Here is a 72,089-nt window from a genome sequence, read left to right as displayed (position 1 = left end):
ACATGTAGAAGTATTTTTAAGCATCATAAATTCTTTGGAATAATGAAGGGTTTGCACTTTGTATGACTATATGGATTGTCAAACATGGTACAAGTCACACTTATGTTGCCATGAGTTATATCACTAAAGTTATACATCATGATTTGATGTAGGGTGGAATCTTGTAGTTGTCTTACTTTTAATTTAAAGATTAATTTGTCAGGATGGACTACATTTTTCAATCCTTAGCTAATATGCTACAACTTGTTTGCTTTTTACTAGCTGACTAGTATTTAGAATCCCACCATGATTAATCTTACCTCATGTAAAGTTCTATATATCTCATTTTTTGTTTTCTTCACTAAATTCCCCTGTGTTATAGTTACATATTAAGTATAAGTTTTGATACATAAAGTTTTGAGCATAAGGATAATCGAAATTGGCTGAGGTATACATATGGTTGGAATCTATGGTCGATTTATACCTATTCATGTATGACTATTAGACTTTTTGGATTCTAGAATAAAGGTGCATAAACTCTATAATAGAGAAGTTTCAGTAAAGGTACTTGCAATGTAGATGCACATAGTTTTCTTTTATGTATATTGCCTAAGGTTTGGCAAAAGTCTAAAGATAACCAAATTAATAACCTAAAATTAAGTTCATCATCTTATTGACTGCATGTGTTAATTAACTAAGAAATTTATATGTTCGCAGTTTTAGCTGCCTCAATTAGGGTGTATTTTGGTTATAAATGGACATAGTGGTTCTATAGTTTGTATATAAAGACAAGTCTGTAGTTTGTTAAATGCCTGTTTGAGATTAATTGAACTTGAAAGAGTAAACAAAAAGTACTTTGAATAAAACTTTGTTTGATAGTTTTGTATTAGTTCCTTTGAAGTAAAAAAAAATAGTGACTAGTTTGTGTTCACCAAAGTGGGAGAATTAAAAAAGAATGTGGGCTTCACATTCACTAATTGCCCAATCTGGTAAAACCAAGCTTATAAAGTTTTGAGGATTGGACTTATATCATGTTTTTGTTACATTGAAGTCTTTCCTAAAGTTTTATAGTGAGTTTTCATCTTAAAAGTTATGATCAAAGTAAATAGTTTACAAACTTTGAGTTAACTTTGTTTTACTTGTCTAAAGAACAGACATGTGGAACTTACTTGATTAATAATAAGGTGACTTATTAAGTGCAAAGAAAGTTTGATATTCTAAAGTACTTTGTTTTCTTGTATAAACATTATGAATGAGCTTAAGGTAACCGACAAGGCTTATCTTCATCTGGTGATTCAATTGTAAAAATAGATATTGAAGAAGCTCTCTTACCAATGCATTTCGGTTTCTTTTCTTAAATGTTAAGTTTTGGATGAAGTAATGTTTGTGTATTGCCTAATCTCTTGTGATAAGATTCGGTCTCATACTTGGGTGGTACGAAAAAAATTATGCCATGACAATAAGGATAACAGTAGTTAATGTCTATCGGTGCATATTATTTTAGTTTAAATGACTACAATGATTTTATCAAACCTCAGTGTTTCATTCAGATTAAGTTCATCATATAAAGTTTACAGATGAATGTGCATTAGTACGTCTTGGAATGGATAAAAATGCATGAATTGAGATTAAGTTGATACATATTCATGTTGCTCTTAAAAATGAATCCTTCAGGAAACATGTTGCAAGTTCTCCTATTCATTATTGATCTAGTAAATTAGTGGGAGCATTAATTTGAATTCAGTTTACCAAAATCGGACATTATGTCTTACTGTCTTTTCAAAATCTGTAGGAATAAATTTAGTTTGCTTAAAGAATATGCACAAAAAGAAGAAAAAAAAAAAGGATGGTGGTTATAGTTAACCAGCCAAAGTATTTCTAATTAAGCTCATGTGAAGTCCTTGTTTGTTTGCATAAATTTAGGGCTATATGAGTTTTCAGGAAGCATGTGTTATAATTGAGTTTTAAATTGATTTTGAATCCACGATACCAGTGGGAGCCATTGGGCTTTTGATTCGTTTTTTCAGTTTTTAATGTAATAAGGATTTTACAGTTTATCTTAACTATTAAAGATTGATGCTGTGTTAAGTTACTACGGAAATTTTCCTGGTTTCTCAGCTTTTAGTTATGTCAGTTTATAATTGCAACAACTCTTTTGAGTATTGTAGCAGATATGCAACTATAAAGGCTTCTTTAGAAGTATTACAGTTTGATAGTGGTTTCAGTCATTAAGGGAACAAATGCTTAGTGTTATACATATTGCACATATAAGACTAACACTGTGCATTGATTCATTCATATCTTGTTGGAGCTTCATGTGTTTGTTAATTTCATGACAGTAATCCTACGGATAATGTTTAATTTGTAAAATGTGATTCCCTGTGGTTCTTCATGGATATTAGCTCATGATAGAAGTTTGTTTATCATGGATTTTATTGTTTTGATCTCATGGCTATTAAGAGCAATTTTTAATTTTTGGTTTTAAGTATGTTGTATGCAAGTGTTGACTTTAGTGGGAGAATATAAGACTGTATTAGAGTCGCACACTTGTATGCAACATCTCATATAGATCAAGGATTGTAGAGATTGATTTCAATAATACTTGTACGCTAATAATGAGAGTGTATTATTAGGATTTTATAGCTAAAGCAATCCTAATACGAATAGTATACCTAATCAGATATGAATACTAAAGTTTAGGTGATAAAATCTTGTTCGAGTAAAATTACATGATGGGAAGTTCCCTCCTCGGATTCCACCTCTTTTACCATTGTGGAGCCAAAAATAATCAAGAAAATTATTAAGGTGACACGTGGACTTTTGGGTGAAAAGGACAAAATTACCCTCGAGGCACACCGGGATTCCCACACACGTGCAACCGACAATAACAACTCAATCAAGGAAGAGTCAAAGGTGATCAAAATGGTATTTATTCAAATCCCTCTCATCACTCCTCATCAAATCCTTATTCAAAAGGTAACTCCCAAATTTCCTATATAAATTAGGATTAATTGCCAGTTAATTGCAAGATATTATTTCACATAATATCTTGCAATTATTCACCCAATTACACCATATATGGCCGGCCACTTCCCTATAAATAGCCTTATTATCCCACTAAATAGCTAAGCCATTTGCTACCCACAAACTCCTAAACACAATCTTTTCAGAATTCTAACTTTGGCATTGAAGATTTTTCGGCCAAAGCCCCCTATTCATCGTGAGCGCATGGCTTTTGGTCTTAATCTTAGTTGTTATTATTTTGCAGGTCCATTTTCGTCAAAGGAGAAAACACCGGAAATTTGCATCCACAAATTGGTTCATTAAGAGTTTGATTCACACGCTTGAAGAAGGCTCTCGCATTCAAAGTTTCTCATTTCTCGTTCGGTCGTAAATTTTTCATACTTTCTTGTTCCTAGAATTTTTTAATTCTTTGAATAGAGGTAAGAGAAAAATATAATGGTGGGAAATTTGGAAACCACGACGAACGAAACTTCCTACGTCAAAGATCTGGATTAAATGATGGAGGACGAGACGTAGCCCACCACAACGATCCACGAGGCTTAACGCGATGGCAAGAGGAGCAACTTCGTAACCATGGAGCACGATCACCATAGGGACCACCGTGGCAGTGGGGAGTGGACCAGCTTCATGGTAGCAAGCTCACGGTGAGCAGGGAGCAGCTACGCTAGCAAACCAAGAGGCAGCCTAAGCAGCTGAGCTAGGTCCGTCACAATCAGCCCAAGTCGCTGCCCTAGCAGCACAGACCCAAGGCGCATTGTAGGCTTGAGTCGCGTCGACAATCCTCTTATTCCAGATCTAGCCCGCTCTTAGTAATACACCACTCCCATGCACCACACATGTGACTCTGCCCATTTCCGTAGTCCAACTCACTCCCGTGGTCCAACAAGCAATCCCAACCTGTCTAAGACCGATTCAACCGTCTTGACTTCAAATTTCTAGACCAACGATTAAATTGGTTTCACCCTATTTCTCCACAGATTTGACATTTCCCAACTCAAATCTCACGCCCAGAGTCCATTACACATTCACTATGCAAGGAAATGCATACCGTCCAAGCTCTTCTAACCCAAATGGCGAATAACACTTGTCTCGCCATCGTGCAGTAGACGACCTTGGTGAATTAGTTCTTGCAGCTCACCGAGATACAGCGTGCTCCACTCGACCAGTCACAAATCGAGCATTCTGGCAATGTACACTCCCAACTGGGGCCTTTGAGATAACGTGTGCTCTCATCTTAGCACGATAAGGAGCGTGCACTCTTGGTTAGGCCTGCGAACGAGCATACATTCATGGTTGGGGCCATACTTTGATAATCAACATAAGCAACATTTCAGGCGAAATGTTCATTCACGGCTAAGCCCACAAGGAGCATTATCCACCTCATATTGGAGTAGGCAGCATGACAAACGAATAGAAGCAATCACTCAATCTGGCTCTAGTTCAACTAACAGCCTGCAAGTAATTCGCTTGCCTGTTAGGAACATACTACATGCACTATAATCGCGATATAGACGAGCCGAATACATGGAAGAGCAACCTAGAATAGCAAGTCATAACCAGGGGCAGCTGAGAGCTCTACTACCCCAGCATAGGCAAATTCAGGAAGAAGTAGAAAGGCTCCTAACCGAACGAGTACACCACTTTTAGAGCAACGAAGTCACTGACGAGGCATTATGTTGGGGACATGACCAACAAAAGCAGATCACATTTCATGGACGAGATCGAGCAAGCGGAGCTTCAACACAAGCTCAGCATGCCACATTTCATATCATTCAAAATACTACCGAAGCGCAATGATCCTCTATCGAAACAATGATGAACTCATGTGCAAGATATTTGACACCACTCAACAAGGCGAAGCGCAACATTAGTTCTACACCTTGCCGCCACAATTCGTTTGGAGTTTCGACAAACTTTCTTTGATTTGCACCAAAGAGTATTCATCTTATCGCTAGATCAAGAAGAAGTCCAACCACTTGTTTAACGTTAAGAAGAACCTAAAAGAATCGCTTTGCTACTATGTGAAGAAGTTCAAAGTAGAGAAGGTGAAGATAGTCGGTTGCAACGACTGGATAACTAGTACAACCTTCCAAAAAGGATTCCCAATAGACCATAGATTATTCAGTGAATTGATCATGAAAGAAGATCTAACTTTAGCAAATTCATTTGCTTTGGCAAAGAAGCATGCACTTTGGGATAAGGCTTGGTGAGTGGACAAGGCGCCTAAGTAGTTTCGAAAATAATTGGCAGTAATTCGAAAGAATGAGGACGGGAAGCAGTACTACAGCAAAAGCAGGCAGAAGGCTAAGGGTAGGAACCGATCCCTACTAAATGAGGCTTGACACCCAAGAACTATTATGAGTTCCTGATCTCTATCAACCAAATCCTATGCAACATACCTCTAAGTTGAACCACACCAAAGACTGTGTATTTCGTCGAGGTCCCGGTCATACAACCGACGACTACTACACTTGGAGGAATTACCTAGAGAAGCTGGTGAAAGAAGGCAAGGTCAATAGATACTTGGACAAGTCAGCTGCGCAGCTTAGAAGGAACGCAGACAAAATCGAAGAGTTGCCAACCACGGATCAATGACATCTTCACTTAATCCGTACACTTGAGGGTAACCAACAACTCCAAAAAGAGGAAGATTCAACAAATTCTATTAGTCTCTCAGGTCTAGGCAGTCGATACCCAACTTGGACCCATCGTTGGCTTCATTGAGCAAGATGCCAAAGGTGTCGACTTTTCACACCACGACGCACTAATGATATATGTCTAACTAGCCCATGTCATAGTCGACAAAATGATGATAGACAATGGCAGCACAATCAACCTATTCTAACTCTCAATCATTCAGCAGATAAGCCTGGAAAACACGATCATACGCCGAGCGAAGGTACACCGGATAAAATAATCACACCTCGACTGCCATCAACAAAATAACACTTAATGTGAAAACACCCTTAGTGGTCTCAAAGCAGACGTTCAAAATAGCTAGTGACCCATCTCCCTATAATGGGATTCTAGGTCAGCACTGGCTAATGAGACTGAGCACAGTAACCTCTATCGAGTATCAAAAAATTCGATTCTGCATCCCTAGAGGAGGAGTGGAGAGATTAAGTTAAACCAGGCCACATCTCGACGATACACTGTGCAAGTACTCAATGAGTCAAGGAAGAAGTTCTTTACCCCCGTAGGGCTATTGAAGCGTAGAAAGACAACTCTACCTTAACAGAAGACAGGTTAAGAGACGTGGAGCACATATTTCTTGACTCAAAGCAACGATCAAACCACATCAATAACTTAGCGAACGCAACGAAGCCCAACCCCGCCGAAGCACATTCAAGGTAAATCCTAGCGATCTTGAATATGAGGTCCCCACTACTCTGAAGAAGATTCAAGGTTTGAACAGACAAGCAGTCGCACTCAATTGTTTACCTTTGCGGTCCATCAATCAATGTAAGCCATTTTTTGGATTCAATCGATAATGAGCAACAAGACGAATAGAACGACGGGTGCGAGAAAGCATTTAAGAACTTGAAGAAGTACTTGATATCATCTCCTACCTATCCAAACCGGAAGTAGCGGAGAACTTATTTACATGTTTGACGGTATCTGAAGCAGCAATAAGCTTTACCATCATACAAGAAGAGTTAGGGGCTCGACTACCTGTATTCCACAGTTCAAAAGCTTTCCTTGATGCGAAAACAACTACCAAAAATTCAAAAGCTAACTTTGGTAACTATTGTTGCAACCCGAAAACTTAAGTTATACCTTCAAACGCACGCATTCATTCTCATGACGCATTATTCCATCCAATCTAGACGTGAGACCATAAAGGTTCAGAAACTGGCGAACGCAAAGTTTTCCGACAAACGCAACAACTCAGCCCAAAAGGCATACCAAAGGTAGACAAACACTAAAAGGAGACACTTGGAAGCAAGTTTTGTCCTCGTTTCCCTAAAAGATTCTACATAGGAGTAACATATACCGACAATTGAGCACCACCTCCTATTGCGTGTCACACGGCCCCAACTGACCCTTGCTCCGTAATTCAACTTTAGAGTGGCCCAATACTGGAAGTTGAGCATTACTTCCTACTGCGTGTAATATAGCATACTTCGTGACTCCCGACCATGAAAAGTCATACTTCGTGGCTCCTCGCCACGCCAACTCAAGCTTCGCAACTTATCGCCACGCTAATTATGTCCAAGCTTTTTAGACTTTAAAGCATTCAATGATGGAGTAGCATATGAGGCTTTACCAACGGGCATTTGAATGGCAAAAGAATTGGCGGTGAAAAAGCTTGCAATTCATTCCGAATCCCAGCTAATCACCAGCCAGACTACCTAGGAGTATATGGCAAAGCATCCGAAGATGATGCAATACCTAGATAAGGTACAAAAGTAGCTTAAGGAATTTCAGACTTACACTCTCACTCAAGTTCCGGGAGTAGACAACGCCCACGCAGATGCGTTAGCCGACCTAGGTTTCGTCCTCGACCATCAACTCAAGCACTCTATTCCGATGGAGTATTTGAACAAACCAAGCATAGAGGCGGAGCCAGCAGCAGAGGTTTCACAGGTTAGTACAACTCCAAACTGACAAGATTTCATTATAGACTACTTGGTCAATGGTACACTCCCCATATAAAGATTGAAGTCTAGAAAGCTCCAAACAAAGGTAGCATGCTACTATAAATGGAACAACATTCTTATCTAAAGATCTTACACTGGACCATATCTCCGCTACCTAGCGCATCCCGACGACCTAAAGGTTCTAAGTTCAATCCATGAAGGGTTTGTGGAAATCACTTCAGAGGTTGATCTTTAGCACAAAAGGTTTTTAACGTAGGCTACTACTGGCATACTATGCATCAAGATGCTGAGGAGTTAGTACAAAAATGCGACCGCTGCAAACACTACAAGCCAGTACCAGCATTGCCTGCCAGCAAACTATACCTGTAAACAAGTCTTTGGCCGTTTATGCAGTGGGCAATTGACTTGGTAGAGTCAATGCCGCCCGGATGTTTATAGGCGTATCGCACAACCAAACGACGAACAACTGATCAGATTTATTTCTCCTTGGCATTTGGTTCATGAGCAATCATTCATCTCAATGTCATCGCGTCAAGTATTAGCACTCTACTACCAAGCTCGAGCATAATAAAAAGGACATGGCACAAATTTAGATCTGGCAGAGCAGGAGCACGAGAAGGTCGTCACCTGCATCATAGCCTACAAGCAGCAGCTCCTCTTCAGTTATAAGAAAATGGCTAAGATCTGGCTGTTCTAGCATAGAGATCTAGTATTAAGAAAAGTCTTAATCACTGCCTACAGAGAAGGCTCCAAAAGATGGATCCTATCTGGAAGGTCCGTATAGTAAAATAGGCAGCAAGGGTAGCTGCAACCTCACCACCATAAACAAAAAAGAGATTGAAAAACAGTGGAACACCTACAATCTGAGGAAGTACCATGTGTGACCTATCGTTACATCAAAGCTCGAAAACTCAAGCAGATCGACGGGCACCACCTTGCAAGCCTAAAATTATCTAATTGTTATGCAATTCCTACCTTACAGTTAAGTTTTTGTTCATTCACTTGTTTTTTAATGAGGAATTCAGAAGTAATTTACAACTTAGCTCGGTTGCATGCTTACAACAACTGATCACTTATGCACTTCAAAAGAAGATCGCATCATTCTTAGGGATATGGTATGAATTGCACCTTCCCTGGGGACCAACCATGCTCTCCAGTGCGATAGTGTAAACTAATTCCCTGACACCCACATGAGTTTGCTCTCCGATACAAGAGAATAAACTACACTCTTCGAATATCCAAACATGGATGAGTCGAGTTATCCTAGTGTAACTAGGTGCATGATGGCTTGCACCGGGATTCCTAGAAGTAGCCACAATGGTCTTTTTCAAGGCTTAGCTAACTGAAGGATTTTTGGTCTCTTGGCCTAATCATTGAGAAACTGGGCTTTAGAGATGGAGGAGGCACATTACGCAGTACGCCCTATGAACGGCTACCCTGGAACCTTAAAGTTGTTCCCGAGTGTACTAAGGTAGCCTACGGTGTCTAGAAGATTATCTACGGCTTGCCCTTCGAGTAGTAAGCCATGCTAAACTTATACAATCGCACAATTTTGTGAAAGGTTAAACAGTTAGCATGCATATACGAAGCTTTATCCACTACTGACATGCTACGCAGTTGATAAGCTTCATCTTTGCTAAGCGCGGAATAGTCATTCAGATCTACACTAATTCCTAAAGTGTTGTGATACTTGCTACGTAACCCACGAAATTGGTTACATAAAGAGTAAAGAGTTCTCTTGGACCTTTGCCTACAATCGTGTAGTTTTGATACGAAAGGTTAACGAATTTCATGTCCTCAAAATCTTTAGTATGTTGTGACGCATAGCACACAACTCAAAGCAATGAAGAAAGCCAAAGTTAACAGCCAAGTGGTCACGCGGGCTCGTCTGCTTTTGTAAGTAAGACATCCAGTTGCCGAACCTATGGCTAACAACTTTGCAAAATTTCTACACCAAAACCTACGGCTGCATAGGCTACATGGGTCTATCTACTTATAGAAAAGTAGCACACCTACTACTGGCCTAAAGGTCAACGGTTAGGCATAACCAAAATAAGCTAAAATAAAGAAAAACGAAGGAAACAAGTTTATTAAATTTTCTAGCAAAATTAATAAACAAATAGCAAAGGTGATGAAGTTCAAGTAAAGCAAAAAAGAAACAAGGAAAATAAAGAAAATCCTAAGGCCTACCTAGAAGACTACTCTTTAGTAGCTTGGGCATCACACGACTACTCGGTCACCCATTTTTAGCAGCCACTACACTCTCAGCAACAACATCATCCAACATTTCACCCCCAGCTACCTCAGCTTGGGCACCAACTTCTTCGACTACTTCACCAATGGAAACCTCAAAAGTAAAGGTAAGCAAGTCTTCTAAAGAAATAGAGAGGGTCTCGAAATCTTTCCTAGCAAACTCAAAGTCAGACGGCCTACCAAAGAGATGATCTACATAACCCAGCTTGTAAAAATTAGCCTGACTCTAAACAAGCGAAGCCTCGAGTCCAACCTTCTCACATTTCAGTTGCCCGTTCTCCTCAAGCAAACCAACACAGACACGCTGCAGCTCATCCACTTCCTTCTTCAGACTTTCGTTGATCTTTAGCACACCTTAGAGTTCCAACATTTGGGGTTTAAGCCTATCGATAATTTTCTTGAAGTGGATCATTTGATTATAAATAGCAATCAACTCTTTATCCTTTAAGTAAGCAACAAAACGAAGCTCAGAAATGGTTCATTAAAGATCTTGAATCTGAGATATGTAACAGCCTATCTCATTCTCTGCACTTTCATACTTAACTTGGATCGCGTCAAGCTTAGTCGTCAACGATCTCCTGGCGAGCGATCTCAAGCTACAGAGAAGTGGGGGCAGAGATATTGGACCCCTTCAAAGTGACGAGTTTAGACTCCACGTCATTGGCAGCCTTGGTATCCCCTTGGTCAATGAGCATAGATTCGATAACCAAAATTGTTGTTTTCTGCATCAGGACAAGCAGAGCAGTCCTCCTATACTAGGTTGTATGCTTCGCAAAGGAACTAGGGCAAACAACCTCTCTAACGCCATCAACAAGCTTGGCATACACGTCCATGCCTTCAAGCAGATCTCGCTTCAAAAGTGCACGGATCTCAATAGACTCTCTAGAAACAGGCAAGGTGGATTTCTCACAACTACCCACGTAAGTAGTCTCATCTTTCTCAGCAAGCGAGCCAGTCTCATCAGCAAGAGGAATAGGCTTTACCTTATTGCTCTTTATAGTAGTAAGCCTCTCTAAAGATAAACTAGACTTAGCTCTCAACAGACTTCTTGGTACAGACTTCAGCACTAAGGACACGACGGAACCTCTACGCTGAGCAATCCTGTTAGCAATCGTACTAGTTATATTCGACATGACAGACGTTACAGGTTCATATCTAGTAGCCTCATCTTTCTTCTTCTTAAAAGAAGTCAAGTTAATCACAAACCTCTCGACAGCTGGCAAACTCTCATAAGTAGCGGAGGAAGCCTTCAATTTTTTCTCAACTGGCATCTTTTGAGCAGGCGGGGAAGATCTTTTCTTTCCACCTTATTCATAGCAGGATCCATGACAGCGATCAAATGAGCCAATGCATCTGCCTTGATCCACTTTATCTCCTTTCTCAAGGGTAGCCCACCTTTCTCCCGACGAATATGACTAAGTAGTCATCGCCATTAACAGTACTTAGCAGGGATACCTAAAGCAACATGCACCTTCTTCATATCTGGAGAAGTCTTGAGAGTTGAGCCAAATTTTGAATCTACATGGACAGAGGAAGTTAGTCAACAAATCAGAAACCAGCTTAGCAAAATCATAAAACCGCCTAAAGACTATACAATCTACTTGTCTGTGATGAAACTCGTCGGAACACGCAGCTCAAAGGAAGAATTAGACTCCCACTCTCCACTTATCTCTAAAGTTTCTGTGGCCCAGTCATGATCTCCTTTGCTCGAATGATCGAAGAGCCTATGGCAGGATTGCAGTTGTCCAACTCCATCAGTATGGCCTATGTCAAAGAAGTACCAGAATTCATTAATGATCAAGCCAGGGAATGAGGCCCGAGACAAAGAATTGGCTCAAATTGAGGAATCCCACCATCACATAGACTAAGCCAAGGAAGAAGGCCTGAGCCTCCCTTCCTCTCTACAACACGGGCCCAAGTACAGCGGCCCAGACTAAAGCACCCTAGTGTCTTAGCCCATGCCAACCACGCGTTGAGCTCTAGGCTCATGCCACTAGCCCTCAGCCCAAGCTGAGCCGATGAAGCAGCCCTACGGTAGTAGCCATGCCGTGGCTCCTCAACTATCTTTTGACACACCCTTGGTGCTGCTTAAAGATGAAGAAAGCAACGAAAAACAGTCATTTGCATGGGCTAGTGAAGAAGATTGCTAGGAGATGAGGAACAAATATCATCTAGCTTTCCCTCTCTTGTAGGTTAGAATAAATTGCTCTTTGAAGTTGATTTAATCATCTACTTAAGGTAGGCTTAAACAGATTTTGGAAGTGATTTATTTCCCTTTCCTAGAAGGATCTAATTTCCAATTAAAGTGGGAATCTACATCAAAATAAGAAACAATCCCTTCTTTCCTAAAACAAGGGAAGATCTCTACACTACTGCCCTTTCCTGCGAGTTGCCTAACATGTGTAGGGGCATTTGTGGAGTAAAAAATAATCAAGAAAATTATGGAGGTGACACGTGGACTTTTGGGTCAAAATGACAAAATTACCCTCAAGGTACACCGAGATTCCCACGTGCATACAACGAATAATAATGACTCAATCAAGGAAGAGTCAAAGGTGATCAAAATGGTATTTATTCAAATCATTCTCATCACTCCTCATCAAATTCTTATTCAAAAGGTAATTCTCAAATTTCCTGTTTATATTATGATTAATTGCCATGTTAAATGCAAGATTATCACATAATATCTTGCAATTATTCACCCAACCACACCATTTATGGCCGGCCACTATTCTTCAAATAGGGTCGACCACTCCCCTATAAATAGCCCTATTATCCCACTAAAAAGCTAAACCATTTGCTACCCACAAACTCCTAAACACATTCTTTTTAGAATTCTAACTTTGGCATTGGAGATTTTTCGGCCAAAGCCCCCCCCCCCCCCCAATTAATCGTGGGTGCGTGAGGCTTTTGGCCTTAATCTTAGGTGTTATTATTTTGTAGGTGCATTTTCGTCAAAGGAGAAGACGGCGAAAATTTGCATCCACAACCCCTGCTCTCACACTTGATACACAGAAATAACCCTTCTAGCCCCATTGAATAGAGCTGTGATAAGGTGAGTGAAAGAGAGTAGAAGATCATTTGTTTTGCTATGGAGTTGTCACAATACAAGGAGAGACACACTTAGAAGATTACTCAACAGGGGTTCTAATTCAGATAAATGTCTTTAGTTTATTATGAATTTCCTTCTTACATTTTCGTGTTTGCAATCTTAATTTTAGTTGATCATTTCGGAATAGGAATGGGAAATGGTTATGGCTGGCGGGTAACCGCGGTTATTTACCCATAACCGTTTAAGCTCTCACCTGCATAACCGTTTACCCAGTGGTAATTGCATCAACGGTTATATCCATACCCATAACTGTTTACAAATAGTTTACATACCCATAACCATGTACCCGTTTAACCATAACCGCATATACCCGGTTTATCCATTTTTTAACCCGTTTGCCCTTTTTTTACCCATTTACCCTGGTTTTATTCGTTTGCACGTTTTTTTAACAACTTAAAATTTAAAAAGAAATTTGCATCTCTAAGAAAGTCTGGCAGTAGAATTCCCATCTGTATTGGCTGTAGATTTCTTTAATTTCAACATCCTTATATATAGTTGCACTGTACGTGCAAATCTTTGATGTCTTTTAGAACTACCCTATGTGAATATATTTATATTTATATTTTGTTGTCATAGTTGCACTGTTGAAATCAATCAAACTTCGACTGTTTTGCCGAAGATGAGAGAGAGAGTTGGAGATGAGAAAGAGCGCACCGAGGAGAGAAAGATGAGTGGCGGAGTCTGGAGAGATTAAATAATTTTAGGATTTTTAGTTATGTATTTTATTTTTTAATTTTATATATATTAGATAAATTGTTAAATGGGTACTTATTTATAGTTATGGGTAATACTCATAAACATCCATTTAAATTTCACGTGTAAACAGTTATACTCATAACCGTTTATTTTTTAAACGGTTACTCATAACTGTAACCGTAAATTTTAAATGGACGGGTAACCGCAGTTACCCATACCTGTAGGTATTTTGCCCATTCCTTCGGAGACTCCTATCATGTTCTCAGTAGCATGTGAGCTTTCATCATGGAGCTCACACTTCGTTCATGGTTGCATATCGAAGAAAGCAAGAGACGTACACTTCAGCATTGTGACATATATCCAGGCTATTCCGAATGATCAACTTCTTGATCGTGTCTGTCGCAAACTTGTTTTGAATTTCGGATATTTGGGATTTCAATTTCAGATTTGAGGAAATTGTTGGTCTTTATATTCCTTAATTGTAGTAATGATCTTTCGTTCTTTTCTTTTTATTCCATTGCTGGCTAGTTTTCTCTTCAGTGTTCTTACTTCATCTTCAATGCAATGCACATCTGCATATTTGGTGACCTGTGAGAGCCGTGTGTATAAAGTTGGATGAGTGAATAGTGAATACCGCTTTACTTGAATTGAACGTTGCGTACAACCATGGATATTACCTGAATTAATGAGCCACACATTTCAAATATTTATTAATTAAACACAAATAAAGTACTGGATCCCGATTCTCTACATTTAAGCTGGATCCTAAAGTAATATATCAAAATTCACATTTCCCTCCCAGCAATGCATGGGGCCATGCATGCACTAAAGTAATTTACTTAATTCCTCCATTATTACTGCCTCAAATTTTATGATGGCTGGGTTTTTTTTTTTTTTTCCTCCGTACAAATAATGTATTTACATTAAAGCAAAATGTATTTGGTCGATCTCATTCTTTTTTATGTTTCAAAACGATTCTGAGATGGCCAGCTGCAGCTTCTCCTGCTCAGTAAGCGAGTGACGGAAGTGGCACCGGTGACCGTAAGGACACGCGCCGCCAGCTAACACCATCCGGCAGAGCTGAGTCTTGTAGCGCGGGTGCCTCAGCACGGGACGGAGCTCTCTAACGCCGTGAGCGAACTGGCAATTCTCCCCGTACGGACACGTCCCGGTCTCCTCCCACTTGTTGCACAACTCCGTCTTCAGCATGCCCTGATTGAACACCTTCATCTCGCTTTGCTGCACTTGCGCAAACGCTAACATCATCCACTTTATATATAATCATAATTATAATTATTTATTTATGTGAATTTAATTCTTTTTAATTGGTTAAGTTTGAAGTTTTAGTTTAAACTCACAGTCACCGGTCTAGAAACGAGTTGATTAGGGACTCGTGGCCGAGTCGAGGAGCGAACCGAAATGCTCTTGGGGAGGGAGATCCGATCTGTGTCGACGAGTCGGTTACGCTCGATGACGCTTGTCGGACTGATATCAGAGGACTCTTCCGAAATGACACCGTCGTGAGGACTGAGATATCCAAATCCGAGTCGCCGAAAGTCGTCGAGAAACGATGCCGCCATCGGACTCTGAAATGCGGACGATGACGATGACGAGAGGAGGCAGCTCTGGAAGGCGGCCTGCGAAGAGAGGAGCTTGACGAGGTCGGTATTCGCCGATCGGAGTTGAGCGTTCTCGCAGCGGAGTGAGTCGAGCTCCTTAGTGAGGTTGCGGAGGTGAGAGTTGCAGAGGTCGTAGTGGTCGCGGAGCTCCTGGTACTCGAAGACCAGCTGAGCCTGGTTGAGGTTGTGGGACGTCGTACTGTGGTGGTGATGGTCGTCGGAGTCTGAATCCGAGAAGGAGGTGGAGCGAGTGGAGGGAGTGAGAGAGAGGGAGCTTGGAAGTGTGTATTTTGGCGGGAAAAGTGAGCGGTACATGGGATCGAAATCGTCCCCGAATTCTCGCGAGGAATCGGGCGAGTTTGGGAAGGCAGTGTTGGTGTTGGTCTCCATGTAATATATTATATTGAATATGAATTAAGGGAAAGAAATTGAGGAGAGCTGAGAGTGGAAGGGGAGCATCAAAACAGTTAGAGTCCACAACCGAATTTATATGTTATTGATTAGTTGTGTAGTTAGAGAGAGAGGGAGGGAGGGAGGGGTTGCTGTTGCTGTTGGTGTTGTTTGTTGTTGTTGGTGGAGATGGTGCAATGCAAGGGAATGTTTGGCTTGGTGTTGAAGTTTAGTGTGTGTGAGGTGAAGATGGAAGCTAATAGCTTAACTAGAGAGAGAGAGAGAGAGAGAGAGAGAGAGAGAGGTTGGTTGGATGAAGACTGGCGTTGTTAGAAGAAAGTAGTTCTATATTGTAAGTAAGGTTTAATAATAATTGTATTTGTATGTTGATGGTTTGCTTGTATATCACAACTTTAACAAACTCTCTTATATGGCCCCTCCTTTTGGTAACTGGCGCCTTCTCAATCAAATATACAATGTGACCATTTAGCTTCCCGTGTAACCAACAACCAACCTCGTCTCCCTCTCACAAAAGGTATTCTTATTTCATTTTATTATTTTGGCTATTTTTGGAGCCATCTTACTTTTTTTGTTTTAAGTTTTAATTTTTATGTTTGAAATACGAGGAAACTATATGAGAGAATTGAGAGATGAAGAAGGGAGACGAGAGAGAGGGGAAAATAATAAAGAGCAAAAAGCATTATGAATGTTTATATTGACAGCATTTTTATAGGAAACGTTGCATAAGTGCCGCATTTTTGTCTAATTAGAACACTATACCGGGTTTTTCATGTTGGATGTATGCCCTAAAAGCAATCAAGATTAGTGGATTGCTTAAGTAATACAAGGATTAGCTATAATTTAATGGATAAATTACATTTTACCACTTCAATATTGGGTCACATAACAAACTCAAATCTTATCTTTTAAATATTGCAATATCATACATCAATTTACAAATTAATTGTAATATTACACTCTATTAAAATGTTTGTCAATTTGATCGCTAATTGATGACATGGCAAGTGTAAGTCCTACATGTTTGTTGACATGATCATCAAATTTGTGCAACTTGACAAAAAAAAAAAGTTTAATTATTTAAGAAAGCCAAAAAAGAAAAGAAAAAAAATGTTATTCTCAACATCTATTGGTATTATCTCTCTAATAGAATTAGAACTCACATATATTGGTAGGCTCTACCTCTATGAAAGAGATTATACAAATAAATTGTAAGTGTAGCACTACTCAATAAAAAGAAAGTTTAATTTTTTTTTCCTTCTTCCTTCAAGGGTGCTAGCTTTTGTTGTAGCCTATTTTATCTTACTAAGGGAAAGGGGGCCGGGGGCAATGAGAGATTGTAGAGAGAGATATGTTTATAGGAATGTAGGGGAATGGGTGTGTTATTCCTCCCTACATAGTGCCTTTATTTATAGTAATAAGAGGGAGAAGAAATCCTTCATTCCCAAGGAATACAAGTCCATATAGGAAAAAATAACTAGAATCAAATCTAATCAAGGATTTACACAATCACACTTAAACTAGGAAAGTTTATAACACTCCCCCTTAAGTGTGTAAACACTCAAGGTAGATTCAGCATCATTTAGAAGTTAAGGAAGTCGACTCGTCAACACTGATTCTAGGAACACCAATATTCTCAATAAGATAGGACCTTGCATAAGGAAGTAAGTTTCACTAAAAATACCTAAGGCTATCGCAAAAACCCGAGTAGGGACAAAATCCATAGTCTAAGAAAATATGCATGAGTAATGCAAAGTCAAATGAAACATCTACGGGACCTCATCATGGATATGATCAACCAAAGGTGGGTGCCTCGTTAAAACCTAGTTAGGTAGCAAAAACCTAATGGACCAAATGCTCCTAATCGTAGGAAAAAAGAGTACATTAAGATCAAGCAAGTATTCTTCAGGATACTCCCCATGAGTTTGACGCAATTCCAAAGAGAACTAGCAAGGTTACAACTTAGAAAGTTTACGCGTACAAATTCCTTGAACAAGCTTCTGAAATATCGCCTTCGATAGTGATTTGGTGAAGAAGTCGGCCAAATTGTTTTGTGAACGGATTTGCATGACTTCAATCTTCTAATGCTCTTGTTGTTGATGTGAGAAAAAGAACTTCGGTGCAATGTGCTTAGTGTTGTCTCATTTGATGCAACCCTTCTTGAGCTGTTCGATGTATGTTGCGTTGTCTTCATAGATCGTCGTAAGGACATCCACGATGGGGTAAATATCGCAGGAGCTTCAAATATAGCCCACAATTGCTCTCAACCAAAAGCATTCCCGAGTTGCTTCATGTAAGGCGAGAATTTCAGCATGGTTAGATGAAGTGGCAACTAAGGTCTGTTTAGTTAACCTCTAAGAAATTACGGTGCCTCCAGCAGTAAAGACATAACCCTTTTGAGAACGCTCCTTGTGCGGATCAGATAAGTATCATGTGTTGGCATAACCAATAAGGAGAGAATCGATTCTAGATAAGGAGGTGCAGCATTACTCGAGGATCCATAGGGATAGAATAAGCCTAAATCCATAGTACCCTTAAGGTAACGAAATATGTCTTGAACACCAGTCCAATGTTTGCGTGTTAGTGCATTACTGTATCTTGCCAAAAGATTAATAGTGAAGGAGATGTCAGGTCTAGTGCATTAAACTAAGTACAATAAAGCACCTGTCACACTTAGATAAGGAACTTCAGGCTCCAAAATCTCTTCATCATTCTCCTTCGGACGGAAGGGATTTCATTTTGCATCTAGCGATCGAACGGCCATAAGAGTACTCGAAAGCTTCGCTTTATCCTCGTTAAAACGGCACAACACCTTTTGGGTGTAGTTCACTTGATGTACTAAGATTCCATCTAAACGGTTCTTTATCTCGAGACTGAGATAGTATCGAGTCCTTCCTAGATCTTTCATCTCAAATTCTGACTTCAGGTGTTCGGCAGTTCTTGCGAGCTCTTCAAGAGTTCCAATAAGGTTTATGTCATCGACATATACTGCAATTATCGCAAAACCAAAATGTGACTTCTTAATGAACACACAGGGGCATAATTCATTGTTCACATATCCCTGATTAGTCAAATACTCACTCAGACGGTTATACCATATTCTTCCATATTACTTCAAACCGTAGAGTAAACGCCTAAGCCGAATTAAAAGTGTGTTCCAAGGTTTGAAAATATTTGATCCAGTCAATGTAAGTCCTTTTGGAACTTTCATATAGATTTCCGTATCAAGATCCCCATAGAGATACGCAATTACTACGTCCATCAGCTGCATGCTCAGTTTTTCAGAAACTACCAAACTGAAAAGGTAGCGAAAAGTAATCACATCCATAATGAGTGAATAAGTTTTGTCATAGTCAATCCCAAGGCGCTGTAAGAAGACTTGTGCAACAAGACGAGCTTTGTAATGCACAATTATGTTCTTCTCATTACTCTTCTGAACGAAAACCCACTTGTAGCTAACGGGCTTCACATGTGAAGGAGTAGGAGCTACAGGTCTAAACACCTTACGTTTCGCAAGCAAATCGAGTTCGACTTGGATTGCTTGTTTCCAGTTTGACCAATCGGTTCTATGTCGACATTCATCAACAAAACGGGGTTCAATGTCATTGCTCAACTGATCTCAATAGCTACTGCATATACTAATGCATCATCGACGATCACCTCATTTCTACTCCACACATTATCTAAGCTAGCATAATAGACTGAAATCTCACGATTTTGAGGAGGTGGACTTGTCTCTTTAAGGATGCTTCTGTAATCTAGAATTTCCTCATGTGTTAAATAGAATGAGTAAGCGACAGTCAGATTCATGGTAGGCCCTTCAAGTGCCTGTGTCGTAGGTTTCCTCTTCCGGGGGTGTGAATCCTTTGAACAAAGTGGCCTGCCACGCCTATGTGTAGGGACAGATGATTGGCTAGCAACTAATATACGTGGATCACCAAAATTGGCGTCCCAAGCCTCCAGGAGGAAAGTCCGTCGTACATTTGGTACATCCATCTTTGTAGGCGTATTCACAACTAGAATATATGATCTTGTCACTCACACTAGATCGATGAAAGCATTTGGCATGCTCTGGATATCTAATATGCATTGCACTTTAGTTTTAGAAAATGGTTTAAGGATCTAAATGAGACAAAGTGGGAGTCGTCCACGATAATTCGCGTCGTTCTTCAGGAACGTTGACGTTCTTATCTCCCCCTAACAACGGGAAGACTATCTCATAGAAGTGATAATCCGTGAAATGAGTGGTAAACAGAATGCCTGTCAAAGGTTCTAAGTAACGAATAATCAAAGGAGAATCATATCTGACATAGATTATTATCCTTCGCTGAGGCCCTATTTTTCTACGTAAAGATAGTGAAATCGGCACATAGACCGCACAACCAAAAACGCGTAGATGCAATATGGTGGGTTCGTATCCGGTAACCAACTGAATGACGCTATATGGTTGGGTCGCAATAAGCCTAAGTGGACCAACATGGTTGCTTGCAATATTGTATGGCCCCAAGCAACGATCGGGAGCTTGGTATGTATGACCAACAATCGAGCAATCATTTGTAAGCACTTAATGAATACCTCTGCCAGGCCGTTTTGGGTGTGAACATGGAGTACTGGATGTTCAACTTCAATCACAACCGACATGCAATGGTTAACAAAAGTTTTAGATGTGAATTCTCCAGCACTATCCAACTAAATAGATTTGATCGAATAATCAGGATGGTGAGCCTTGAACTTCATAACCCGAGCCAATAGTTTAGAGAATGTAGTGTTCCTTGTGGACAACAAGAACACGTGTGACCAACGTATGGAAGCATCAACCAAAAGCATAAAATATCTAAATGGTCCGAATAGAGGGTTGAATTGGTCCACAAATGTCCCCCTGAATCCTTTGTAGAAGAATGGGAAGATTCAAAAGAATCTTGTTATAAGAAGGCTTAGTAATAAGTTTTCCCATTAAACATGTTTGATATGCGATTCCTTGAATCGAACCTAAACTTCAGATTAGTGGATGCCCGTGTGATGATTTGAGGATACGGTGTATTGCTATTCGTCCAGGGTGTCCCAAATGATCATGCTAAAGTGTAATTTCGTGTGCGGTCCCAAAGGTAGGGCCGGCCACATAGTGGCTCTCTATGAGGCGTATGGTCATAGTATACAGACCAGTCGGGATATGCTCCATCTTCTCTAGAATACGTTTCTGGCCATATTCTAGGAAGTTATGCACATGAATTCAACTTCGTTTTCTACGTGGGTTTCAGCATGGTAATTGTTATCTCTAATGTCCTTAAAACTCAACAACATTCTTCTGGAACATGGAGAATAAAGTGCCTCATCAATGGTCAGAATTGTACCATTGAACAACATTATGCGTGCCTTACTATATCCTTTGATCAAGTTGGATAGGCCTAATAGGGTTGTCAAATGTGCATTCTTAGGTACGAAGTTAGTGATATAGATGCATTCACACAAAACGGTGTGCGTGGTTGCACTGTTTGCCAGACAACTAACTTCCCCACTAGTCATACCTAAAATGAAAAATTAATTTGAATCAGTCACAAGCGTAAAAGTTCTAAAAAAAAAAATATCCATTCAAACTAATTTAAGTATTCGAGGACGGAAATTAATTAAAAACTTAATATCCAAAAAACAAATCACCAACAAATAATCCAAACATAAGGAAAATTGTTCAAAATTAACCAAAAAAACAAGGAGAGGTTCAACCACTACTGTGGAATTTGGTCCCAATGTATTCAACTAAAAAAAATAGTTTATGTCTAAGATTATAATCTTCCATAGGTGTGGTATCCTCCTGAAAGTCAGAAACTTCCATCTTTGTACTCTCTGGTTCGTCCACTTGCACAAAATTCTTATGACAATAATGATATTCAGCTACAACCTTCTAGGGAGCTCAGTAAACACGGAATCAATGGTCATTTGAACCACAACAATAACACATATCCGCATCCATTGTTTCAAGTATTTTGCCATTATTCTTGAAGTTTGGGGCCTTGGGAGCGAGGTTAGGGAGTTTCTGGGCTTTAATTCCTCCCTCAAATGGGCCTTGGCTCTATTGACCTTGACGGGGTGGCTTCTGGCAGCCCCTACCATGCCTTTTTTGGCGTTTTGGGCGTTAGTTTGTGCTATAGTGTGTTTTAGGCACAGCAGTCGAGCTTGATGATTTTTCATTAGCACCTAATTCTGCATTTCAGTGAGAAGTAAAACAAAGATCAAATCCGAAAACTTAATGAACTTTTTAGCTCTATATTGTTGCTGCAGACAATATTAGTAACAGAGAAAGTTGAATAGGTCTTCTCCAAGAGACCCTCTTCAGTCAAAGTCTCAATACAAAACTTGAGAAGTGATCGGATTCGACAAACTTCAGAATTATATTCATTCACAGACTTAAAGCGCAAGTGCTGCCAGTCATGTCTTGCTTCAGGCAAGAAGATGTTCTTTTAGTGATCAAAGCGATCATCCAAAGTGACCTATAGTGCTTGTGGATCTTCCTCAGCAAGGTACTCAGTTTGCAAGGTGTCATGAAAATGTCTTCAGATAAAGATCATAGCAGGGCTTTCTCAGCTTCGCCAACCAGGTTGTTTGGCTCATCTTCAATGGCAGGACGTGAATTCTTTGTTGTAAGGTGGAGCTTCACATTTTGGACCAACTTAAGGTAGTTCCTTCCAAAGACCTCCAAAGCAGTGAAGTCAAGTTTGTTCAAATTCGATATGTTCCTATCACAAAATAGATGAACAAGATGTGGTTAGTGCAATGGAGAAAAATATCAATCCATTGACATATGATTAGAACATTCAGGTTCTAATAGACTTGTATTGGTTAAAATTCGCATGAAAAAGCTTCAGGTTTTTATGAGTGATGTTTTTAAAGAAAACTTCAAGTTTTCAACCAAGGCATGTTTTTAGAAACTGCAGGTTTCGAAATAATTATGAACTTTAGGTTCATATGTTCCTGCAGACAAACACAAATATATATACATAAATATTCAACAAGAAAATATGCAAATAGAACTTTAGGTCTATGATTATAATTGAATTAAGGGACACTTTAGATGCGGTCCCTAACTACCAATGTTCTTTGACTGAAACCTTCATGACTTCTAGTTTTTTATTGAAGTCCTTGACATTAATGTAATAATGTATTTCTATGTAGCTTATTATATTTTTAAATTAAAAATAAAAATTGGAGTTATTTATATTAATGAGATTTTAAATAAAACCCATAATTTATGAGATTAAAAATATTAAAGATGAATTATACTCTCCAATATATTGTGTGTGTGTGTGTGTACATGGGTACGTTCACCAAAACTAACCAAAAAATTGTTGTACCAAAGCATAAGTACATTTTTCAAACAAAAAAAAAGAAAGATATTAAAAACTTGACATGGATACAAAATCAACGAAATGGAATATACTCATATAAGTATAAAAAATGGATTATAGAAAAGATTGAATGAATTTTATATATATATAAAAAAAAGGTACAATTTTTATATAACAAATTGGAATATTTAAGAATGGGTACAAATAAGGTTAAAAAATTGAAAATTTTCAATAAAAATTTAATGGGTACAAACTTATTCTAATTTTATTTTTTATATTTTGGAAATGTTTGAATTGATAAGGGTGTGAGTATTAAAACTCTAAATCAATTACTAATTTTTATGATAAAAATTATGTAACTTACGTGTGTAATTCATTAATATATTAATGTTAGGGACTTTGATCAAAATCTAAAAATTGATAAGGTCTTAGTAAATGAACATTAGAAATTAGGGACAAGATACTAATTTTTCTTTGAATTAATTATTTGGAATTCGGGCCAAATTTAAAGTGCAGGTGAAAAATTATAAAACCCAAATTGTTAAGCTTGGGGCCCAAAAAAATGGACCAAAGCCCATGGGTGGACTGGGCAAATTATTAGCCGTGCGGTCCAAGTCCAAAATGGGCTGGGATAGGCTCGGGTAGTAGGCCTAGGGCTGCAAGCCCAAGGATAGGGAATAGGCTACGAAAAACAAACCTAAAAGGAAGCCCAGATGGACTCCAATCTGGTACTACGCAGTGCACCAATGCTCCAGCAAAGTTGGATCATGTGCGAGTAGGACACGAATGTACCAGTAAGGGCTAGGATCCGGTGTGTCACAGGTGTATGGGACACCATAGCCCTACGGGCTAGTGTTGTACTTGGGCCGAGCTTTGGATTGTGGGATGCAATCTGTGAGCCTAGATTAGTAAATCTCTCTAATGGGCTGAAAAAGAACACCAAAGCCCAAAAGGTTGGTGTTTGGACCAAGGGTAGTCAAGCCCAAGTGGGCTCGGGTAAGGACCAAAAACATCCCAGCGTTGTTGGGTAATGTCGCCTGAGTTGAGGCCAGTGTCGCCACTACTGGTGGTCGTGTTCTTGGTGAATTTTGGTCGGGGCAAGCACGAATTCAACCTGTAACCCTATTTTGGATGGAGAAAGTTCAATTTCTCAGCGTTGGGTGTGAAATGGGGATTTCGAATTGAAATCCTCGAAAACTTAATGAAATTCGATGAGAATTTCAATGATCATCGTCGAAGACGATGAATTTGTCCCAAAAATCACAACTTCAGGTCATGGTTCTCAATGGAAATCGATGTTGGTGCTGTGACTCATCTACAGGCGAGTGTAGGTTTGGGGACGACACCATAGACGACGTTGTTTTTGGTTTTTATGGTGAGAGAGAGAGAGAGAGTTGCTGGCTCTCGGCTTGTGGCTCAGCTCAGTCACACATGCTGCAGGCCAGGTGATGACAGCTCGACGCGGCGTGGCTTGGAAGCCAGTGGCTTGCGATGAATTGGATGGGTTTTGAGAAAATCCCTAATTTTAATTTTTTTTCTTAATTCCAGATTATAAAATTTTAATTCAATTGCATGCATAATCAATCAAATATTTTAATGCATGAGTGGTTATTTGATGCAATTCATGGCAATATCAAATTCACATAATTCAACAATTATGAATATAATGCATACACAATTTATGTAGAATCCAAAATTCAAAAAACATATAGTTGGGTCATGCATTATGGTGAATGTTCATGCTATCAGGGCTACAAAAATATCGAGATAAAAACTGTTGTTTTAGAAGAACTTGATTGCGTGATGATATAGGTGAATTGGTTTGATGCAGAAAATCTCTTCATCAGATTCCTAAGAGCAACGGTAGGAGCGTGCTGATAACGTGTTGTAGCCTATTTTATCAGACTAAGGGAAGGGGGCCCAGCGACAATTAGAGATTTTAGAGAGATGTATTTGTAAAAATGTAGGGGAATGTGTGTGTTATTCCTCCCTACGTAGTGCATTTATTTATAGTAATAAGAGGGAGAACAAATCTTTCATCGCCAAGGAATACAAGTCCATATAGGAAAGAATAACTAGAATCAAATTTAATCTAGGATTTACACAATCACACTTAAACTACGAAAGTTTATAACAGCTTTAATTTTTTCACTCTAATTATTCTTCTTCCTTGGTCATCTTCTTCTTTTTCTACTGGGCTTGCAGCGGATTAATAGATCTTTCAGGTCTGACAATTCCGATCGAATTGGTGTTATTCCTCTCAACACAAGCTCCTATAGCATAAATCCATTGGAGTCGGGCTTGAAAGGGTCAGGTTTGAAGATTCATTTAGGGCTCGAACTGAAAGAGAAAAGGAAATCAATTCCTCGAGCACTTGCCCAGATTCCCAATTTACTCCAATTTGGAATATCAAAGTTCATTTCCAACTCCAAAGTCAAAGTCATCAACCACAATTCAAAAAATTACCCCTAAATTTTAGATATTCGTCCAAAAAATTCAGCAAATTGAAAAAAATTAAAAATTAAAAAATTAAAAAAAAGAAGCACTTTACTATTCCAATGAAGTGGTCGAGATTCAAGGGGATGAATATCTTACCAAGTAGGATCGACTATATGAATTTTAGAACAGCACAGTGCTCGTTTTTGCACGAAGTCTTCAGTTAGCTCTAAGTACACCATATATTTTCTTTAATTCTCTTTCTATGTCTTCCTAGCTTTCCTCTACCCCTTTTTCCCTACTCTCCGTCTCATAGTCGCATCTGTATGGGTTAACCCTAAAAACTACGTACCAAACCTACGTGACATGCAGGCCAAATAGGTAATGAGATAACTACGTTCTTCGATTGAATACGGGGCGTGCCAACTCGAGATCGAGCTCAGTCGACGAGTGAATAAATATGGTGGTGGTGGTGGTGTCGAAGATCCTACTGACTACTGTCTTCCGATTGTAGTCGAGGAAGGAACTCGTCTCGGACTCTAATTTCTAAAGCTTGAAGACAAGGTTACTAGTTTTCTTCGAAGTTCACGAATCGTTGGCAAAAGGCTCGACAGTTGTAATTATATTTGTGCAAATATAAGTGCGCCAAATCAGTACCAAATTGTACGGACACAAATACTCAAAAGAGATAAGTGTCTTGATTGTAAATGTGGTTCGGATGTCTGAATGCCGAACTTTAAAATGTACTTGAAAATATCCAGTCATAAAATAAATTGGTTTTCGATGTGCCGAACGATGTAACCTAGTAACACCTTACTTCGCCAAGGGGCTAATGAAGTGACCTCTTCCAATAAGGACTCAAGGACTCCTTACTGGCTGAGACTTGGATAAATAACCAATCGATCTTGAAGCAATGTTGTTAAGACTAACTGAATGTGCTCCTTGGTTGTTATTTCTATGGCTCTAGTGCTGTTAAGACTAATTGAAGGTATTACCGATTGTCAACAATAGTGATGTTAAGACTAACTGAAGATGTGCTTGACGAAGTTAGAAAGATCAGTGGTTTCTCAAAAATGAGATGGTTTTGCGTAAAGCAAGAGTTTGCATAAGGCAGATTTGTTTGTGTGTTTAAAGAAGTTTTGAGCATTGCACATCCTCTCTTATGTATAATAGCAACTTTCCTAGTGCCGAGGTAGAATCCTACTAGGACTAGATTTTCTCAGCATGTATCCCTTCATACAGATTGATCTCGACTACTCCTACCAGTCCTGGGACTCTGAACCACATGTCCATCTTCTAATATCCTATCCTTTTCCTTGTTTTAACCAGACTCACCGTCCTGCTTATTGATATCCAATTCCTTTCCTTGTTTTAGCCGAATTAAACCTTAGCCAAATCTACCCTAAATATTATGGACTAAGCTAAGATATCCAACCATGGGCCGAGCATATGGCTTACTAGGCCCAAATCTATCAATTTAGGCCCAAACAGTATGTCTTCGGTTCATGTGTCTAAACCACCTTAACTGATTTTCTCTCATCTTATTTTCAATTACAACCACTCCTACTTTACTTCAGATATCCTCGTTCTTAATCTTATTCTTTCCCGTGTGCACACACATTCAGCGAAGCATTCTCATCTCTATTAAACTCATTTTTTGCACGTATTGTTTTTATACCACCCAACATTTTGTGCCTTAAAGCATTGCTGGCCTTATTTCCATCCTATAATTTTTTTTCCTTAAACTTTAATAGCATACAAAGATTGCACAACACACCGGATGCACTCTTCCACTTACTAAAAAAACCATTGCAACAAAATCTTGGAATCACTGTCATTTCTCTCTCTTGGATCGACGAACTCCTCGACGGCCTTGTGTTTAGCGAACCACATGGCATCGCTAGAAACTAAGTGACAAGGGCAAGAATCGCTCCTTCGTTGGCCACGATATTACAATGGACCCTGCTATTCTCCCCTTGTCGATGATCAATGATATTACGATCCATGATGTTACGATAATCCACATGACAATATTTAATTAGACTTGTGGGACATGATTATGTGTCACATCATCGCATAACATAATTTTTAACAAGATTCTGACGAAAAGATGTACATTAATTTGTGGCAATAATTTTCAAAAACTACATTGATCAATTTTTAATCTTAGGGACTATCCATATGAGTTGAGTCAATTTAGGAATCATTTGTAATAAAAATCCGTCAGATATTATCCCCTTCAAGGACAAATTTTTATTGTGACCGGAACACAGGTGATACACCACGTGTTTTCATATAAGTAGTGGGAAATTTTATTTTTTAAGTTATTAACTTTTTATGACACATATCCGACTATTCGTATAATAATAAGTAGTGTACCTGCTACACGGACAGATCTCTCCCATTCAAGATAAGAAATTTCAGCAAAAAGGAGCAAAAGACAAAGAAAACCAATCCAATCAATTGAACCAGAAGTTAAAACCCTTCATATTTTTTCTTTCACCATGAAAACCCAATCCAAAAGCATCAACACTGACACTGATTCCTTCTGGAATTGGAAATCAAAGCCACTGCACAGGAACAAGCAGGACGACAATAGATTCTCGTTCACTGAAGTTTTCCACAGCAGCCCAAAAGTGGAGAGAAAGGTGGTGTTGGGGCCTGGAGGTGGTGCTGGAATCGGGTGCGGCGCTGGAGTTGGGTTTGGATTGGTGGGAGGGATGGGATATGGTGGTGGGTGCCCATGGAACCAAGTGAAGCTCGTGTTTGGGGTTGGTGTGGGTTGTGGGGTTGGATTAGGATTTGGGTTTGGGCAAGGAATTGGGTATGGATTTAGTCTGGAATCCCTGCTGGAGAGTTCAGATTCTGGCAAAGCGATTCAAATGTACCATAAATATTGATATTGTAAATTGTTTGAGTTTAATTTTAAATTTTGGATTTATGGTTGTTTAGTTCGCTATCCTCATCTATGAATTTGCAGTAAGAATTTGGATGTCATTTGTCGGTATTTTGTTTCTTAACTTCTATAAGAAAGAAAATAATGTTGAATACAATCTAATTTTGCAGTTTCTATAAAAGAGATCCAAATTTCCAAAATCCAAATTGATTACAGTTGAGAACTAACACGATGAGCCACATGTATGTGTATTTTTGCTCGTTCCATGATCTACTTTACAATGACCATACATGAAGAACAAGGCAAAAATTATTAAGCTCCTTACGTAGGGATCCAGTTGTAAAGATAAATCTATCAATGACAGAAAGCCCATGGAGTTGTAAAGAAAGTGCATTGAGGGGGAGTGTTATCGGCCCCCTGATGTTCAGCTGACTGGTTCCTCTTATGAAGTAATGTTCTCTTGCCAGACTCGAGCTTAGCATCTAGCGAATTCAAAAATGCCTCTAGTCGATTCTCTGACAAACTTTCGATGCGTTCATCCCATGTTGGGTACTTGGCCTCGTACATCTCCTTACGCGCTCAGTAGCTATCAACATAGACCATTGTCTTTCGGTCCATCAATAGGTCAGATAAGCGTAACTTTTTCTTGGCTGGTTTGCTCATGGTGCTTGCCTTTTACTTATTCATTATGCGATTGACCTCATTCCGGTTTTCTGGCCATGTGTGGAGTTCAGGGGGCCGACCCGCAGTCTGTTTCGGGCCACATATGGTCATGCACACATCTAGTTCGAAGAGAGTTGAAAACTCGTAGGCCTTCTTCATAATTCCCTTCTCTTCTGAAATGTTATTTTTCGAGCTCGTTCATTGGCTATGAGTTCCATCTCCAGCCTTCCCCGACCCATATTCTTTTAGTGCTTCAAGAAGAATAAAACTTAGATTGTTTTAAGAGTAATGTTATTTATATCATGTTTTTATACCACATTTCTATACCATCTTAGATGGCATCTAATGTGAACACCACATCATTTGAAAAATTTACAAAACCCAAGGAAAGAAAGGAGAATGACTCATCGTATACCACAATCATCATTTAATTAACTTTTTTTTTTTATTATTAGTTCATTAAATAATTAACTAAATTTAAAAATCTGAATAAGTGGTTGTTCACCTCAAATGTCACCTCAGATGGTATAAAAATGTGATACAAAAACATGATATGAATAGCATTGCTTTTGTTTTAAATAGAATTTGAGATTCAAAGAGTCCTATAATTTCATGAGTAACAGCTTTTGTTTGGCTAGTGACATTGACTCCCAAATTAGAATATTTTACTTGCACTTTAAAATATGGAGGGCATACACAAACTTTTAATAGAAAATAGAATGTGAAAACACTCAAGATAACAAGCCGTATATGAACAATTTTTAATTTTCTTTACTGGTTACCTTCAATATATAAAGAGAGGATAATTGCTAGAGAAATTATATTTCTAAACTAAATTAGATTATCAATTAAGTGCTGATGAACGTATTTATTTTTATTGGATTATCACTTTATAAACAAAACATGGTTATTATTACTTAAGTAAAATTTAAAAAAAAAATTTAAAAAAAAAACCAAAAAAGCCAGGATACCTCTCCACCCAACCCGACCACGTCAGACATAGGACTTCGTCGCTAGAACCTAATGGCGGACCCAGGATATAAATGTTTAGGGATCCCAGTGTTAAATACAAGTTTTTTAGATAGAAATAAATCTCGAAGAGCGCAATAAAAAAAATCAGTTTATTCACTTAGTGGGCTTGCTGTGCACATGTTAACAGATATCAAGCAATATGATAAGATATAGAGAAAATTTGTCGACGCAACATGTCCAGACATACCTAGCATGCATTGCATCAAACATTTAGTAAACACAAAAGGGGTTCGTATCACACATTCAGAGAATTCTTGAAAGTCCTTCGTATGTATATTTTCCAAACTCAGATAATCCTGGGGCTATCTCGGCCCCTATTTCCATCCGCCCCTGCCGACACCCCCTTTCGTCCTCACCGCCGAGCTATTGCATCTCCTCATCACACCACTTTCTCTTTCTTTCTTTTAAAGTTGACAGCATTAGATTAGAAGGTTAAGTGTTTGGATATGTGTAAAAATATTAGAACTGCGTTTTTCCTTTTCTTCTTTCTTCTTTTTTTTTATTTTTATTTTATTTTTTTAACAAATAACTAGTACAGAAGATTTGTAGCCTCCCCTTAACCCTAACAATTATCGCTATGTGAAGGCAAGTTTCTTAAGATTGGACCAAAAAAATTTATAACTTATTACAATGTGAAGTTTATTCTGATATATAAATGCCCCAAGTTGAGGCAAAAAAATTTTGACTAGATGAAGGTTAGTTTCGCTTAGAGAGGTTTTACTGTATTACATTATTCTTTGTTAATTTTCTCATTGAAGCAAAAACTTTTTTCCTTCAACGAGCAGAAAACATGGACGATTCGAAACTCTCACGCCGGTAAGAAGCTTGTATGCTTTTTCCTTATCATTAGATGCAAATTTCAGATAGATAACTTCTGTTGAACAAAAAACTTTTAATCCATTCATCATGCATGCGCAGGTGGAGCTCTAACTGGGGATATAGAATATAAACAGAATCCGTCAAGATTCGTAAAGACAAGCTTGGAAGCAAAGGCAGTGTTCCTGTCAGAATTGTGGCATTTCTCTACAAATATGTACACCGGCAGGAATAAGCTCCAAACGTCCGAGTAACCTTTGCATTCAAAACACACTTTTGAAGAGCTTGGAGGAAGAATCAACAAATACACAAAACTATCTCCTTCCAGATTCTAAATCTTCCAATGCCGAACCAGAATCACGTGCTAATGTTAACCCCATACATCCATGGATGCTTGTTTCGTCTACCTGATTCCCAACCCGAGAATCTATGACCTGCACATTGCTCGCATTTACTGTGCTGGTAACCTGTGTCCCTGAACGTGACTCCTCCAACACCTGGAAGTAAGCATACGGGCCCCAACCTACAAATGGATGTATAGAAAATCAGATGCTATAAAAACACACCTTGAAAAATTACTAAAACAATTGGAAAGAAGGCCTATGTTAATTAGCACTGCTTCAATACATAACAGACAGGCATGCACTGCTTCAAGACAAAGCAGACAGGCATGTCCGACCAACGAAGAGCAAAACACTAATTTAGTGAAACAAGATCTATGTTAATTTGGTAGATACAGATGGAAATTCTCTTAAAACATCAAGCCAAATTAGAAATTTAGCGTGAAGAAATTGGACTGTTGATTCCAAATTACACACATTACGTCACCCACTGTATTCTTTAACAAACGTCCACTAGCACAAGAGCGCGCACATCAAAACAAATGCCAGAGAGAGATTATGTGCAAAATATTTCACGAGTCGTAGAGGACACGAAAGGAGCACCGTCATTGATAAGCAAAGAAAAAGTAGGACCAGACCATTGCAATTACAATAAACCAAGTTAGTCAACAAAGAAGAAACGCCACAAATATGATTCTGCGAAAATGTAACTTAATGTCACAACACCAAAAAAGCAACATCTCTACAAAATATTTCCCCGTGACAAAAACACCTATATAGAATTTGCTTGGTACCATACCTTGGGCATGATATGGGGGTGGAAAGAACTGCAAATAGCAAAATGTAGCAACCGTAAGCCCTGCAAAAATGATTCCCTGATTGTTACTTACAAGTAAGCTTCAGCAAGTCGCTTAGTTACCATTCATTATGACACAAACCTAGAAGACCTCCAGCAAATACATCTTGCCAGTGGTGCCAGTAGTCATCAACTCGAGAAATTCCGACAAGTGATGCAACAAGTAGTGGAAAAATAACAATGCAAAGTTTTGCAACATGGCCTTTGCGATCAAATACTTGTATTTTTCCTGACAAATACAGAGAGAGAAATCCAAGACCAGCAAAGGACCCTGCATATTGAATCCAAATTTCCTCGATGTTAAAAAGTCTGCAAGAGATTGAGGTAAATATAATGCTTGTATGACATTACCAATGAAGTTGTTTGCATGTAAATTATATTCAGTGAATACCAGACACTGCAGTGCTGCTTACATGAAGTATGGCCACTTGGAAAACTCTTGTGCCCCTCCTTTATAACACTCTTCACACCATTGCATACAACATTTCCCCATTTATCATACACCTGAGGAAAAACTAGTTATTAACTTCGACTTCCAATGGAATCATGTATGAATAATCTAAAAGAACACTGCCCTCAAATTACAATCCAAAATAACTGTGAATCAAGAATGCCGTACATCCTTCCCATCTGGAAAACAGCGCCAAAAGAAGTCTGGTCGGGGTCGACCAACTGCATCTTTTATAGCATCTGTAAGAACCCCTGTTATCAGGACAGAGAACAATAGACCTGCAGTAACAACTTTTAACTGTCAGGTCCTGTCGTTTTATTATATTTCTTCAGTAAATGTGGTATCTATTTAAATATTCTTCGTAAAATCAATAGTCAAAAAACTGATCACCTAGTATGGCATGGTGAAGGTCATAGACATCTCTCCTGCGGAAATAGACAACAACAAAAATTGCTATGGGCAGTGCAACTGCATACATCTAAGCATCCAAGGAGAGGAGCCAAGAGAGGGAGGCATTACAAATCACATCAATTCAGAATTCAAGTAATGTATTTGTAAACATGGTCTCATTGGATTAGAACAGAATGGTAACAACTTACAGGGACAGCCCAAACAGGTACTGTGTTAACTTTCAAGGGATATTTAAGATCAGCCATCATGTCTTTTCCTACGAAGCGATAAAATGGATGAATCACATTAAGGATGACAACTATCAACCCAAGAAGCATCAGTATCACCCAATCATGCATGTGTGTCCTTGCAAGTGTCACTCCATGGGACCTTATGGTATGCGAACCAAGCTGAACTTCCTGCATTTTGTTCTGCTCATGAAAATAGACATCAGATGTGTACTCCTTACAGTGCGTCGGCATAACAAAAAGACACGATGGCCATGAAAAAAGAAAGACAATTCCAAAGAAAATACTTGTTATCACATTTTATATAAAAGAACTACCAAATACTTTTATCAGTTAACCAAATAGTAATAGTAATACTAGATATGTCCAGCATAGACATGTTTTCACAAAATAACAGCATTGCAAGAAAAAATTGTAATAAGCTACAATAAAAGGCAAGTAAAAGAAAATAATTATAGGACCCACAATAAACACAAAGAAAAGGACACTGATACGGAAGAGAGGACAAATCAAGAAGGTGAATATGTGTGCAATAAAGGTGAATGGTAATTAGGAATAACAGCCATAGGAAATAGCCAAAACATTATGAATAACCATTGAGTGGGCTGTGTTGCATTAGTTGGTAAATTCTTCAACAAAATGCAATTGTAACCCGCAATCATGACAAGCAATCTCTATGTAAGCATGACCATCCAGCAAGGTCTGTCAGAATCCAGAGACAGAAATACATGCACTAGATGCTTGTCTCGTTAAATAGTATGGGCTGCTTTTGCTGATATTACATCTTATAAATGCTTAAGAAATTATTAGATCAATAACCAATACCAGACATGTGAAGGAAAAGTTATATTCAGCGTTAGATACAATTTATGTCTGATTATTGTTTGGTTCAACTTTTCATGTGTGACAAGAAAAGTACTACCTTATGATTTGAAGAATTTTTTTTTTCATAAAAAAGATTTCCGTATTGGACGCCTTAGATCGCAACACTTGTATCTAATCATTTTGGTCAACCATTTGGATGTTCACAGAGAAATATTTAGTTATTTTCTTTCTGTTACAAAAGGTAATTAAAGAAGAAGTTTGGTTAACAACTATGCTATGGCTTCGTACCAGCCATACAGATCTGCATTAATTCAAAAAGTACAGATAAAAATGAGCATGCCCTTGTGTTTGAACATTTAGATGTATGAGACCCCCTATGTCTGTGTCAGGGCATGCTATTTACATCTGTCTGCATAAGTGATGAGGTCCCAGCATATCATTTGGTACATCAACGTTCACATAAATATTACTTGTGACACCAAATTGGAACACAGTGATGTTGAAGGACTACGGGGCCTATTATTTGAGCTGAGAGACCAAACTGTAACTCAAGAATCGGTTCAGGGACCATGGATACAAACAAGAATACTTTTCTGTCAAATCGGTTGGCCGAAATGGCACATGCTAGATAGGTAGAAGGGTGAAAATCTAATTCTCTGATTTTTAGCTCTCTGCTATTGCTGATGATGTTCAGAGCAAGCAAAGGGGATTTCATCTAGAAATGGGGTATTTCTGAAAGGAAAATTTAGAAATTTAGGATTTTTTTTGAAATTTTAAAATGGAAGGAATGGCTGAAACATATTGTTAAATTACACCTTTACTCTTCCATATGACTAAAAACCAAGTTGACAGAACTTGGTACTTCGGAATATGTCACAAACATCACTAACTATTGTTCAAATTGAAACTACACGAATAAAAATGAAACTAGGATTGTACTACATGGACCAAAAGTATAATTTAGCCTTTACATATTAATGGACAAAACTCTAATTATATTAGCCTAAGTTAGAGACCATGCTCATTTCTCCATGAATTCAGCAAAAGAAAAGAAATACCTCATCCTCCCTGTGTTCTATCAATGGTAAGTGAATGGGTGTGAACAAATCAGTATTAACCGCAGAAATCTCCGGCTTCTTGCTTGACACACCCTAGATAACCCCAAAAAAAAAAAAAAAAAAATTAATCTTCAGGGGTTAAATTCACGAAGGGCACCAGATTCATTAGACTTAATCACAAATTCATAATTTTGGGTTTATTACTCCACGCCAGTTGTATGTATACCATTAACTGGATTTAAACTTTGTAGATTCTAGGCCTGAAGCTTTTATGGAATCAGCAGAGCAAAACTGCCAGTAACCCTAACTACATATTAACTGTACACCTTCCTACAATATCCCTCTATCACCTAGACAAACATTATGAAACCTAAAAATGGATTCATTTATTAAGAACGTAAATGTTTGAATCATGTGTCATGTGTGACTTCGTTTGTGTGTGGCGAGAGATATGATAGTACAAGCTCACACTCTTTGGTTCAACCGAATCACCCAACATTTTATCTACTGGTGGATGCACTTTAGGAAAACCAATAATCTATGTTGACCCAAACAATAAAACTATACAAAGTAATAAATCTATGGTCCATATATCAGTATCTTTAGATCCTAAGCTTCTAAAAAATTTATCTTCGACTAAAATTCCAATCACCAACTGATGGTGCCAACACAGGACATGTTATCTTGCTGGAATCTAGTGTGCAATATCAGAGGCACAAAAAGTACTGCTCCAAAGGGTGAAGGGAAACAGAACAAAAAATTGATTGATAAGAAGTTCCTTTGAACAGCTGAAGGAGTCAGAAAACAATCTTCTCAAGCATACACAAAGAACATAAGGAATGAGGATGCAGTTCACAACAACATTTACGAAGCAGCTTCCCAGGCTTCAAAAATCCAATACACCAACCTTACATAAAAATACCTAACGTACAACATTTAGTAAATTTAGCCCCACAAATGAGATGGAGGAGTGAAAAAGTAAGAGCCTGTTTGGTATGCTTCTTGGATTCAATTTTATTTTGTTTTTGAAACGAATGAGTACTACTACTAAGTATTTAGTTGTGTTCTTCATTTTTGAAAATTATAAATCACTTTCAAACTGAATACCAAACAGCCCCTCAATGATTTTGGTTAGTGAATCTAGACTTTTGACTTCGAAGAAGATAACGGGAGAGGTGAGGAAGAGATCCTAGTAAAACTAGTCCGACTGTACAATCTTTTCCTTCTTTTCTTCTCCTTTTCTGTTGGGTTTAGATGATAAGTTGATAACTCTAATAGATTAAATCATTCTATCAGCCAACAATAAGTATCCATGACTGTCTCAGATCTAGGCTTAAACCCCATTTCATGTCAAGCAGTAATGATTCTCATGAACAAGAACAATTCAAGATTCTACAATTTTAGGAAAAAATCAAGTTTCTAATATCCAAAACTCTCAAGATTCTAAATTTCTTCAACTTTTGTCTCCAAAATCAACCTTTTTTCTTTTGCATCTATTAACAGTTATATGGTACAAAGATGGCACAAACCCATCACGGCAGATACATACATACATACGTACATATATAATTGCATAAACTGAAGCATCACACAGTAACTTGAGGCAAAACAAGAAATCATCCAAAACGACAGAGAATTACAACAAAAAGGGCCAAAAACCACCTGGGATTTGGCCACATGCTTCCGAAATATGCATCGGATATTACAAGCTTAAATCTAGTAAAATACGCAGAAAGAAGAGAAACCCACTGACCTGAAAGACGACGCCACTCAAGTTTTTGAGACGAGAAAGCAATCCAATATCCCACCAAGGCATCGTACCAAACTTAACCAAGAGCTTCGATACAATACCGACTGTTTCTGGTTTCAGAATTTATTCGTGGAATGAAATGCGGCCGCGATAGCGACAGTGGCTGTGGCACTGTTGACTTATTCCGGGTGGGAAACTTCCTAATTTTGTCTACTCTCTAGAGTAGTTCATCTCAACAAAATTAAAAAACAAAATAACCAAAATAAGCAAAAGGAGTTTTAATCAAAAGTTATTCTCCCAACATTTTATTCACACAAAAAAATTATCTATTAACTTTATTTAATAAAATTACTTTAAACTTTAATGAAAAGAATTTTTTTTTTTTTAATAACAAACGATATTATCTAAATTAAGTAATTAAGGGAGTAAGTCAAGTCTTACAATGGGTTAGCAATATGTGGTTCAAATTCGTTTTTGGCGAGAATTTAACCTAAAACCTCTCAAGTAAAGAAGAACATCATTAAACCTTAGTACTAAGTAGCCAATGAAAAGAACTTAAACTGTAATAAAAATGACTTAAATTTTAGTGGAAATGACAAAAAGCCCCATCACACTCTTTCTCCTTCACTGCACCAATTTTCACCTTCCCTATTCTTAACTCTATTTCTCTTTAATTTGAATCACATCATTACTAGTTTATTGTGAGATTAAACCCACCACCTTCTCTTAGTATAGATAATATCGTTTGTTAAAAAATAATAATAATAAAAAAACTGTATTTCTCTCTCTTTCTTCTCTTTCACCTATCCCCCATCAACTTTCTTTCTCCACTCCTCACCCATTCACATCAACTTTCTCTCATCCCTCTCCTCCCTCTCCTTTCACCTCACCTCATTCTCTCATGTCACTCTTCTACCACTCAATAAACAATGTACTTCCTATTTTTTGTTTTATACTTTCGATTTTTTTAGAACAAATTAAGTAATAATATTTCAAAATAAAAAATGAAGTTTGCTTATTGTAATATCCAAAATTGTGATTTAATTTTAGTTTGGACAAAATTTTAAGTTTGTGTCATGTCATATAATTATTTTTAGAAGTGAACATTGATTATTTTTATAATTGAATAATGGTTATTTTTAAAACTGAACACTAACTATTGTTGTAACTAAATACGGATACTATCACTATTTCTTAAATTAAACATTGTACTATCATTATTTCTTAAACTAAACACATCTATTTTTTAAACTGAACATTAGTATTGTCACTATATTTTTTTAAACTATACATTAATTATTTTAATAACTAAACACCGGTATTATCACCATTTCTTAAACTATACACTCATACTATTATTATTTTTTAAATTGAATATTGACTATTTCTTTAAATCCCCATTAAAAAACCACCTTGTTTATGCTTGGTTAGTTACGTCCCCCGTCGAAGCAGTGAAATGTGCAGGAATGTTCTTGATTCGATAGTACCCAAAAATCATTACATTCCAAGTTACAACATCCTTCTCGTAAATCATAGCAAAAATTACACGTGCCACATCAATTAGACCACAAACATAACACATATGCACCAATGCCTAGAAGAATTATGCTCTAAACGGAATTATATATATATAGCAAGAAAGCAAGTCTGGAAGGCCCTCGGCTCACACATAAGATTAGGAGGTTTGGGATATGGAGTTCTTGGAAAGTCCATTTGTTATTCGCCAAGTGCTAGGAAATGGGAATGGGGGCATATCAGTTAAAATACAGAGGTGGAGAAATTCAGAAAATCTTTTCAATAGAAATTTTTTTAAGAAATTCCAGCCAACTCTTTGGGATGCCAGAAATGTGGTGTTATTATGTAACTTGGAGCCTAGAAAAGGCATAGATTTGGTTATAATATCATGCAATAAAAACAAAAATCATATGGCGTGGGTTGGTGCAATATATTTATGAGTTTACAGAACTGCATACGCTTTTGTTATATTTTTTATTGGTAAATTACACAAAACTACCCTAATTATGAGTCGAACGACACTATCATACCTCATCTTTTAAAAATGACAATGTCATACCTCATCTTACGAATTTGTTTCAATATCAGACCTCCGTCAAATTTTCTGTTAAATGCTGACGTGACTATAGGCGGGGCCCACTCATTAATCCAACCGGATTAAAAAATAATTAAATATATTTTTAATAATTAAATATTAAAAAATTAAAAATAAAATTATTTTTTTATATATAATTGTGGGATCCACCTCTACAAACCCTTCCCTACTCGTCTCCCCAACCTTCCTCCACTAGTCTCCCCCAATCTATCTTCCCCAACCTTCCTTCACCACCAAAACCAGAACCCACTTCCCCACCGCCGCCCTCACCTGCCAATCACCCTCTTCGATGCCAAGGAGGCCGACGATGGCTTCACCCGTAACTCCTCGAGTTGGTCCATGTTCATGTACAACACCTTACCCGTCCGCATCCTTTAGAACCAAGCTAGTCCATGTTCATGTGCAGCGTCATCAACCATGATAGCGTTGTTGGTGGCACACAACCCATCGTGGGTGACGAAGAAGGCACCAAGGATGACACTAGAGCCAAAATCGGCCCTCGACATGAGCAGAAAAGTTAAAAAAAAAAAAAAAAAAAAAAAAAAAAAAAAAAAACCTAGTTCGTCTTCCTCACCCCCTTCTCCCCACCCGAGCCCACTCCTAAATCAGACACACCCCTTCTCCCCACCCCCTTCTGCCTACCCGAGCCCACCCTTAAATCAGAGACACTCCCTCTCTCTTTAATCCCTAGCCCCAAATCAAAGACACTCATTTTCTCTCTCTCGCTCTCTCTAATCCCTGCACCATTTGGATGGGAAGGGTGAGGTCGAAGTCGAATATGGCCAACTCCTCTGCCAGGGACAGTGGTGCCAAGGCCAGCGAGGCGGCGGTGATGATGATAGAGAAGGAGAAGGAAAGGGATACCAATTGGGGCTCTGTGAGCTTTGGGAGGTTTGATGGGATTTTGAGTTTTGAGATTTGTAATGGGATTTTGGATTTTGGAATTTTGGAGATGTAGATTGCAAGTTGCCCAGAGAAAGAGGAGAGAGAAAGAGTGGTGGAGGAAGGTTTGCGGGGGGGGGGGGGGGGGGGGAACGAGTTGGGAAGGGTTTGTAGAGGTGGATCCCACAATTTTATATAAAAAATAATTTTAGTTTTAATTTTTTAATATTTAATTATTAAAAAATATATATTTAATTTTTTTTTAACCCAGTTGGATTAGTGAGTGGGCCCTGTCTCTAACCACATCAGCATTTAACAAAGAAATTTACAGAAAAACTAACGGAGGTCTGACATTGGAACAAATTCGTAAGATGAGGTATAACATTGTCATTTTTAAAAGATGAGGTATGACATTATCATTATTAGATGACTTTTGGTAAAAATTCAAAGTTTTGAAGTCCTTTTTATTAGTTTTTCTAAATAAAATCATGGACAAAATAGGAAATCATGCGCAAAATAGTTTTACTACTTTTTTTCACCACCATAACTAGGTAACCTTATTTTTCCTCTCATTTGCCTCTCTCTCCCACATTTTTCTTCCATTGCTCTCATTATCCTGCAAAAGAACAGAGAATTGGATGGGGATCTCAATCATAGAATACAAGATGGATGAATGAAGTGGAAGAGTGCATCCGGTGTGTTGTGGGACCGTCATGTGTTACTAAAGCTCTAGGAATTTTTTTATAGAACGGTAGTAAGGCTAGCAATACTTTATGACACATAATGTTGGTCGGTCAAAAATCAAAACATGCAAAAAATGAGTGTACGAAGATGAGAATAATTTGTTGGAAGTGTGGGCATACGAGAAATGATAAGATTAGGAATGAGGATATCTTAGGTAAAATAAGAGTGGCTGTAATTAAAGATAAGACGAGAGAAAATCGTTAAGGTAGTTTGGACATGTGAACTAACGACCTATATATGCTTCAGTTAGTAAATGTAATTATGAGACGGGAGACTCAGGGCAAAAGGGGAAATAGAAGACCTAGGAAGACTTTGAAAGAGAGACATTAAGAAAATACTTGAAGTCAACCCTATTTGGTGGGAAAAGACTGGGCATAAAACCGAGCACACTAGCATTCTAGTATTCATATAGTCAACCCTATTTGGTGGGAAAAGACTATGTTGTTGTTGTTGTTGTTTGCTTTCTCTTTCTCCTAAACTTCTATCCCGTAGAAATACATCACTACTCTCATTAAAAAAAAAAAATTTATATATACATTTGTTTTCACACAAAGTGTGTGGCCCTTGCAAGTATATATTTCCTCCATCGTCTTCTACTCGGTGTTGTCATCTTTAATTATTCTTCAACTTTGCCTCTTTGTAATCCTCTTGATCTATAAATATCGACAGTTTGACACCTTTACCTCTTTATAAGCACGACTAGAAGGTCATCTACAAGCACGTTGACAGCTGTTACTATAACGTCAAAGGCAATGCTCTCATTCCTTACTGAGTGTTCGTAATCTTAGGCCTCTCAACATTGTAAATGTTAGGGTTGGGAGGTGCACGCTCGGGAAGGGCGTGAACCTAGTTAGTCTAGAAAGGCAACCTACCCAGGCTTGATCATTGGCGGGTTTGATGAATGGTGATTCTTGCCAATGCTAGTCTATGCTAGCGACGACTAACAACACGAAGTTCAGGAAAACTGTTTTAAATTGCAATTAAGTTACATTACATCGTAACTAAGGAAAGTACCAATATATGAGACAATCTGAGGGAAATCAATGAAGAATGTTGAGGATCTCTGGGCGGAATTTCACTTCAAGGAAAATGAAGAATGAGGCATAGAAAATTCAGCAAAATTTCACTTCAAGGAAAATGAAGAATGAAGATGGGTTTCTAGAGATTGGTTTATAGAGCCCCGAGAAACTAATCACAGTCGTTGGAAAAGAGGTGCAAAACCGACAAAACCATGACATGTGGCATCTCTGTCGATTTAATTTTGAAACAGAAAAGACGTGAAGAGACGTTGTCGTGTGTGAAGCTACACTTGCTTGCAATGCATTAATACGGAGGCACCTCGATTACTCCACTAGCCAACCACAGAACTTGAGCACCCAAACATCTCCTGACTCCTGACCGCTACTCCAGAATGAGCACAAAAAAAACATAACTAAACGACTGACAAAACAATAAGTCAAGCACACTCGAGACACTTTCTCCTACCTAGCACCACTTGAAGTGTCAACCAATCATTGCAACTCCATGTTCAAGAATGAACCCTTGACCAAGGAGTTGAGGGACTTGTTAATGTTAGGTGCTTTTAGGTCCAAATAATGGTGCATGACAAGAAAGAAACCATGAAAAGCCCAAGGAAAAGTCAAAGCCTAAGGGAAATCGAAAATCCCAAGGTCAGGGGCTTAAAACACGATGATCTCGTGCACTAAAGCCGACCGCTTATGAGTTGAGGCCAACCAAGGTATATGAAAAGCTTTCCAACTGCCAAAGGCACATGGGCAGGCTGATAGCTTTATGACACAAGTCTCCAATAACACGTTTACCTAGACATCAATCATACCATGTAGCAACACACAATCAGTAGCAAAGACCTAGGATGAGATGTAAAGGTGGTTGAAACGGCGCTCGAAGATATAGGATTGGATAACCAAGGCCGATTGAGACTCCCAACCCGCATCACTCTGAAAAGCATGCAATATCTACTAAACATATGTCACTTCGCCCCGTCGAATGTCTAGCTGATGGGTAAATATGAGTCTTCTGAGTTCATTGAGGGCCTATATAAAAGGGTGAAAACCTCCTATATCAAGGTCAAATGATTGAAATGAGATAGTTCAAGTATTAGCCGAGTGCTATTTTTAGCCTTGAAATCAATATAATATGAGCAACACAATGGATGTAACCAAATTTTGAAGGGGGAATCACTTAAATCTTTAAGTCCATTTCATTTTAGTCCATATCCCAAGCCCACCAAGGGTTTAATATTTTAATTTGTTAACCTACAAATTTTGAGCGTTAACACACAACATATTCCTACCTCAAAGGAAATATATTCCAGACTTGTTAGTAGAAACAAGGATGCTTGGTTGCACCTGTGGATACCCTCATCATCCAAAATCACCACCTGCCTATGTATTCTGATCAGGTTCTAACCAATAAAGATCGTCACCAGAGGCTGTTTGGATGACTAGTCTACTTATCTCATAACAGACCAGACATCACATATGTGGTGAGTTATCTGCCAATTTATGCACTTTTCGAGTGAGCTCACATGGTAGGGCTAATTGGATTCTTCACTACTTGAAATTGGCACCAGGTAGAGGTATCATGTTTTCAAAGAACAGACACTTAAAGGTAGATGGTTATACTGATACGGATTGGGTAAGAATTGTTATTGATAAACGATGTACTTCTATGTACTTTATGTTCTTGGGAGGCAACTTAGTAACTTGGCAAAGTAAGAAACAGAAAGCGGTGGCTTTGTCAAGTGCAGAAGCGGAGTACAAAGGTATGGTGAATGGGTTGTGTGAGTTATTGTAGCTCCGCATGTTACTCATGAAACTTCGGTATCGACCAACGTCTGCAACAAACTTGTTTGTGAAACAAGCCTGCCATTCATATTTCTCATAATTCGTTTTAGCATGATCGAATCAAACATGTTGAAGTGGATAGGCATTCATTAAGTAAAATTTCGACGCAAATATTTCAATTTGTGGAATCAGAAGGTAGTTTATAGTCAATCATTCTACAACTCACTTGACAAGTGGGACATTAGCGACATTTATACACCAACTTGGGAAGGAGTGTTGGAGTGAGTTGGCATTCTCGGTGTAATTAATGGGATTTGTTTCCTAATTGTTTCCTTGTAATTAGGATAGACTTTATTTTTGTTCTTACCTTGTGAGTTAAAGTTGTATTATGGGTTAATGATACTAACACCTCCTGAGATTTTTTTGGGTTTTCACAAAACCCTTTCAGGTTTGAAACATTACACAAACATCCCTTAAGATTTTAATTCACTTTCACAAATATCCCTTTGGTCTAAAATTCGTCTACAAAAAGACAAGTTTACCCTTATAATTAATTACTTAACAAAATAAAAACATAAATAAGAAAAATAAAATAAATGTAAATTTAAATTACCCATTAAGAAAAAAATGAAAAAAATTGATAGAATCCCTCCATTATTTCTGAATGCGTTTTCTCGACTTCAAGTGGACAAACAAATTGTTCAATCTATTTTCAATTATAAGAATTCTTATATGAGAATATATTGTTTAATAGCTTTAAGTTGTATCGAGAGATTAAACGGAGTAGGAAAAAAAAAATGCCGATTTTCTTCACGAAAATGGAGAGCATGGCCATTTCTCCGCTATCACCTCCATCCATATTTTGCAACGCCATTAACGACATCGTCATGTCTTTCGTTCAGAAATTTTCTCACCGTCATCATCATCTCTTTCGCTATATTTATCTTAATTTCATACTTACTAGGAAATATTCTTGTCGACATCGTCATCTCTTCTTTCCAAAGTTTTGGAATTGTTCACCCAAGATGAAGATCGAGAGGGGTAATAAAAAGAAAAGGGAAGCGTCCGCGTTGTAAGCATCCTTCCACGGTTACCCTTCCAGTCGAGCTTCATCTTCCATGGTGGATTTCAAGTAATTTATGGATAATTTTGATTTCTCCTTCAAACTTTCCGAAGGTAGTCTCCTTTTGGATTTGTTGATTCTAGGGTTTTGCTATCCAATCCAAATCCAAATAGGAATAGATTGGATAGAAGCCTTTGATTTTGATTAGCTAAGGTTTCAATAAAAAGAAATTTTTAGTTGTGATGAGAATACGAATGATACTTTATATGTTTTTATGCAAGTAGTGAAAATTTTTAATTTTTAAGATATTAACTTTTAATACACATAACTTACCATTTCTATACTACCTCGTGTAACGGTCTCCTTGCATAAGATTCTTGTTAGGTTGAGAAAAAAAAAAAAAAAAAAACTCAAAAGATAGGTGGAGAGAGCAAGGGATGCGGGCGTCGAAAGTGACGGGTACACTTGCTGATCTGGAGTTCCATCTATTAACATCTGACACCTAGGTTGAAATCATCTTTTATAATGATAAGTAATATTTATTCTAAGAATATAATTTAAATTAATTAAATGAAGAACAAAGATTCCTCTCTTTTTCATTCTATTATGCCCCACCCGCATTCATTCCACCCTTTTCCATCATCTGTTCATGTTTTTTTTATTTTTTTTTATTTTTTGTTTCTTTCTCAGATAAAACTTGTGAATTTGATTGTTTTTGTTGGGGTTTGATTTGGATTTTTGATTAATTGTTGGTGAATTTAGTAGGGGAAAAAAAAACCCTCAAAAGAGAGGTGGGGAGAGGAAGGGATGCGGGCGTAGAAGACGACTTTAATTTCGTTTCCTGTTCATGTTTTTTTTTTTAATGTTTTGTGTAATTTTTTATTTGATTTGTTATAAATAAACAACAGTTAGAAAGATAATCTTTATTAGGAATACGAGAGAAACAGGTGCAAGATATCACACTGTTTAGTTTCGTAACTATAACATAAAAAGATTGCTATAACACAAAAAGATTGCAGGAAAAAGAGAAAGGGAGGATACTAATATTATTGTTTTCACTTCTTTTCTTTGATGTGTGTTGTAATCACACACAGATTACTCTTTATATAGAGTCACATCCATGACAAAATAAAAATTGAAGTGATTGCTCTTTTTGAAAGCTTCACATAATAACAAACTACTGTAGTCTTTTTGAAAACTTCACATAATAACAAATACACTACAATAGACATTCATTCTCACAATTTTACAACATGATTTCCTTTTTAGTTATTTATAAAAGTTTTCTTTTTGGTTAAGTAATTAATTACAAGGATACGTTTGTCCTTTTAGACATTTTTTTGCCTAAAGGGGTATATGTGAAAGTGAATTAAAACCTAAAGGATGTTAGTGTAATGTTTTAAATCTGAGAGGTTTAGGAAAAACAAAAAAAGGTCAGGGAGTGCTAATGTAATTAATCCGTTGAATCGATATGTCTTTGCCTCCTAACTGAGAAGAACACAATGAAGACTTGTACAACCCAAATTTAGCATGAAGGTGCAATCACATCTTGCACCATGCGAAGCTAAGAACAAGTCGGGAATGGGGATTGGACGTTTCGAACCACCCTGCAATCGAAAGCTGCGATACCATGTTAGACAACCACTGGACTCGAAAAATTTTCGCTCTTATGAAACGGAACTAAAATGTATACCAAAAAAACATGTTTCAAAGTGAGATACAATACAAACAGCTCTCTGTTCTATTTATTGATACGAAAGCATTCCAAAATACAATCACAGACATGAATGTTCCACACGCTCAGCCCAAAGCTATCACACACTTGACCAGAGTTCCATGTTTTTTGGTTTCAAAAGCTTAAGGAGCAGCACTTATTTGAGAAAAAGCAAAGCTACAAGCTCCCATGGCGAAAAATACGGCAGTGCGATTTATTTATGTGGTGGACTGGATTCACTTTGCCAAATTAAGATGCAGTACACTTCAAACAGCTCGCTCATCTTTGGCAGTTTTCTTACCACTGAATAACTTGGTCAGGTTAGGCATTACATGCTTTTTCTTCTGAATGGGGAAATTGTTCCGCGCTACGGGAGAAGCAGATTTTCTATGCCTAACCCGCCTGTATGGAGTCTGGTATCCATTACTTCTGATAGACTTTCTAGGCGTGGCTTGTTGCCGGCTTCCAGATACTACAATTCTCTCCCGTTTTTGTCCCCAATTCTGTACTTCTTGCTCTTCGTCCACTCTCTTCTCATTGAGATCCCTCAGAGTTAAGTCTATCCTTATCAGTATTTCCTTCTCACTGGCCTTTAGAGCTTCAACCCATGCCTGAGCTGCTGCTACCTTTTTATCAGCAATTTCTTCGGCTGCGACCGCACGTCCAGTCAGGTACTCGTGTTCAAACTTGGATATGGTAATTGAAGAACTACTCTGTGACTCAAAAGCTCTAGCTCTTATGGTTTTCTCAATGAGACTTTTGAGGTTATCAAGCGCTACAGCTTCGGATGATTTGACTGTTTCGAGCTCTTGCATTGCAGCCTGTAGTTTTTCCTCAGTTGATTCTATCTCATATTCCATTTTCAGAATTTCGGACTTGATGCTTGCAGTCTCTTCGCAGACAAGCTCCTTTTCTTTCTTTGCAGCTTCTGCTTCGGTCTTGAGCTTGTCGAGAGTGAGAGAGAGATTGGACACAATTGATTTTGCTTTCTCTTCAGATGCAGATACAGCTTCCAACTTGGCTTTTGCTCTGAGAAGCTTTGAGTTGAGATTTTGAATGCTTAAATCCGATTTCTCTTCTGTCTTCCTTAACCGAGCTGTCTTGTCTGTTAAATGCTTGAGCTCATTTCTTATAATATCCATGGAGGCCATGTACTGAAAACCTTCTTCTTTTACTGCAGCCAATTCTGTCTTTGCCTTCTCAAGTTCTTCGGTAACTGACTGTAACAGTGCCGAGCCTTCCAGGTCCTCCTCTTTCCGAAAACTGGTTTCTGAACGAGTTAAGCTGTCAATCCTTTGAATCCTTTTGTCCATTTTTTTAACTAGCTTTAGTTCATTCTGTAACACATCCACATCAGAGTTTGTGACAGCTAATTTGGTTTCGAGCTCCTTCGAGTAATCAGCCTCTTCAACAATATCTTTCATTTTCTTCCTGGTCTCGTCTACTGCCAACGAGAATTGAATGGCTTCCTTTTCTCTCTCAGCTTCTATATCTCCAAATTCTCTTGCAGCTTCAATCCGGGCCAACTCAGCTAGCACTTGCTCTTCATTTGCTTCCTCAATCTCGTTCCTGATTGCTTCCACTGAGCTTGTATAAAACAACATATTAGCATTTGCAGCCTCCGTTTCCTTCTCTGCCCGCGATTTCTCTTCTAAAACCGATGCCATATCAAGCTTGAGCATGCTTAGTTCCCGTCTCACAAGTTCCAATTCTCTCATCACTTCTGTATATTTTTTATCGTCCACATCCCCAGTAGCCAATACCTTATCTTCACGCCTGCCTACAGGCCTTCGCGGTTTCTTTAGCACTTCAATCTCTCGTGTATGTGATTTTGTCTTGGAGTTTGATTCCTCAATTACAGAAGAGAGATCTTTAGCTCTCTTCATGGCATCAAGCATCTCAGATTGCGCTTGTGCTCTTAAGGCGTCTGCATCCGCTCTGTTTTCTTTGAACCGACCTATTTCCCTGCGTGCCATATGGAGTTCTCTCGCTATTGCAGAAGACTTCACATGAAATTTGTAGAGAGAGAGAGAGAGAGAGAGAGAGAGAGAGAGAGAGATCAGAAGCAATGCAGATGGTTTTTTGCTACATAGTGAATAAAACTAAAATTATGAACTGGGATTTTCCATAGTTCCAAGAGTTGGTTAAAAACATTCAACTCTTGCAGCTGAGGTCTTGAGCTTGATTCTCTCTCTTCCCAACATCGCTTGTATAAAAATTAAAAAATTAAAAATTTTCGGGGTTATATATACCTCGGAGATATCTATCTGGGGTTTGTTGAGTGAAGGACTAGGAGTGGCTTCAAGAATCCTATCTTCTCCATATATACTGTTGGCTTTTCTAAATCTTCTTCTGTTTTCAGACTCTCCTCTACTCATATTAACCTGTTTACCACTCAAATCATCAAGCACCACAATTTCTGTAAATTTCTTCAAAAATCCAAACAACTTTATTCTTCAAATTTGAATAAAAACTCTTAAGAAAAAACTAGAATATAATTAAACCAGCTTCGTCAAATGTAAGAATTTCAACTAAAACAAATGCAAGAATTTCCACAACTACTTATAAATACATGCAAGGTTTGTTCTTTTTTCGATGTGAGATTCAGACTCTCAACAAAATGCAAGCAATTTCAGCAACTGAACAATCTTCATAATATATATCTATATGTATCTCTTCAATTCTTTGAGACAGAAAGCTATGAGATTGAGAATTAAAAAACTTACAAATAATTTCGGTGGAATTGGAAGGCAGGGAGAGAAAGAGAGCAAACTTTGTTTTTGTCAGACAGTTTTAATTTATTCATTCCAATTTAAAGAGGGAAGAAATATAAAAGAGGAAGGAGTGGCTTCGGTTCTGTCCTCAATTCTACTCCTCATGCTTACCTGATATTGGAACTACCGCCATCTGCCAGCCATCTGTTTATTCTTTTCTTCCCGCATTTTAAATGTCCTTTTCAAATATTGTTCTAATTAAACTGAAAAAAGACTAAAAAAAAACATTTAGGTTGTGACATCCCACATCATCCAGGGGAGTGATCCTTAAATGTATATTCCAATCCTTACCTAGCACGAGGCCTTTTGGGAGCTCACTGGCTTCGGGTTCTGTAGGAACTCCGAAGTTAAGCGAGTAGTGCGCGAGAGCAATCCCATGATGGGTGACCCATCGGGAAGTTCTCGTGTGAGTCCCCAAAAACAAAACCGTAAGGGAATGGTAAGCCCAAAGCGGACAATATCGTGCTACGGTGGTGAAGCAGGTCCGGGAAGTGATCCGCCCCAGGCCGGGATGTGACAATTTGGTATCAGAGCCTAACCCTGGCCGTGGTGTGCCGACGAGGACGTCGGGCCCCTAAGGGGGGTGGATTGTGACATCCCACATCACCTAGGGGAGTGATCCTTAAATGTATATTCCAATCCTTACCTAGCACGAGGCCTTTTGGGAGCTCACTGACTTCGGGTTCTGTAGGAACTCCGAAGTTAAGCGAGAAGGGGGTTAGAGCAATCCCATGATGGGTGACCCACTGGGAAGTTGCTCGTGAGTTCCCAAAAACAAAACCGTGAGGGAATGGTAAGCCCAAAGCGGACAATATCGTGCTACGGTAGTGGAGTCGGGCCCGGGAAGTGGTCCCGCCCGGGCCGGGATGTGACATAGGTCGGATCTTAAAATTATACATTTTTTTTCCTTCAGAAGCAATTTTGAGAGGCGGGAATCGAAATTAGGAACTTGACTGCAGAAATGAAGATTCTAAATCAACTTAGTCACAAGTTTTTTAGAATGTTAAACGTAAAATTCTAAAATGGTTAGTTCAGTTATACAAAACCTCTAGCGTTTTTGTGAGGAGAAATTGCAAAGGTAATTCATGAAATAGTTATTTCAAGTGTCGGTAAAGTAATTCCCACAGAAAGCACTTAGGGGAAAAAAAAGTTGCTTTGTATAAAATCTTTCATATTATTTCAAACTAGCCTTCATGCACATACTCACGCACATGCATAAGATATTTTTTGAATCATGGTGTGCTATGCTCGACTTACACGCTTTAAATGTATTTATATGCTTTAATTGCTTAAATAATTTTTTATGGCAAAAAGAAAATCAAATATTTGAAGTAAATGCATAATATTCGAACTTGAAATTCCTCATAAATGAATCAAAGCAGCTAAATCCACATAATAAAATCGGTCTTTTAATTTCCATATACATTTTATTACATTAAGAATAGAGAAAATAATATTTAATAAACAACTAATTGAATTACATTATTGCTAGCCCATTGTGAGGTTAAGCTCACCCCCTCCCTCTTAGTGTAGAAAACATCGTTTATTAAAATATATATATATATATATATATATATATATCATTTTGTTGTAGGCCTAATTCACTGAACTGTATTTAGGACTAGAGAGGGAGAAGGCCGGCGGCAAGAGAGAGAGAAGAGAGATAAATAATTCTGATGTGTGTATTGTATCGCCCCATTGTGCCGTTATTTATAGTAATAGGATAGGTTAAATCCTTAACCTAATAGGATTACAATTCTAATAAGAATTAACTACTAAAGGGAATATTCAAAGATGGATAGATACACTAGGATTTATACAATCACATTTCTAATCTAATAGGATTGCAACACTCCTCCTTGAGTGTGTAAATACTCAAACAAAACATCGCATCAGACCTTCAGCAGATGAGGTAGAACAAATGTCATGCCCCGATCCTGAAACGTGATGTCACCAAGTTACCATATCTAACGTACCCTGCCTTCGAGATATGGACAAAGCACAACTCAAGATTTGGATTGTGTAGTAGTTTTCTTATACTTTATGGCTACATCTAACATCCTCGTTAGATTGCCTACGTACCTTAAATAAGGATCAAGCCATTCGTAGTTCACCATTCATTAAACTCTGAACTTTTCGTAAAACACTTTCTAGCAGAAAAGCATAAGAGTACCACACCACACACCAATCATAAGCCAAACAAGAGTTGTCATTATGCCATTCACAATAATTATGCTTTCCAACACCATTCAACAATCACATCAATCAATAACACACATAACGCACCAAAATGCAGGGCTAAAGCGACATAGTTCGGTCGAAGCCTACATATCTAAAAAATGGTATTTCGGACCACTTAACGAAATCCAAGAACATCGAGTTCCGGACCACTCAACAAAACTAAAATACCAAGCGGGATTCTTGACCACTCAACGGAATCCAAATCAGAATACGATTCTAGACCACTCAACGAAACTGCGAAGTAGAAGGGATTTCGGACCTTTCAACGAAATCTGAGTAGATACGATTCCAGACCACTCAACGGAATCACGGAATACAATGGATATTAGACCACTTAATGAAATCCAAGGCAGGATACGATTCTAAACCACTCAACAGAATCACAGAGCACGAGGGATTCCGGACCACTCAACGAAATCCAGACGGAGCAGGGAACCAAACCACTCAACGAAACCCCAGCGGAACCCAGTTCCAAATCACTCAACGGAACTGAGCAGAAGTCCAAAGAACATAACAACGACTCGAAGAAATAAAACATGAATCAAAGCAAAAGTTACACAATTCGGGATGGTCAACGAAACGAGAAATGAAACAAGCTTTGAAGCAACAAACCCCATGGCAATAGGTTAATGGTCTACTACTAGCCCTCACATTTCATCACATCATATCAATCATGCTAATCAAACCACATTTCAAATATGCACGTCAAATCACATTCCACAAATATTTCCAATCCACAATTTGAATCACATTCAATAGAAATCACATTTCACAAATATTTCCAATCCACAATTCGAATCACATTTCAATAGAAATCACATTTATAAAATCAAGTGACAATCACAAAGGATATTAAATACGAAACCAGGATAACAACTATATCACCTATATTGAAGTCCCTCAATGGGATAGGCCCCGTAAAGCCACACTGAGTCTCTAGTAACACTAATTTTAGTATTTAAAACGATTTGAGACATGTTGACCAAAAGTCAACTCTCAGTCAATGGTGGGGTCCACAACCCTATGTAATTCAATCGGGAACATTCACCCATCGAATTTCAGATTTGTAACTTCCTAAGGTCCTCATTATGCTCATAAAATGACATATTAAAATTTCATCGCGATCCGACGGTCGGATCTTAGCCAATCACAAATTCAAGTGGCTATCAACGTTTGGTTTTACAACTTAGAAATTCAATTAGGGAAGATCCGTACGTCGGATTCACAATCCATAAGTTTCTATGGTCCTCAAATATTTCATACTATAACGTATTAAAGTTTTGTGACGATCCAACTGTCGGATTGTTGATTCATATAATGATCAAGTGACATACTATAATGACAATAGGTTCAAACAATCAAACCACATCAAACGGATATCAAATATGAAATCAGCTCATCGAATTTAACTTAAAAAGGCATCATCGGCCCACTGGCCACGCGTCGCCCCGACTAGCTTGAAAATTCACATAACTCCAAAAATTACCAAATTTTACAAGAATGTAGAGCACAATAAGTGGAAGAACATCCATACCTGGGCTGAAATCCAATTTAACCAGGAAAGGCCTGAAAACACTCTCAATCCGTCGGAAACCCTTGAAATTGGTGCACTTCAATTCTTACTCTCCGGTGCTCTACCACCCCCAAACTTGTTTGGGGTTTTTTCCTGGGCTCAAGAGAAGTATTTTGGTGGTAGTGGTTGAAGGAGAACATCTCAGAAATGGTGGATCGCCAGCAAGGTACCATCGCACCCGCTGATGCAGTTTTTCATGAAATTGAGGCTTATCTCTTCGATTTTTGGGTGAATATGGAAGAGACGTTGATGCTGAGTTGTTTCCAAGTGGCCTTGTGCTGTGAATCGCTGGATATGGCGTCGAAAATCGCTACAGGAACCGGGTCAGGTGTCGAGTGGCATGGGACAAAAACAAGTCAATGGGGGGTTAGCTGGTTCCTCTCCTTCTTTCCTCCCTCATTTCCCCTCCTTGCTCTCTCTTCTCATTGGCCTGTTCCCCCTCATTTCCCTCATTTCTCTCATTTTCTTCCCATCACAGCCACACAAGTGGCATCACAGATCATTACTCTAGCAAATCTGGAGCTTTCCAGATATGGTCAAATGATTGTTTTGCCCTTAACTTTGTTTGTTTATAACTATTTCGTTATAACTCTAAATAACATTATGTTTGTGCTCACGCGTTCATATCAACGAGTACTACCCAAATATGTAAAGAAATCTAGAAAATCATGAAAGAATCAAATACGTCTGCGAAGAATCCCGTTTAATACAATAGAGGCAATTTCCTCCTTTTACTTATTCGAAAAAAATATACGCCGTAAATATGAAAGCGTCGAAACTACAAATATGAATATGAAATATGAGATACTTAATTTTAAATAGTAAAATGCAGGGATGAGATTTCACAACAAACCCAGGATGGGCGCCTAGTTAAAACCTCGTTAGGTAGTAAAAAACTCAGTGGGAAAAATGCTCCTAATCGTAGGAAAAAGAATACATTAAGATCAAGTGAGTATGCTTCTGGATACTTCCCCTAAGCCAGACATAACTTCCAAATAAGATAACTATAAGCAATTCAACTCAGATAGTTTTCGCATATTGATTCCTTGGACTAGCTTCTGAAAAGTAGACTTAGGCAAGCACTTGGTGAAGAGATCGGCCAGGTTGCCCCAAGAACGGATTTGCCTGATGTTGTTGTTACTGGTGAGAATAAAATAACTTCGGCAATATGTGCTTGGTGTTGTCTCCATTGATGTATCCCTTCTTTCGATACATGCTGCATTGTCTTCAAAGATCGTTGTAGGAAGGTCAACGACGGTAGTAAAACCACTAGTGCTTCGAATATGTTCCATGACTACTCTCAACCAAAAGCACTCACGCGATGCTTCATGCAAGGCGAGAATCTCAACATGGTTCGAAGAAGTCGCAATTAGCGTTTGCTTGGTAGACCTCCAAGATATAGCGGTGTCTCCAACGGTAAAGACATAGCCCGTTGGAGAACGTGCTCTATGTGGGTCAGACAGATAACCAACATCTGTATAACTAGGAAGGCTAGAATCAACCCGATGACCGAAGGGGGCGGTGACTCCTTTTGAGGATTTATGGATGTAGAACAAGCTCAAATCCGTCGTAGCCTTAAGGTAGCAAAAAATATCTTTAACACCATTCCAGTGTCTGCGTATAGGCATCTTGTTGTATCTAGCCAAAAAATTAACAGCGAAAGAGATCTCAGGTCTAGTACACTGAGCCAAGTACAATAAAGCACCAATTGCACCTAGGTATGGAACTTTAAGCTCCAAAATCTCTTCCTCATCCTCCTTGGGACGGAAAGGATGTCGTTTAGCGTCTACAGTCCAAACAACCATAGGAGTACTCGAAGGCTTCGCTTTATCCTCATTAAAACGTCGCAACACCTTTTGGGTGTAGTTTGATTGATGTACTATGATTTCATCTGAACAATGGTTGATCTCTAGGCCAAGACAATATCGAGTTTTCCCAAAATCTTTCATCTCAAATTCCGATTTCAAGTGAACGACAATTTCCTCAAGCTCTACGAGAGTTCCGATGAGGTTCATGTTGTCGACATAAACTACAACGATCACAAACCCAGAATGTGACCTCTTGATGAACACGCATAGGCATAGTTTGTTGTTCACATAACCCTGACTTGTCAAATATTCATTCAGACGGTTATACCACATCCACCCGGATTGTTTCAATTCGTAGAGTGATCTCTGTATCTAGATCCCCATAGAGATACACAGTTACCACGTCCATAAGCTGCATATTCAGTTTTTCAAAAACTACCAAACTGATAAGGTAGCAAAACGTTATGATGTCCATTATAGGGAAGGGAGGAAGAAGATAGGTGTTTAGTCATTAGGGATCCAAATCCTCACCGGATCATTCATTGCGGATCCGTGTGGACTAGTTCATCCTAGCCATTGATTTATATCCTAAGACCAAGGATTAATATTTTACACTTCTGTTAATTTATTCAATTCTTTCACGTAAAACAGAGTCTTTCTTTTTCTTCCAGATGCATCTTCTTCTTCCCATCCTTGTGGTAAATTGCATTAATAGTGATGACTTATTGTATTGTAGAGAGGAAAGAGGATGAATATTGATTTCAAACTCGATATGTCACCCACTTACTCGGTGACATCACTAACCCCATCATCTCTGGCGTCTATTCTGGTGACGAAAGACTAAATTTAGGGAAAAACTTGTGGACAGAGAAAGAGATTGGCCAAAAGACAGCGAGAGTGGGACAAGGCCTCTTAAATCCATCTAATTCTTTTGATACCTCCCCACCAGATTTGTCTTGTGATTGTTGCTCCATTTTTTTCATCGGGAATGGACATCTTAAAAAGGAAAGAACGAAGAAGATGTATTTGGTAGAAGAAATAAAGAGAAAATTAAACTTATGTCGTGAGTAAATCAAAGGCAAGGATGAATTGGTCCACATGAATCCGCAGTGAATGATCCGAATAGGATCTGGATCCGGTTATCAAGATAGTAAGAATTTGGGTGTGAGTTTTAAAGACATGTGTTGGACAATTATTAGGCCACCTAAGTCAGTAAAAATTGGGTACTGACACCTTGCCTAAGTATTATCTTGCTGACCGTTTGTTTACTTTTTTTCTCTCTTAAAATATTGTGTTGACCCACCACTTCTCTTCTGGTCTTTTATCTTTCTGCCTCACTTGTTTGTTTACCCATTCCCCCCCCCCCCAATTTTTTCTCTTCTGACCCCACCCTTTTTTTGTGGTTTTTTAACCCATTTCTCTCCTTTTTTTCAAATTTTTTATTCTTGTATGTATTTTTATTTTCTCTTTTAAGACTCCCACGTTATTTATCTTAAACTTTCACATTATTTATTCTTGTAAATATTGTTTAATGCTTATTTTACGATAATTTAAATCCATCTAGGCTCATGCCTAGATCTCACCTAGGCAGCTAGTTGCTAAGTCCTAGTCCACTGTTTGACTAGCGCCTAACATTTTTTAGGATCTAATCCTAGCCAATTTAAGCTTCTTACATTGGCTTTGATATTATTACTTACAACTGTTTTGGTGGAGAGACTATTTTTTGCTATGAATATTTACTCAAAACTTTGCACTCTCGAATGTGAAAGCAACCGCTTCGATTGAATCTTGCACTCTTTTGAATTTTGCCCTTCGCCTCGACAAATCCTGGCTTCACCACTGACCTCATACGTTAGAACAAATGAGTAAGCAATGACCGAATTAAGACTAGGGTTACTAGTTTGTGCCGTTATCATCTTCCGGGTTGTGAATCCTTTGAACCAGGGGGTCTACCACACTTTAGGGTAGGAGCAGATGATTGGCTAGCCACCAGTGTACCGGACCGCATGGGAGGTGTGGCCACCCCACCCTTAGGGACGATCCAGCTTTCCAAGGCGATGATACGGTGTACATTGAGTATTTCCATTTTTGCAGGTTCATTTGCAGCAGGTACATGTGATCTCGCCACCTTTGCTAGATTAGTAAAGTATCCGGTATGCTTTGAGCGATGCTCAGAAGATCTAGAATACATCGCACTTCAGTTTCAGACTGAAGGGTGTGGGGATCTAAATGAGACATAGTAGGAGTGATACACGATAATTCTCGGTGTTCTACAGGAAGCTTAGTGATCTTATCTCCCCCTAACGACGGGAAGACTGTCTCATCGAAGTGACAATCCCCAAAATGTGCAGTAAAGAGATCTCATGTCAAGGACTCTAAGTAGCGAATAATTAATGGCGAATCATAACCAACATAGATTCCCATTTTTACCTAAGGATCCAATATTGGCATATAGACTGGGCACCCAAACACACGTAAATGCTAGATGTCAAGCTTGTATCCAGTAACCAACTGTAACGGTGAATGAGGCTGGGTAGCGGTGGGCCTTAGGCAGACCAACATATTTGCATGCAATATTGCACCGCCCCAGCCAGATACTAGCTAGTTGGTTCACATAACCAAAGTCCGAACTATTATTTGAATGAGCTTTATGAAAGCTTGTGCCAGGCAATTTTTGGTGTGAACATGAGGTACAAGATGTTCAACTTCAATCCCAACAGACATGCAATAATCGTCAAAAGTCTATGACGTAAACTCTCCAGCATTATCCAGTCAAATCAACTTGATCGGATAATCAGGGTGGTGAGCCTTAATCTTAATCATTTGTGCTAGGAGTTTTGCACATGCAGCATTGTGTGTGGACAATAAAAAGACATATGACCATTGCGTCGATGCATCAACCAACATCATGAAATATCTAAATGGTCCGCATGTTGGCTTGATAGGTCCACAAATATCCCCTTGAATTCTCTGAAGAAACTTAGGAGGGTTGTGAATAATCTTTGAAAATGAGGGTTGAATGTTCAACTTCCCAAGGCAGCATGCTTTGTAAAGAGGATGGCCGAGATAAGTGTAGACATCAAAATTTCGATGAAATAATTGTTGACCAATAGTTAAAATTTCAATGTTCACGTATCAGATAAATTTTACACATATCATGTAACTCAACAAAAAATCGAACAAAATTAGAAAAGTCATCAAATAGGACATGTGTCAACACCTAGCAAAAATGATTTATTTCATTTGAATATTATATTCAAAATTAGGCCTTGAAAAAGTCTATAAATAGAAGCCAATTTCATTCATTTCACTTCACCAATTCACATCACACCAAAACCTTGAAGCTTTGAAACTCTAAAGCTTTCAAGCAAATCCTGAAGGATCAAGAAAGCCCTCTTCGCTCGTCAAATCCTCCTTCAAGATCAAGTCCCGATGGCCCTTGAAGAAACTTTCCTCAACCTTCAGGATCAAGCCCCCAACGGCCCTTGAAGAAAGTGTTCATCGTTTATCATTCGTTCATCCTAAGATCAAGCCTCAATGGCCCTTTAGATCAACGACATTAACAAATCCACACACCCGTTCTTCAAGATCAAGCCCAAAAGCCTTTGAAGATCCGTTCATTAACTGTTCATCAATCCAAAAGCCCTTAAAGATCCGTTCATTAACTGTTCATCAAGATCAAGCCCCGAAGGCCCTTAAAGATGCGTTCATCCTAAGATCAAGCCCAAACGGCCCTTTGGATCAACAATATCAACAAATCCACACTACTGTTCATCCTAAAATCAAGCCATAACAACCCTTTGGATCAACAACATTAACAAATACACACAACTGTTCATCCCTAGATCAAGCCCCAACGACCTTTCGGATCAACAGCCTATCCACAGATCTACACTTACAAAGATAAAATCAGAGGATCAAATTGTAAAAGAGATTGTAACCCTAAAATCAATACAAAATATATTTCGTACATGTGTTCTTGTTTCAGGAAAATTCGTGTTTACAATAAGATTTTAAGTGATGCCCATGTGATACTTCAAGGATACGGTGCATCATATCTCATTCGAGGTGGCTCATTCGATAATGCTAAAGTAGGAGAGTGTACTAAAACCCAGCCATAGGGCCGGCCACGTGATGGGTCTCCAGGGATCGAATGGTTGTAATGTACAACCCACTCGGAGTCGGGACACATTCCAACTTCTCGTGAATACACTTATGGCCATATTCGTAAGAAGTGATACAAAGAAATTTAGAACCATTCTCTTCAGTGGTTTCAACATGATATTGATTATGTCGAATATCTCTAAAACTTAGCAATGTTCTGCCAGAACGTGGAGAATAAAGTACCATTGGACAACATAATACGGGTATTTCTGTATCTTTCTATCAAATTAGATGGGCCTGAACGGGTTGTCAGATCTGCATTTTTAGGTACGAAGTTGGTAAAATAGTGTTTCTTACACAATATGGTGTGCGTGGTGACACTATCAGCCATACACCTAACTTCCCCACTAGTCATACCTAGAAATAAATTAACTGAATTGGTCACATGCATAAATATAATTCCATTCATTCAATTAATCAATTCGAGAAATAATATCCATAAAACAAACCAATCCAAACAAATAATTCCAAAGACTTAGAAAAATTATCCAAAAAATTAAACCATAAACCTAAAATTTAGGGGAGGGGTTCAACCACTAAAGGTGTAAAAATGCCCTAACATGTCTTAGAAAAATTAAACTTTATACATCCATAGGAGCGGACGCCTCCTGAAAATCTGAAACCTCCGGAATTGTAGTAGTATCTTCGGGGATGTTCTACATGCACAAAGTTAGTCTCAGGGCGGGAATGATACTTGGTAATAGCCTTGGGGGTAGCTCGGCATATGCATGACCAGTAATCTTTTGATCCACAGTGATAACACATGTCTAGTTCAGTAGAAGTCGATTGAACGGTAGTTTTCCCTTGTTCTTAAAGCTGGGGGCCTTAAGGGCAAGGGGTCAACGCTTCTGGGTCAAATTTCCTCCTTTGGGTGGCCTTTTGTTTTGTTGACCTTAGGCCCGTGGTGGGGCTTATCGCCCATTTCCACAGCCACGACGAGGTTTTCATTAGTTGTGGCTGCTAGAATTAGTCGCATGCACTTCAAACGAAACGTTCGAGCCAGTGGGTCGAGCTTGAGGATTCTTCATCAAAAGCTGGTTTTGCTTTTCAGCAAAAAGTAAAACAAATATCAACTGAAAATTTTGGTGAACTTTTGTGCCCTATATTGTTGTTGCAAGACAATATTGGTGGCATTGAAGGTCGAATAGGTCTTCTCCAGGAGATCTTGTTTGGTTAAGTCCTCTTTACAAAACTTAAACAGTGATTGGATTCTACAAACTTCAAAGTTGTATTCATTCACAGACTTAAAGTCTTGGAAGCGTGAATGCTGCCAGTCGTGTGTTGCTTCAGGCAAGTAAATATCTTTCTGGTGATCGAAACAATTGACCAGAATGAGCCAGAGGGTACATGGATCTTTCTTTATGAGGTACTCGATCTGTAGTGCATCATGGAAGTGTATGCAGATGAAGATTATAGCAGTAGCTTTTTGAGCTTCATCGACGGGTTCATCGTTGGTAGGTTCCTCAATAGTAACTCTAAAACTCTTTGCAGTAAGATAGAGCTTCATGTCTTGAACCCATTTTAGGTAGTTTCTTCCAGAGACTTCTAGAGCTGTGAAATCGAATTTGTTCAAGTTCGATATGTCCTTAAAACAATGGGTACAACATGACGTGGTTAGTCGTATGGAAAGCCATAGATATATATCATAGAACATGCGGGTTCTATAGACATGTATTAGTTTAATTTAAGCATAAAAGCCACGGGTTTGATGTGGTAAGTTTTGAATGAAAACTGTGGGTTTCAAAGGCACTAAATTCGAAACTACACGTTCGATTTAGTTATGAACGTTCGGTTCATATATAGGGGTACCTACAAGAACACAGAAGACAATATACAATTAAGTGCAGTCAATTTGTGGATTACTTAAGGAACCTAAGTGTGAGTGCATCGGGACTACAAAAGATAGTCAACGGTTTAAAGAAACGAAATAATTTATTGAATCGTTAATTGCCAAAAAGTGAACTTCAGGTCAATAATTTTGGATTAATGATCAGATTAATGGATTGCTGGTCACTTTAATTAATTCAATAAATCGCAACCATTCATGTTTGATCATAGAAGAAAAAAAATAATAATAACATTCGGGTTAAAATTATAGCCCAATCATGGTGGTCTTGGGTGCCGTGTGCGGGACAAGGTTAATGGGCTACGAGTTGGCTGTGGAGCAGCCCAATCATGGCAACAAGCCATGGGCTATGTGTCTAGAACAAGCCCAGCAGGAAAGCTGCAGGTTTGTGGGCCACAAAAGGCCCGGGTGCATAAGCCCAGCACGGAGCTGGCTTGGGATGGGTGTTTGCGAAGCCCAACGATGGTTGGCTTTGTTGTGGACCGGTTCTAAGCAAGCCTAGCCACATGGGCTGGCATTGGTGATCATAGGCCAAGATAGATGGCGAGCCCAGCAAGCAAAGCTTGTTAGCTTGATGGGCCGAGACAAGGACAGAGCCCAGCAAAGGCTTGCTGACCTGCTATAGTGGACTTAAGGCTTTGGGCCTATGCATGCTAGAGTGGACTTAAGGCGTCGGGCCTATGCATAAACCAACCCCCGCCGAGGCCTGGTTGTAGTGCAGTGGCAGCAAGTTCACGGGGCTGCTGCGAGATGTCCCTGGCATCAAAACGATGCGATCCTAGCTGTGGCATGGCTGCAGGCTAGCCAACGTGGCTCGGCGATGCAACGTGGAGCGGCGGCTCAACCGCGAAAAATCCCATTTTTTTTTTTCGAATTCTAAGGTTAAAAACCCTAATTGCATCTAAATTAATTTCGATGCTTTGACTCACAAATTTCACATAACATAATTGTGTATTGCATGAACAAGACAGAATATATGAACGCATATGCAATATATATAATTGAAAGGAAAATATAAATATAGGGGGTTCATGCATCATGGGGAATGTTTTCATACTTCAAGGTCGTCTCAAATATCTTAATTTATTTTAAAAGAACCTGATTGGCAAAAAATAATTGAAAGCCTTTGATGTTGTAGAAGAAAGCCTTCTCCACAATCCTTTAGTTCCTTAGCTTCTGGCAAGAGCGTGCTGATAACGTGTTGTAGGCCTAATTTACTGAACTATATTTAGGACTAGAGAGGGAGAGGGCCGGTGGCAAGAGAGAGAGAAGAGAGAGATGTAATTATGAGGTGTGTGTTGTATCACCCCCATTGTGCCCTTATTTATAACAGTAGGATATGTTAAATCTTTCTTCTAATAGGATTGAAACTCTAATAGGATATTAACTACTAAAGGGAATAGTCAAAGATATCCCTAGATACACTTGGATTTACACAATCACATTCCTAATCTAATAGGATTGCAACACATTTGAAAACTAATTGAATCACATTATTATGTGCGTGCGAAATACCTTTTTTATAATTGGCAATATGTGCCTCTTAAGTGTTTAAAAATAGAGAAAATAATACAATGGATTGAATCACATTATTGTGCGCGAGTGAAAGACCTTTTTATCATCGGCAATATGCGACTCTTAAGATGTTTTGAACGTGTTTAAAAAGAGAGAAAATAATATTTAATAGATAACTGATTGAATCACATCATTGCTAACCTAATGTGAGGCTAAGCTCACCCCCTCCTCCTTAGTGTAAATAATATTGTTTGTTCGGAAAAAGAAAAACAAAACAATCATATGACAACTAAACAAATCACATTATTATGCGCGTGTGAAAGATCTTTTTTATAACCAGCACGACACGCCTCTTAAGATGATTTGGATGTGTTTAAGACCTTTTTTATAACTAGCATTATGCGTCTCTTAAGATGTTTTGAACATGTTTAAAAATAAAGAAAATAATATTTAATAAACAACTGATTGAGTCATATTATTGCTAGCCTATTATGAGGTACTAATTTTTTAAATTAAAAAAAAAATGTACCAAGAAAAACTATACAAAAAAAATTAATTATTAAAAATATATTGTTTATATGACGAAAGTACCCCTGTATTATTTGGTGTATTATTTTGAATTGCTTTTGAACTTTTTTGTTTAGGGGGCATTTCTGTACATTTTTTTTGGTGAAGCTTGTGACCTCAAAAAACGTTGTTCACAACAATGTTGGCTTTATATATAGAGATGATAAGAAAATCAAGGATAACGGTACCTTAGGTTATCCATATTGTTCCTATTATTTTGTAGAGAATCAATTTGGTCATATGCTTCTTTAAAGTTTATTTATTTATTTTTTATAAGTGATAGAATAATCTATACGAAATTCATGAGAGAATTTGGATTAAAAACTCAGTAAATTAAAAAAAAAAAAAAAACCCTAATAACTAAAGCAGTCCACCACTCGCCTTCAAAGTTTATTCTTTATGCATTGCAGACATCTTTATTCTACAATTTGTCATGAACATATATATTATATATAAATACCTTGCATGGATGAAGTGGAATTGACCTATATACGTGTTTGGTGAAGCGAACATAACTACGAATGTGTCTAGCTAATTTTGGCTTTAAGACTCCGGTTCTAGAGCCTAGATTGATCCTTTCGGCTCTAGTGCTTTCAAAGGTTCCCTTCATGCTTGTTTGGAAGGGCCTTTGAGATTCCTTTTATGTTTGCATGTTTGAAAGTCCTTTTTAAAACAACTAAAAGTGCTTTTAGATCATCAAAAATTTTTTTTTAGTGTTTGGAGAGAAATTTGTTTCTAGGCTAAATAGCACTTGAAGTGTATTACGAAATAAACACTTGGGGCTGTTTTGTGGGGATGTGATTGGGTTTTAGGGATAGGATTGAATTGCTAGGGGCATGTAAGACAAGATTTGTAGCTTATACATAAGGATAGGTTAGAGATAATCCACCATATTGTGGATTCATAACCTATCATGTTCAATCATATCTATCTCACATTTTAACACAACAAATAAGGGACTGAACTCAAATCCATTTTAATTGATCACAACTTATCCCAACCAAGCCGCCAAACATGATATTGAAGTATGCTTTCTTCAAATGCTTTTTCAAGAAGCACTTGAATTTTCTTTAAAAAAAATTGTTTTTGAGGATAAGTGCTTTTAAAAAAAGTACTTTGAAACAATTGCATTATTATTTTTTTCATTGAGATGAAGAATATATATTTGTGATGGTATTATTGAGTTAATTCCGAATTAATGGAACATGGTTGAGAGGCTTGAGAGATGGGGTTCAGTACAGTATATTCGAAGGAAAAGGGGTAAAAGACAGATAATATACAAAGACAGTTGTGGCAGGAAGTGCAAAATACGACAGATTTGTAAGTTTGGATCTGTTGGATGTGTCTTAGAAATCGAAGGGAGTTAAGATTCCACGTCTTTGCATGCCAAACCATACGACCGCATCAACATTTTCTTGGAGTTATCTATTATTTAATGGTATGCATGTTACAAAACAAAAACATTACAAAAAAAAGTTGAGCTTCTACTATATAATCAATTAGCAATATGAGAAATAGTTTAATTACTTACAAATACATGTAAAGTCTATTTTTTCATCAATGTGGTAGTAGTGGGTTAAAAAACCGAAAACTGAAAATCAAACGAATGTGAAAAACCAAACCGAATTTAATTGATTCAACTGAACATATATTAATTTTATTTATTTATTTATATTAGGTATTTATTCTTTTAGCCCAATTTCAAGCCCAATTTTCAAACCCAAATGTCTTGAAAGGCAAACTGCCCAAATGTTTTGAGCCCTCCCACTTTAAGCTCTTCTCATCTGCAAGTCCACTTCGCCACTTCAGATCGATCGATTCGTCTTCCTCCTCAGCTCATCGGAATCCATGGCGAAAGAACCAGCTTGCATCCTCGTTACAAGAGTTGCAGTTACTATATCGAATCCATAATCTCACTGTTTTTTCGAATTTTTAACAAGTCCTGATCGATCTTGTAGATCTACGACTTTGTTCTTGCTTGTTAACTTGTAAATTTCATATACTTGATGCACCGTCTTGGTGGGTGGCTTCCCAAGGAAAGAAGGCATGGTAGGGAAAGACGTCATGACAAATAACGTTTTCATTTATTTACAAGTACACGTAAAGTTCCTCCTTTTATCAATATAAGATTCATTTTTAACAGTTATTTATATCATCTTTTTAGTAGAAATGAGACATTTATATGTTGGTGAACCATATTTCTAATAAAAAAATGGTACAAATGATGGTCCAAATTGGTGTGACCAGGTCTAACATATCTATTCATTTCTTGGTTGCAAGGATTTTCAAGTAATTCTACGCTCATGTGAAATTCATTTTACAAATTGAAATTTGATATACCTTTTATATGATCAGGGTGGATCCACCTTGGGATAAGGTGGATCAGCTGACTCCTCCAAGCTCATAAATTCTCTATGAAAGAGTTGGGTGTCGCCGTTTGTAAATTTGAGATGCCCTTGAAAGCTACATTCCAAATGCTCGATGAATTGCTTGTGTGGGTACTGGGCAAGGTAGTTGCTAGCCTCATACCTTTGTATTCGTTGCATATGGCAGCCTCTGTCGGCATGCTCGCTCAACAACTATTGACATCAGTTAACATACTCATTCGGAAGCTATTTACATCTATCAACAGACGTGCAATATAACTTGGCAAATGACCTCACGCCTACCAAGGTCCAATGAAATGCCAATTTGCATGTTATTTCATTAAAAAAATATGTGTGCTACACGCATTATTCTTATTGACTCCCTAATAATATTTAAGAAAAACTGATAAAAATAACTTGAAAACTTTAAGTTTTAACCAAAGGGACAAAAAGTGTTGTAAGTGAATAATACTAGGAGTGATTTTTTAGAGTTTAAGGAAAACTAATGAAAATGGCTTGAAAACTTTGAATTTTAACCAAAATGATAAAAGGTGTTGTAAGTGAATAATACCAGAAGTGATTTTTTAGAGTAAAAAATGTCCCTAACGTTAAAAATAAACAGTATCAAAAGTATTTCCTTAAAATTCCTTAATATAATATTTATTGATCTGTCACTGTATACTGGAGATAATTGCCCCTTTAATGAAATGGAAAATGTCCAAAAGTCAAATTAATTTGTAGAATTTATGAGATAGACTACATATGTATCATCTCTAAAACCTTCATTCTAAAAAAATTAATACTTTGCAACCAATTTATTCATCAATTTCTTTGGTATAAAATAAATATATTACTATATTAAAAAATAGTTAAAAAATGTAATTGGATTGTGAAAAGGGAAATTTTTATTTGAACTCATATTAATTGTCTTTTTTACCTCATTACATAATTACCATCCACTACAAAACGAAATTAAGAATAAAATTAAAATGTATCAAACTCACACCCAAATCCTTGGATAAACCACAAACAGAAGAGCCATGACCTTGAATTCCTTGGTGAGGAAAGCATATGAAAGCAGACACTTTATGCTGCAAAATAAGGATGAGGATCCTTTCCAGATCCTCTTTGTGGGGATCTTAGGGATCTTCACATCCTGGCCGTTCACCGTACATTGTGGCAAATTTTCGTTAGATACTATTTGTTTTTAATTTTAAATAAAAAAAAATCAAATAATTTCTAACCGCACAATGTACAATGAATGCTTAAGATGTGAGGATCCTTAGAATCCCCACAATTTGGATCCGGATGGAATCCAACTCCACAAAATAAAACCACAGGGACATGAAAAGTAGACGAGGTGGACTGCATTGTGTGTGTGGGTGCATAGTTTGGTGTTGTCTTTGGCAATGTTTAGATTGGCCTAGTCATTGCAGCAAGTAGAGAGTATAGGAAGAGTTTTCTTTCTTGTGTCGTAGACTCACAAGAAAGTTTTACTTTTTAGACATTTTTGGATGCATATATAACGTTGACCAACCTTCATGTACGTGCGTGTAGAAGGCATTTTTTGAATCATGGCGTATTACGCATAACTTACACTTTTTAAATGTATTTATATGCGTGAATTGACAAAGGAAAAGTCAAATATTTGAAGTAAATGAATAATATTGGATCATGCTAGAAAAATACTCCTCACAAACCAATCAAAATAGCTGAATTCACATAATAAAATCGGTCTTTCAATTTCCATCTGCATTCTATTAAATTTACATTAAGAAGAGAGAATATAATATTTAATAAATAACTGATTGAATCACATTGTTGCTAACCCATTCTGAAGCTAAGCCCACCTGTGACAACCCGTCCCAAATTTTACGTTTTTATTAATTTTAGAAGCGTGAATTTACGAAAATGCCCTAGAGGCAAAGACTTTGACTTCCGTTGATCATCAATTAGAGTGACGTATGACTTATTCTTTTAGCATATCCTCGTAGTACTTGCCACTACGAACGCATAGGCGAAAGCCGTTTGAGAGTCCGAATTATAATGGTATAATTACATACGTTTGAAGTTGGTTATTTAAAGGTACTTAAATTATTTGAACTCCCACCTTGTGGGAAGACTAACTAATGAGCCTAAAGTAAAGAGAAAAAAGGACCAATCAAATTAAAAGGGATAGAGGACCAATGAGACATCAGAAAAGAAGAAGGAAAAAAAAAAAGGGGGGGGAGTAGCCTTCACGTCGACCCACACCCACCGCGAGCTCCCATTTTCCAAGGTTGATTCCGGCCAACTTCGGTGGAGATTTTTGACGCCACCACCACCATCTTGAAGCTCTCATTCCCCTCTACAAAACCCACCCATGAACCACCTTGATTAACCATGGTATGTGGCTGTTTGAGGCCATAAAAGTCGACCAAAATCAATAGTACTCCGACCACCGTTAATTTAGAATTAGAAGACAATTCAAAATAAAATTATTTATTAATTAAATATGAAATTATTTCGAATTATATATAATAAATAATAATATTTTCCAGAAAATCGGCAAAGCGATGGCCGATGCCACCACTTGGGCTTTCTATCCCATCATCCCAGGAGAAAATCCCAACCAACGTTGACCTCGTTGGACCACCGTAGACGATAAATCGACGTCGAAAAGTTTTAGGCACCCACCGGCTTTCCATCCACTTTTGGACTTTGTGACAGGTATGAAAGTTGTTCCTCTCTTTGAGATCTTTATTCATGTAAATTTTGGTAATATTTGGAAATGGTTGGATTTTCCGGCGAGTCGGGACGGCCGATCGCCACCCACGGCGGCACGTGCAGCGGCGCGTGGCCAGTGGGCCCCCAATGCTATTTTTAGGCTATGTTAAATGTCTTGAATTTAGTCTTGATATTTGAATAACGTAGGTTGATCATTGGAACCTAAATTCTCTACGATACGTTAATAGGTATTTATGTGAATCGACGATCCAACCGTTGGATCGTCACCAAACTTTGTTACATTATAGTATATAATATTTGAAGATTTTAGCAGATTGGAAATCCAACGTACAGATCTTTCCGAATTGGATTTGTAAGTTCATAAAATAAAACGTTAACCGCTAATCAATTTGGGGAATTTGCGAGGATCCAACCGTTGAATCATAATAAAATTTTAGTATGTTATTCTAGAAGCATAATGTGGATCTTTGGAAGTTGTGGATTGGAAATCTGATATGCAGATCTTCCGAATCGAGTTATACAGGGTTCTAGACCCTACCGTCGATCAAAGATCGATGGTTGACTTTTGGTCAATAGGTCTCAAATTATTCTTGAAGGTCCTTAAGTATATGTTTTATGTAAATTATGTATTCTATTGGTAATCATAGTGTGGACTCTAGGTGAGTGGGTCTTTTTCTTTCATAGGCATATAATTGATAGAGTGGGTCCACACTATGATTATTCTCGATGTGCGTGCAAGATAATCATAGTGTGGACTCTAGGTGAGTGGGTCTTTTTCTTTCATAGGCATATAATTGATAGTTCCACAAACACTTCTAAAGTGATCTATGCTTGTTACCTACAATTAATCATTGCGAACTACGAATGGTTTGATCCCTGTTTAGGGTAGGTAGGCAGTCTAACAAGACGTTAGATGCAGCAATATAATAAATGAGATTAAAGAATTGAGACAATAGCCTTGTTTAGTGAATTGAGCAATGTAAGGGACATTGGTGGGAAGTATGAGATTTAGCTTTATGAATTGGTGATTAAATATTGATCATAAATCAATGCGTAAAGAATCAAAAAATTGAAGTAAGGAAAGGTAAGTAATGATAGTTAATTTAACTAGTGTCTAATTGGGTTTATCACTGATGATTACTCTCAAAAGTAAATAGTTTGGGAGTAGGGTGTTATTGATTGTACATGTTACGCCGTATTATATCTTTTGGGAATATCATGAAATGTTTGGGTTTAAATTACATCATGGCATATTCATATGGATATTACCTGAACCTAACTATTGTGAATGCTTTGAAGTGCTAAATGACGCCGCGGACGCTTAGGTAAGCTTCAGGTGAGTACATGTTGATGATAGTGATGGTAGTGAGTATGACTGTGTTGAGATATATTATAGCTCATAAACTTGCACCCCGGTGTTAGTGCTCACACCCAAAGCCAAGGCATAATCCTTCACGTGATGTTCACCTCCCCCACCTTACGCTCACCTTAGATCCAAGGTAGATGCACAGTCCTGTCGTACAAACCACTTTAGGTGGTTCCGACTCGTAGGTGACCCGCGATTATTCGCATAGTTTTCACGTGATCATAGCACTTGAGCGTATTTATTTACACCCAGTCTTGTCGTACAAACCACTTTAAGTGGTTCCGACTCGTGTGCAGGTATACTTATTAAGCTATTGGCTAGCATGTTATTGAGCTATTGTCTAGCATGATTGATGAGATATGGATAAGTCGTACAGGTCACAAGAGGTAACTCCGACTTATATGCTAGCCATGATTGATGAGATATGTGATAAGATATGGATAAGTCGTACAGGTCACTATAGGTGACTCCGACTTATATGCTAGCCATGATTGATGAGATATGTGATGAGAAATGGATAAGTCGTACAGGTCATGATAGGAGCATATTTAGGCGACTTACTTAGCTTGTTTTCGTGCATTTATATTGTTAATTCATAGTTGTTTTTGGCGTTTAAGCCATTTTCGTGTGTTTTTAGGTTCATGTGGCTAAGGAAGCAAAAAGATGCATTTTGGAGCATTTTGGAGCAAAATTGGACTTGGAAGGGATAACTTATACTTGGAGCAAAAGGAATGGACGAAATTGAAGAGTTGATGTCACAAGGATTCCTACTTGAAGTAGCCACACACCTTCCACATTTCAGCCACATGCACTTGTTCCTCCATCATTGCACCAACAACAACATTGCACATGCACTCCCTTTAATTAATTAACCCACATGCACCCTTTATTCTTTCATCATTCCAGCCACTCCACATCCCTCACCAAGAAATCATTCAACACATGCATCCATAATCATTTCTCCACACCAAAACCGTGCACATGCATTCCCCTTGTGCAATTCCATCATTCCACACCTCCATGGCAGCCACCAACCAACCTAGCTCTCATGTTTCCCCTTTAATCATTCAAACATTCACCCACATGCATTTCTAACCCACATGCACCCTAGATTCTAATCAGCCATTCACATTTAATCATTCATTCCCATCAGATTTCTAGCATATTCACATGCATTCCATAAGTTGTGGATTCAATTTGTTTAACTATTTGATTGATAACTTATTTATGTATGTTTATTGAGAATGCACGCTTAATTTTCATGCATGAATATGACGCTAGAATATAAGTGAGTTTCACCTAATAGTTATGAACTTATATTCACAAGTAGTGGAGGTTGCTTATAAACAATCGCGTTAAATGAATTCTTGGCATAAGTTTCATGCGTATTCCATAGTAACGAATGCCTCGTCAACACTTATAATTTTCATAGAGCGTAATGATTCTTGCTTGTATCTCTATTATGCAATCATGTAGGGGACTTGTGGGGAATGTTTTGAATTGTTGTATGCGCTAACCCATCCAATTCAATAACGTTAGGAAGATTTGAAGGTTAATTAGTGCATCACGGTTAACTTGGGGTGTTGAGTTTCATGGTTTATTGAAATGCAATTGGAAATCATTTTATTATGCAAGTGTAACATATGTGAAGATGAACCCCTTAGCTAGCATTCATTCATTTCAATTCCATTCATTCTATTTCAATTTCATATTTACTATCTGTTTTTACTTACAATCTGTTTTAATTTCAAATTCGTCAATTTTAAACCCCCCTTTACTTTCTTGTTCTTTAGTGCTTAGAATTTGTTTAGTTTATGTTTTAAAGTGTTTTGATTCAATTTATTTCCCAAAATTCGTCCAAATTCACCAAAGTGCTCAAAACTGCCCAGAAAGTGATTTTAAGGCAGTTTTGAGTGTTTTGGGTGATGTTTGAGTCTTTTGGTTTGTTTTAATGTTTTAAGTGTTTAGTTTTACATTCTTTGAGTTAGTTTAGTGTTTTATATTGTGTTTTTACGTTCTTGAGTCAAGTTATTATTTAATTTCGTCCAAATTTGTGTTTGTGCTCAAATCTGCCCAGAAAGTGGTTTTTAGGCAGATTTGAGTGTGTTTGTGTTGTTTTGAGTCTTTTGGTTTGTCTTAGTGTTTTAAAGTTTAGTTTTGCATTCTTTGAGTCTAGTATAGTGTTTCATATTGTTATTTTACGTTTTTGAGTCAAATCCAAGTGGTTAACAATCCCTCCTAATCCCCGGTCCAGAACGATCCCTACTTACATACTTACTACAATTTGACAACAAGAGGGTTTAATTTGTGTGCGTATAAATCTCGCATCAAATTTTGGCGCCGTTGCCGGGGATTAGCAACTTTGCTAATCCTTTGGATTGTTATTTTCGTTTTCTTATTAGTTTTAGTTTTAATTTCTGTTATGCATTTTAGTTTTAGTTTTTTATTTGTGTTTTGTTTGTTGATTTTAAGTACTTGAGAAGCACAACATGGCACTTGATAATGCTTCTCTTTTGTCACAGCTCATGGAAAGGTCCCAAATGCAAGGCGTTGGTACATTTGATCTTCAATCAAGGAATAACGTGTTTTCCAATACTTACAATTCGGATTGGAGTGATCATTCAACTTCTATGTGGTGGGAACCTCAAAATGTTCAACAAGAAGGATATTGGCAGCCATATGAGGAGTTCTATTCAACGCCTATACAGCCACCACAACCTGCCCAAAGTAATGTAGGTAATTCAAATGATAATGATACGATTTTTCAATTACTTACTACTTTGACGCAGGGACTCCAACTTCAAAACAAAGAGAGGGAAAATCAAGACAAAAGGTTGGACTACTTGGAAAAGCAAATTGGGCAGATAGCGGAGTTTGTAGAACAAATTTGCGACCAAGGCGAACTCCCTAGTTCAACCATTGCAAATCCGAAGGGAGGATTCGAAACACCTTTGCCGGAAGCACCTATTGTTCCTACGCCATCTAATTCAAGTAAGGTTGTTCCAAATTTAATTAGTTCTAACCCCGT

At 38.0% G+C, this 72,089-nt stretch overlaps 3 protein-coding genes across 6 annotated transcripts; all 3 read right to left on the bottom strand.

The window, feature by feature from the left end:
* Window positions 1-14,362: 14,362 nt before the first annotated feature.
* Window positions 14,363-15,760, bottom strand: LOC137738940 (zinc finger CCCH domain-containing protein 14-like). The gene is made up of 2 exons (XM_068478408.2): window positions 15,024-15,760; window positions 14,363-14,904 (listed from the first exon to the last, which is right to left on the bottom strand). Exons 1-2 carry the CDS (start codon window positions 15,672-15,674, stop codon window positions 14,632-14,634), a joined length of 924 nt encoding a protein of 307 aa, XP_068334509.2. The 5' UTR covers window positions 15,675-15,760; the 3' UTR covers window positions 14,363-14,631.
* A 15,218-nt stretch (window positions 15,761-30,978) lies between these two features.
* LOC137739890 (lipid phosphate phosphatase 2) lies at window positions 30,979-37,048 on the bottom strand. 2 transcript variants are annotated; one of them, XM_068479627.2, is made up of 9 exons: window positions 36,798-37,003; window positions 35,045-35,137; window positions 33,123-33,344; window positions 32,914-33,001; window positions 32,692-32,801; window positions 32,486-32,576; window positions 32,155-32,343; window positions 32,016-32,075; window positions 30,979-31,398 (listed from the first exon to the last, which is right to left on the bottom strand). In XM_068479627.2, the coding sequence occupies exons 1-9, from the start codon at window positions 36,858-36,860 to the stop codon at window positions 31,190-31,192; spliced, it is 1,125 nt and encodes a 374-aa protein (XP_068335728.1). In that variant the 5' UTR covers window positions 36,861-37,003; the 3' UTR covers window positions 30,979-31,189. The 2 variants fall into 2 exon arrangements, with proteins under 2 accessions (XP_068335728.1, XP_068335729.1); XM_068479628.2 differs by lacking the exon at window positions 35,045-35,137 and having other exon boundaries at window positions 36,798-37,048.
* Window positions 37,049-46,113: 9,065 nt separating this feature from the next.
* LOC137740331 (protein PLASTID MOVEMENT IMPAIRED 2) lies at window positions 46,114-49,038 on the bottom strand. 3 transcript variants are annotated; one of them, XM_088700464.1, is made up of 3 exons: window positions 49,000-49,038; window positions 48,367-48,498; window positions 46,114-48,117 (listed from the first exon to the last, which is right to left on the bottom strand). In XM_088700464.1, the coding sequence occupies exons 2-3, from the start codon at window positions 48,490-48,492 to the stop codon at window positions 46,381-46,383; spliced, it is 1,863 nt and encodes a 620-aa protein (XP_088556590.1). In that variant the 5' UTR covers window positions 48,493-48,498; window positions 49,000-49,038; the 3' UTR covers window positions 46,114-46,380. The 3 variants fall into 3 exon arrangements, with proteins under 3 accessions (XP_088556590.1, XP_068336294.2, XP_088556591.1); XM_068480193.2 differs by having other exon boundaries at window positions 48,841-49,019; XM_088700465.1 differs by lacking the exon at window positions 48,367-48,498 and having other exon boundaries at window positions 48,841-49,030.
* Between the last annotated feature and the right edge of the window lie 23,051 nt (window positions 49,039-72,089).

The sequence above is a fragment of the Pyrus communis genome, chromosome 9 (genome assembly GCF_041283825.1).
Source record: "Pyrus communis isolate YQ-2024b chromosome 9, ASM4128382v1, whole genome shotgun sequence".
Lineage (NCBI taxonomy): Eukaryota > Viridiplantae > Streptophyta > Magnoliopsida > Rosales > Rosaceae > Pyrus > Pyrus communis.
This window is presented reverse-complemented; position numbering and strand designations above follow the sequence as displayed.

Coding starts and splice junctions, on each gene's coding strand:
- LOC137740331 (XM_088700464.1), bottom strand. CDS start 48,492: ATGAGTAGAGGAGAGTCTGAAAACAGAAGAAGATTTAGAAAAGCCAAC. Junction 48,118..48,366: donor CCCAGATAGATATCTCCGAG/GTATATATAACC, acceptor TTTCATGTGAAG/TCTTCTGCAATAGCGAGAGA.
- LOC137739890 (XM_068479627.2), bottom strand. CDS start 36,860: ATGCCTTGGTGGGATATTGGATTGCTTTCTCGTCTCAAAAACTTGAGT. Junction 33,002..33,122: donor TACCTGTTTGGGCTGTCCCT/GTAAGTTGTTAC, acceptor TTGGATGCTTAG/ATGTATGCAGTTGCACTGCC. Junction 32,076..32,154: donor ATTTGCTGGAGGTCTTCTAG/GTTTGTGTCATA, acceptor TCATTTTTGCAG/GGCTTACGGTTGCTACATTT.
- LOC137738940 (XM_068478408.2), bottom strand. CDS start 15,674: ATGGAGACCAACACCAACACTGCCTTCCCAAACTCGCCCGATTCCTCG. Junction 14,905..15,023: donor TCGTTTCTAGACCGGTGACT/GTGAGTTTAAAC, acceptor GCGCAAGTGCAG/CAAAGCGAGATGAAGGTGTT.